Below are 55,000 nucleotides of genomic sequence, written 5' to 3' on the forward strand. Positions count from 1 at the left end.
CGTAATATAATGGGCTCCCCACTGAGAATCTTTAGGAAGGAGGAGGGGCAGTAGGATGCATTTTGAATATGCAGAGAACATAAATAATATTAGTTTGTTATTTATATATGGAAATTCTGGCATCATTTTCTCACCTTCATGTCACTTTAAACCTGTAGGGCTTTCTTTTGTCTGTGGGAGAGAAAAGGAGAAGTTTAGCAGAATGTTCATGCTGCTCTGTTTTATACAATGAAAATGAATGAGGACTAGGGTGAAAATAAATCTCCAAAAATGAGAAGAAAATATATTTGTTTATTTTAGTCAGACATGACAAAATAACCTAGTACCCATTTTGTTTGGTTCATAATTTTTTTTTTTTTTTTTTTTTTTTTTTTTACCAGAACAAAAAAGATACAGTATGGCTTTAATTCACTACAAAGAATCAGTTCATAATTTGTTGTGGAATCAGACTTCCATTGGTGGCGCTATATGTTATTGATTCACTAAAAATACGATTCATTCGTCGGCAATCGGACTACACTGATCACTGATACAATGTCGAATGTATCTGAAAAAATGGCTTAGAAGAGTAATTTGTTCGAGAATCAAACTACCACTGGTCATGCTATGCGTTTTTGATTCATTAAAAATAAGAGTCATGCGATTAATTTGTCGGAAATCAAACTACTCTGATCCTGTTGTTTCTGATTCACTAAAAAGAACTGGCTCGAATCGGACTACCATGATCGTGTTGTAAATTTTTCATTTATTAAAAGAACTGGCTTGTAAAAGTCATTCGTTCGTTCATAAATCGGAAATTCGTTCGTTTTTGATTAAATAAACCTTAAAAATCATTGGTTTGGAGAATTGGACTACACTAGTCAGGCTGTATATTAAATAGATTCCGTAAATACCAGCTAAAAACGTTCTAAGAACGTTTTGCTAACGTTCCTATTCAGCTATGAAAACGTCATTTCTAAATGGTCCCTGGAAGGTCAAAATGTCCAGTTTTTACATTGCTTTAACTCATCAAAATAAGTTAAGCAATTTTCAGCTTTTTATACAAGATTCAACTCTTATTTTCAGGTCAGTTTCAATGTAATTTAAGTTGAAATGACTTACATTTTTAAGTACAATCAACATTGATGTTTAAGGCAGCAGGTCGTTTTTATTTTATTACAGTATTAGTAACGTTTAAATACATTACGTCCAACTAAATGTTTAATTAATTAAAATATATATGTGTGTGTGTGTGTGTGTGTGTTTGTGTGTGTGTGTTTTGAAAATATTAAGACCATATAACTTTGAACAACATTCTATTACCGTTACTAGAAGAACATGTTCAAAAGTCTGAGAGAACCTTGACAAAATGCTAGCCAAAGTTCTGAGAATCTTCCCTGTGTTCCATCACAGAATTATATTAAGTTGTTCCGCATCAGAGCGCACTTTAAAGCCTTCAACAATGGAACGTCATTAAAAGAGCAGCGTGAATATTTCTTCATCTGATTCTGAAGTGCTCATATCTAGTATAGGTCAGTAAGAACAACCGTAACAGTTTTGACATGTCGAGCTGCCTTTCCGGAGCCATTTCAAAGATACTTAAAGACTATTATTATAGCGAATAGAGCAGCAGCAGCAGTCTTGAAACCTGCTATTTGCTTTAAATGATTATTGAATTTAATGTGTATTCAAAGAAATACACATTACCTACGTAATCTGAATGAAAGGGCTCGGAAATACACGAGGCCATGGTTTCAATTCAATATAGTAGGCCTACACCTATGACAGCTAGCACTCCAGTAGCCTAAGCCTAGTATCGTAAATACACTTTTTAGTAGATCATTTTGGACCCGCAAGAAGGTTTTCTAAATATAGGTGGAAGAAAGAATTCACGACACTGCATCAAATCGTGCAGAAATTAAACTGATATATTGGAATACTTACTGAGAGCATGCTGTGAAAAAAATCGCTCGACTAGCAGAGCTGTCTCCGGACGCCCACGACTCGACGCCTGCTACCAGATAGACTCGAAATGAAAGACTTTAGGTCACAAATGTGTGGTGATTTGCTGTTCACACTTTGTTGTCAGGGAGAGAGCATCGTTGGCACTTAATTTATTTTTGTGGAGCTGTTAAAAAGAAGCTCAAATAACACAATCTGTACAGTAGGCCTATTTACTTACCAACGTTAAAAGACGAATAATTTGGGATCTGCACTTGAGGAAAATCATGTTTTTCCATGCACAAAGAAAAGAACAAACTAAAGCAAAATTAATCTTTTATTTTGGTCTTTGAAATCGTGTTTACATTGTAAAAGAATAATGTACAAACCACTAAATTGTATTTTAATGTCCATTTAGTATGCTCGTGAATAGCAAACACTGCTTCTAACATTGTTAAATTTTCTTTACACACTGCTCCAAAAATATATATATATATTTTTTTTTCATAAGCAAGAGAGTAGTTTATATCATGTACTGTATATGTCAAAGAGGTAGAATACTTCAATCAAAAAAGATTCTACCAAAACGTATATACACATAATTCATAACACCATCTGGAATGTACAGAGCGCTACAGGGCTAAAAGATACATACAGATACACAACAGTCAATCAAGTTATAATTGCATAAGCTTGTACTGGAGTATTTGTTCAAACAGAAACATATGGGTTAGTTTAACCCAAAAATTGTAATTGTTATCATTTACTCACCCATCATCAACCTGTACTATTTACTTTCCTCTGTGGAACAAAAAAAAAAGATGATGTTCGGCAGAATGTTCAAGCTGCTCTTTTCTGTTAAATGAAAATAAATTGGGCATTTTGAGGTCTAAAAGTACACCATGAAAAGTGGTCCGAAGAAACACGATACCGGAGTTTGCAGAAGGCATGTTTAGCGTGATGAACTAACCAAAAATAATAATAATTTGCAGAAGCTCTTAAATTTCATTCGCCAATTGTTTTTTGTCAAGACGTGTCACATCAGATTTGACATCATGATTGTAAACGTTTTCATTTCTAATTTACATAAAATCTGGAGCAACATGTTTTCACAAGCAATTCTTGAACTGAATGAGATCTGAGAGTTTCGGAAAGAGGGGAAGACTTTCATTGAATAAATTATTCTTTTCGCACAATTTTAAAAAGCAAAAATTTATTATAATTGAATAAATTATTCTTGTCGCACAATTTTAAAAAGCAAAAATGTATTATAATTGAATAAATTATTCTTGTCGCACAATTTTAAAAAGCAAAAATTTATTATAATTACACAAAGCGAGCGTATGTCTTCATAAGCTTATTTACCACTTTTATGGTGTTTTGTCATAATTTTGTCCCAGTCCTTAAAAAGAGCTCTGTACATTGTGCAAAAAAATCATATTTTGTGTTTCACGGAGTCAAGTTTAGAACGTCATGAGAGTTACTAAATGACCGTATTATCATTTTTGTGTAAATAATCCAAAGGTTTTAGCTTAAACCCTGCTGGTAAACCAATAAGAACACTGTACGATAAATAATTTGCACTTGATTGTAAACATCCTAAAATAACTGAATTAGTAGAGACAACCCTCAACGGATACATTTTTCTGGATTAGTTTGTACATTCATTATGTGCAATAACATTAAGGGTTTTGTTATACATATCATCGCCTACACATAAGCTCCTCTACTATAATAGAAAGTTGCAACTTGCGAGTGAGTATTTGTTATCGTTAATAATATATATATATATATATTAAGCAGTTTGCGCTACCTCATGCAAAAATGGTGCATGTTAAATCCAGCAGCCAGAAACTCGTAACTCACTCGTATATTCTGAGATATTATTATACTTCAGAGGTGCTGGTGAAAGATGAAGTGTCGGTGCTTGTGTTTTCAACAGCCCTTGAAAACCGTGAGAGCTCAGATCTCAATTAGTTTGATAATAACACACATTATGATGTCACAATGGGAAAAAGAGACAAGGAGTCCATCCTATTTCTCATACTGAACAAACAAAGCCCTTTTCCAGAGAAAAATAAGTTTGCTTGCAAATTGGTTGTGGTCTCATTAGCCGTCCGCCGTTGCGTGGAGACAAGCCCACCGTAGACCGCAAATAAAGAAAACACTCTTTATCCCTTTCGCTGGCCAAAAATCCCTTTGAAGACGACACGTGGCTGACGAACCATTTTGCACCTTTCAAATATAGCCCTCGCACTTGATATGTTACTCAGTAAGTACACTCAGGAGACAAAAACGTGATATTTACGTCAGAACAAATTCCCTAATCCAAAGACACAGAAATATATCCAACGAACCTCGTCACTGAGCATAAGAATCATAGATAAAATAGGACAAAAAAAGTACAAAATTCTTCATCTAAAAATATTTTTCAGTACAATTATGTATATTCATACATGGACAGTATCTAAAAAAAATAAATAAAAAAAAAATAAGAAGAGATGGTTTGAAAGGATGGCCAAGGCAAGTTTGTGTTTTTTAACAGCATGCAGCAGATTCCAGATCAGCTCGGACGTATCATTACCACGAGGCTAACCATGAGCCGTTCGGTTTCAAAAGCATCTGCTTTCGGCCTCGTTCCCCTTTGCGTAAGGAAGCCAGCGAATTGGTGGTCACAGTGAAGGCGTCATGGGACGGAACCAGGTCAGCAGTGCGGGACGGGGGTTAGCGGAAAGTGGCGGCTTTAGTACTGAACATACTCAGACTGAAGGGACTGTAAAAGAGGGGGAAAAAAAAAACAGAAGATGAAATGATTACAAAGCTAAACATAATTACAGAAAATTACATGGCAGAGGATAGTTAAATAATTGTCTAAAAAGCTAACCTGAGACATTACTATCACAGCCCTCGCTGATGTAAATGAGGGTGAGATGAGAATAAAAGGTCAAAGCTCAGAGAAGAAATACATTTGCATTAAATGTGTTTTTTACACTGACTTTGTGCAAAAAAAGCCACTTTGGTTAGAAGACACAGGTGTACAACATGCACAACTGAATGCTAATTGTACTCAATTGCTGCAAGGGGGGTGGGGGAGGGATAAACGAAAGAAGAAAAGAAAAAGCGTTCAGCAGACAATTGTGAAGCAACAGAAAGCATTGTGTTCCATTTAGTGTCGTCCGTTTTCTAACGTTTCATCAACGTTCTAATAACACCAGATTCGCATTCATTCAAAATCGTAAAAGTTGGATAATATGGCTACTCAACGCTTTTTAACTTCTGATAAGAATATCTTAGCAAATTTGTGCCCACAGAATACCGCAGGAAGCCCCACAGGTTTCCAACGAATTAGAAATGTCTACAAGCGTAAATGTTGCACATATGCAAGGCTCGAATATGCTCCTGAAATTTAATCTGTGCGACCTAAAAATATATTTGGGAGCATTTGTGCGAGTGCAAATAATGGTTGTGGTGCGACCTGTTTTCATTTCTCTAAAAAACTTTGCAAATTACTTCACAGTGTGTACCTTATGTGCGCTGATACGCGATGGCCGGACCGTCATTCTATCCAACGTTATATAACCAATCCCGGGGGTTTTCCTGCATTGATTTTTTTTGGCGGCCGCCAAAGCCTTTGATCGGTGCGTGAGTGACTGCTCCGCTTGACGAGAGAAAGCCCCGGCCGCGCGCGCGCACTCTCACGTCTTCAAACAACACGAGCACTGTCTTGCTCTCTCTCCCTCGCGCATATTAATCAAAATCATTTGACACGATAGAAAAAGGGCGGAAGACCGAAGTTTCACGTGGAGCATTGGGAGATTTTTTTCTCCTAAATTACCGTGGAGTGTGAATTGTGCTAAAAAATAAACTACAGGGATAATCACACAACGCTTGCCGTATGCTACACATCCACTAATGACACTCCGATTCGCGAACTAATAACTCATTTGAACCGATTCACTTTAATGAATGGTTAAAACAACTGATCTGTCCAACACACTCACGAGACGTCTGAATCGGTGTATAACAAATCGGTACCACTTTACAATAATGTTCCACTTATTAAATTCTAGTTAACACAGTTGTACTATTAATAAACTGCACTTTGTTAATTTGTTAACCATTGTTAATGTTAATTTCAACATTTGGGCTACTAATAGCCTACATTATTGAATTTTTTTATTTTTATTTGTTAACATAGTTAATGCACTGTGAAGTAACATTAATGAACAATGAACAGCTGTATTTTTATTAACTAAGATTAACAAAGATTAATACAGCATATTAATAGCAATAGAGTGCCAAGTGCCAAGCAAAAAATGCAGGGACAGGTGTGTGGCAAACAAATCAGGTTCAATTATTAAGGCTTTTAATCGGCAGGATACGTCAAATATAACCATACTGTCTATGAATATAACACCGCATACACCATCGCCAAAGAAGAGCTTGCCTTCACTAAATTTATGTCAAATGACAAATCATGTGCCAATATCATCGGGGTGATATAGAGCCAGAAGACCAAATTTCAAATCTTGGCCACAGGATGAAATAAAATTTGTTAATATATAATTTGTAGTTGTGGTGCTCCTTCATTTTTGGTGGGTGCTCCTAAATTTTTGCTGGTGCTCCTAACTTTTTGAAGTTGGGAGCACCAGTGCTACCAAGTAAAAAAGTTAATTTCGAGCCCTGATATGGCTGCATAACATTGTTTGAACATCTGATTGGAACATCTTGACGAATGTGCGAATCTGACCTTGATTGTAAACATCCTGAAAATTCATTCAAAGTTAAAAACGGCTTGTCTGAACGCAACTTTCCAGGAAGAATGCATTAATTTAAAATCTTAAAGGTGCTCTAAGTGATGTTGGTTGACGTCACTTCTTGTTGACGTTCAAAGTATTGTCAAACAAAACGGAGGCTAGCTAGACCCTCCCTCCTCCTCATCCGCGCACTAATCCCCCAAACCCCACCCCCAAATCCTTCTTGTCGGTAATTGGCTGGAACAGTTTATGTTTCATGGTGCGGGTTAGCCCAGTTTGTTTTTGTTGCCGTTTGTGGAGCCTGGGCTGTCTACAGAGACTGCTTTGTTTTTGTTTTTTTACAGTGTGTTCAGGGGACAGGCAGCTAGCGGATAGTGAGGAGATGTTTGCTGTATATGACAAAAAATGTTTTGGCCTAAAAAACGCGTGACATCACTTAGAGCACCTTTAAATATTGAGTTCTACGAATATTCTACACATCCAAAGAATGTCCACTTATTAAATGTAATTTAAATTATTGAACTACTTTGATCATGTTTTCAGCTACCTATAAGAATATATAGATCAATCTGCACAATTGTACCATGTTCAAAATCATTCAATAGAATTATGAAGTGCAAAAAAAAAAAAAAAAGCTTTGTTTGGCCCTGCCGCTGAAAAACCAAGCAAAGTCATTCATTTTTAATGAGAGTTGCATCTGATAACATGATAATGATAAGAAATGAGACAACTTTATACTAATTCACTACAACCTGAAGCAGGCATTTTAAGCAGCAAGAAAACAGATGATATATTGACGGTAATTATATTCGCTATAAACACCTAGCGTCAAAAAACTTTGTCAGTTGATCGCCCTTTGAGGAAGATTGTTTAACGGAGCGCAGTGCTGCTGTCAGTGGAAGACAGAATGTGATATTCATCATCACTGCAGTGAAACTTTACAACGCCTACACGTGTAGCAGGAGTGACTCAGTGTTCTGAACAAAGACGGCGCACTACGATCCAGAACGGTGATATGAGCCAATCGTCAATCACATCAACGGGGTAGTCAGGAAGAAATTCTGCCTGGAAAGTTGCGAAAATCACATGATAAACGTACACTGGCTGAAGCATAAAAAAAAGTGATTCACAATGGGGAACAAATGCACTAAACAGGAAATTGTAGGGGAACTACCGAATTCCCTGATGCTGGACCACTTCCAAGAGTTCTGGAGAAGGTCCAAGCACAACAGACAACTAAAATCAACCTTTCCATCCAGTCTGAGTGCTTTCAGGTCACGCAATACCACAGATAAATCTGTTTTCTTTGCAGTGGTCAAGCGTTTCTTATAAACCTAGACCTTTTCGACATTCATTGCTCCAATAAAACGTATATTTATATTACAAATAAAAACAAGATGAAAGCTTTACAAGTTGGGATCAATGACCCCGATTTCACTGATTCGCCAAAAATATATGGAGAAATTTAAAGGTAGGCTAGGCAATGTTTTTCATAAACACTTTTAGTTACACTGGTTAAAACTCTAACAACCTGTGAAGTTCTTCATGTTATGTTATGCTTTCAAAGCTAGCTTTTACGAAACTGCACACACTAGCTTCGATGCTTTTGGTTCTGAATCAGATTCAATTTAACCATTCTGATTCCTTAACAGTTCCATGAATGATTCGTTTAGTAATTATGAGTAAGATGGAACTGAGAATGTAACATAAAAGGTGCATTTAGAGACCATTTAATCATGGGGAAAAATGTATGATACGTTTAAAAAGGGTGACTGATTCGCGAATCAGAACACTGATATATGCAAATCAGAACCATTGTTGTTGCCACAAAGGTCTACATACGTCTTAGGGAGCACAACTGACAACAAAAAAAAGATGCATTCAGACAGCAAAGTCTGCGAATCAATCGGCATTCTCTTGCGTATGATTCGTTTCTGCATCGGAAGAACATAAATGAACAAACGCAACCATTGAACCAAACTTCAAGAAAATCATTTGGTTTTTGGAACCAGTTCAACAAGTAAGTTGTTGATTAAGAACCAACCAAAAAATCGTCTTTGACTAATATAACAATGTTTTGTTTGCGAATTAGTCAGCATTCAAATGCATGAAGTTAATTCTGAGTCGGAGGAGCATGAACGTTGGAAGAACATAAACCAACACAAACGTTGAACCGATCGTTTAGTTTCCGAAACCAGTTCAAAATACGAATCAGTTGTTGATTAACAACCCTAAGGGCCCTATTTTAACGATCTGAAACGCAAGTGTCAAAGCGCAAAGCGCAAGTAACTTTGTGGGCGGGTCTCGGCGCTGTTGCTATTTTCCCGGCGGGATAAATGACTCTTGCGCCTGGCGCAAATCTAAAAGGGGTTGGTCTGAAGTAGCTTCATTATTCATAGGTGTGGTTTGGGCGTAACGTGAAATAACCCAATCAGAGCATCATCTCACATTCCCTTTAAGAGCAGACGCGCTTTTTCCTTGGCGTATTGCTATTATAACGGCGGATTTGCCAGGCGCGCGCCAGGAGCGGTTCACAGCCGAGGAGAGCAACGCTCTCGTCACGGCCGTAAAAGAGAGAGAAGTCAAGTCAAGTCAAGTCAAGTCAAGTATATTTGTATAGCGCTTTTCACAATACAGATTGTATCAAAGCAGCTTCACAGTATTAAATTAAAATAATACAACAAGGTTTGTTTCTAGTGGAATTTATTGATTGATAAAATCAAATTAAATATCCCCAGAATATCCCCAGTGACATTGGGGATCGAGAAACACACCCAAATTAGCTTCGGTTAAACAGGTATATAATAATGTGGGTAAATGTGTAAGCTAGATGTATGATTTTATAATAAATTATCTATCTATCTATCTATCTATCTATCTATCTATCTATCTATCTATCTATCTATCTAGTTTGTAATAATATGATTTGCAAAAATGAAAACGGCTGCTTCTGTGTAGATTAGAGAAAGTGTATGCGCGTTGTGCACGCGATACATTATGGTCAAGCATGCGCCCTTAAAATAGCCTAATGAACAACGCGCAACGCGCCACTGACTTTAGACTAGGTTTTTTCTGGCCAGTGGCGCAATTGTTTTATGGAACAGTAAAATAGCACCAGGGATTGTTTGCGCCGGAACACGCCTCCTTTTTTGCGCTGAACCGCCCAGGGAGCGCAAGTTCATTCCCTAGTTTAGCGACGTGCTTCTGTGGAGGGAAAAGCGCGCTTTGCGCGGGTGCAAAATAGGAATGAAACATGCGTCGGTGTACAAAGTCAATTGCGCTGGGTGCAAGATAGGGCCCTAAAAGTTTAAGAACTACTTGAAGCGGGGGAACATTTACTGAACTCAAATACTGAACATATTTGCAGCGTACACCACTCCCATTGCATCAAACAGCAGCATTGAGGTGTCATTAGTACTTGTTAGCAGCCATGTTAGTGCCAAACCAGATCAGAGCTGTCAGCCTTCCACCATACATGTAAAAAGTACCCATATTAGCTACGTTTTAAAGCCTTCATTATATCCCCAATGAATCCCTGCTCTGCATTTTTAATATTTGTTTATTTAGTATTAATTTCCATCAGCGTGGGATGCACTCACAGAAATTGAAGGGTGACGGATTAGCTCAAAATAAAAAAAATGGTCTCATCCCGACCACTTGATTAAAGCTCACTTGACAATAGTAATTGAGTAAATATTAGATCATCTAATAGCGCTCTGAGAACACAGTAGAGAAAGACGTACACAGAGTGAGATGTAACATGAGTGACATGCACGTGAGGGTGTATTCACATGCAACATGCTCAGGGAAGCATTTAAAAGCATCTGTTAGAGAAAACGTCAATATTTAAACCGAGATGTGTGGTGTTAGATCAGAGTAAAGTAGGAAGGATTTGGGAGAAAAAGTACCATGGTAACCATAGTTTCCACTAAAATACCTTTGTTACAGTTGTGAAACATAAAAATATATGGAATCTTTTTTGTTCTAGTTTAAGAGGTTCAAGAAGCTTCCAGACTTAGAAATGTGTCTCTCTCCAGACTTAGAAACCCTCCTCTCTCTCTATATATATATATATATATAAATAGAAAAGGAAATGTATATAATTAAAGTGCATATGAATCAAATATTAACTTAAAAAATACAGTTTTATTAACGTATTACACATGCAAAAGATTTCAGTGACCACATTAAATTCCAAATATAATTTATTCATTAAATTCCAAATATAATTTTTTCAACAGTATAAGCATAAATATATTAGGCACCCTCCACTGTAGATTTTAAGAAAGAAAAGCCATACTTGTGAACTATTTGTAACTATAGCATCTTAGCAGAAACAAATGGTTACCATGGTAAATTTGATGAAATGCTGCTGCTGGGTGTGTATCTTGGGAGGAGAGATCACTTACGGGAATGGACCGGCTGAGGTAGCGTGCAGAGAGCCCGCTCAGCCCTGTCGCGGGGCTTCTGTGGTGCCCCTGTTGCCTTTCATTGGTGGAAGGTCCGCTCAGGCTGGTGTGGTTGAGGTTGTAGGTCACACTTTTTGCCCCGCTGCTCGGGCTCACCCCGTTGGTGTTCGGGGTGCTGGTGGTGTTATACTGATTGTTGTTGTTGTTGACCTCGTAGTGGTAATTGTGTGGGGCGATCGGGCTGCTGTAGCCCGTGCGGACGGGGTGGGAAGTGAACGAGGAGGGGGAAGGTGGTTTCCCAGAGCCGTTTGCTTCGCCATTTGGTTCGTACAGGTTACCCAAAGAGCTGGCTAACCTGGTGCTGGAGGATGGGATGGAGGGGAAACAGACATGAAGGGTGGAGGACAGGGAGGACACACTCGTACCCATATCTACACTGCACGACACGGAGATCATGGACAATCTTCTGATAAAGGGATGAGGAATTGCATGTAGATTGGCTGAGATTGTATTTACTCTCAGCCTGAAATAGGGCTGGGCAACTTATTCAAAATTGACTCTTTAAACTTAAATTAATTTAACTTGCCAAATGTAATTTCGTTTCATCTACTTATGTAAATAAAAATTGATTCAATGATAAGTTTGTGTCATCACAAAAAACGAACAAAATGAGAAACAAGTAGTTAGCAACGTTGTAAAAAACGTAAGATATATTTATCCAACCAAAACGTTTTTTTCTTATAAATGAGGTTTAAATAACTTTTTTCGCTTACATTTTGAGAACATTATTAAAGACCGGATAGCTTTAAACTAACGTTTTATTAACATTACTGGAGAATAGTCAAATTTCGGAGAATGTTCCCATATTTATTATTATACATCTATAAAATATCGCCCAGCCCACGGCTGGAGAGTGTTAGAAAGTGCTTTTCAAGATGGTCTGAACAGTACTGGAAATTAGTGGGTATGCACTTGGTCCAAAAATACATCAATATGACTCGATAAGTGCAAGTTTGGAGAGAGTGAAACAGTAGTAGGTAGGTGATATGGCTCTGGCTATTTGATTACATAAACGGCAGGGAACGAGTCGCTTGAAACCAGTGCACCAACAGCACGGAGCAACCAACTTGATTCCTTGCGTTTACGGCTCTCCGTTTCAGAGCATAGGGTAGTCACAGAGAGGAAAGAAGGCCACCAGGGAGCTGGGAGGAGAGAAGACAGGAGAGAAAGAAAATAGGAGGAAGAAGTTACACAAAAGAGTTGATGGACAAGTGAGAGAATAAGCAGACAGAAGAAAGATATGGAGAGTGTAGAGAAGACTGGAGGAAAGCTGATTAGAAGGGAGGTCAGGCTCACCTCTTGAGGTTGGTTGATGAAGATGAAGAGCGGTCAATGCGCTTGGCAGAGGCAGAGACGGAGACGGAAGAGGATGGTGGGACTTTGGAGGATTTTAGGGGGGAGATGGAACCCTGGACAGTGGCTGCGGGTTTCATTCGGCTATAAAACACACACAAACACAAAGACAGGCATGAAATCAGCTGAAATCACGTACAAATCTTAACACTTAGATGTTAACACCGTATTGCAAACTCTACAGGAGTAAATAAATAATTTGTGTATATATATGAATGAATTGATACACACACACACACACACACACACTTTTCAGGGTGGATTTGAAGTAAAAAGAAGCCAAAAGCAGGTCTGCAATTATATAAAAGACCACTTCATAAACAAGATAAAATAGTCTGGGCTGCTACTGGGAATCTGACTACTATCATTTCATCTCCAAAATCCACCCTGGCTTCATGAAAAATGCCATACTGACTATTCATAACTGCCGTTTATGTTCTTGCCAAACACTTCTGCTAGGAAATTAACTGTTTAGAAGAAACTTTTAACGGAGTCATTGCTTCCGCTACAACAAGGCAACCAGAGTATTGTTTAAACGACGCTTTGTTTGAGGAAAAATAAATCAGGATAAAGAAGCAGGGAAAGTTACAGGCAAGGGTCCAAAATCAGCCTAGTAAAATTCCCTTCTACTTTTGGTTTCTATTTACACTTTTTTTTTCTTATTCTGGTATTCATTCTGAAGTCTTATTTTTCTCTACCACTAATCACAATCTCCCACACAGCTTCTCCTCCTTTTTCACCCACTCCAAAAACTTTGACTCACAGTTTAATCTCATCAGTGAAAGTCAATTGACCTTTCGCCGAGCCCCGCACCCCTTAGTTACTGTTGCTACGTCCGACAAACAAATGGTCAAACACGACCAGCGCGACAGATTGCCATGACGGGGAGAGGTATACCCGTGCGTGTCAGTGACCATTTTTGGAGCAATACCTCCGCGATATCCTCCAGATCGAGGCAAAAGGGGTTACAGTATGCAGTGGAGGGATATATTCAAAATATAAAAATACGCAATGAAGGAGACACGACTACTATCTACGTCTCTGTCGAGGCTAATGCTTACCGGTGTTCATACACATAATTTGTGATATGACAAAGAACAAGAAAACAAGTGTTTAAAAGCATTGAAAGACACTCACTGTTGTGTTTTTGTGTGAATGAAAAAACTCTCTGAAAATAAAAGTTCTGTCAGCAATAATTTCTTATGTGTGTTTTTTCGCATAACACACTATGACTAAAATTTTAAATGCTGCAAAACACATGGGAGTTATATTCTCAATGCTGTAGTTTATCTGATCAGTCACAGTATATCATTAATCAAGCTTAATTTGACTTTTCAACTACAATTAGGCAGGGTGAACTGAAAGCTTTTACAATCTTTTAGCTATAACTTATATCATTGACAAAAGTATGTGGTGCATTTTCTTCCAAAAATGATTTTCTTTCTCAAATTCATGCTTCAAGTTGACAACGCACAATAAACGAAATCACCAGAGGTGGAAGTAACGAATTACAACTACTCACGTTACTGTAATTAAGTCGTTTTTTTGGGTACTTGTACTTTTTTGAGTATATTTTTAAATCTGTAATTTTACTTGTACTCAAGTACATATTAAGCTAAGTAATCTACTTCGCTACTTGTAAAATCACATTTCGTTACTGAGTACAATTTGAATTGATATTCAAATCTTTGAATGGCATTTCGGTAGCCAATAAAAATATTCGATCGTAAACGGACCAATAAAACCCCTGATATTTGGACTGAATGAAAGCCGCCGCAGTCGCAGCAGGTTTTGAAGAGCTGATCATGAAGGAGGCGAGGAGCTCAGAGTGATTAATGGCTGGACTGAAAGTTTGGAACAACAAACTACATAGTAGTACTGTAAAAATATCTATATTTTGATACATATCAATACTGAAATATCTGTCAATACTCATTTTGGCCTATACACCAATACGATACCAGCTGCGCGTTCTCATTCTCTCATCTCAACGACAGCGAGTTTGACACACCCGCCTCCTCTCAGCGCGGGATTGCAGGTAGGCCTATTACGCATAATTTTATTAATACCTGCAAGTTTCTATGGCATATTTTAATGGCAAATGTCACGAACAATATTATAACGCGAGGGCACATTCATGTAATCGCAGAAAACTGGACGCGAGCTCTCAAATATAGGCTACGAATGAACTGGACTCGGATATTGAGTGTGCGCTCTCGGACTGTGTCATATCATGTGTAATCGCGAATCTCTCCAAGTGGTTCTCACTGCAGACTCAAATGACGTCCAGCTCCAATCTCTCCATGCTCTTGAATTAAATGCTGTCAAAAGTTATGAAAAATCTAGTCTTTTTGCAAATTAAATTCAGTTTGAATTGAAATCAAGCTTCCTTGTGCTGTGTGTGAGCTATTGCAACAGTTCACGTTACCCTATTGTAAAGACAAATACACTGAGTGAGTAAATATTAGATTATTGTAATGGTTATTGATCAATGTTTAAATATGTAAACAAAAGCCTAAATTAAAATCTCACCTTATAAAGTGGACGTGTCTCTTCAGAAGACTTGAATTAAACCTTTCCATTCAAATAGATTACTGTTACAATGAGTGTTGTGCTTTTCAATGCTTGAAAATAATGATTGCCTTGACAAAATGGATGGACAAAAGTGTAGATATTAAAATATTTAGTATGTAGTAGTTTTCCCGATGGTATTAAAAATTATAGGCTAGGCCTACTGAACATTGACATAGCCTATTTCAAGGTGTCATATTGAAGTTAGAAATTCCAGTATCCAATAATTAATGTCCTTCGACAATAAGGTAAAAATGTGTTAAAAGTAGCTATTTTCTACATAAATCTATGATTTGGTTGTATATTTTTATTGGTAATGCATTAACTATCGCCAGCTAAAAAGTAATTAGTAACTAGTACTCTGAGTAGTTTTTGAGAAGAGTAATTTGTACTTTTACTTAATTACTTTTTTGACACCAGTACTTTTACTTGTAATTGAGTATTATTTCAGCAATGTAACGGTACTTGTACTTGAGTACAAATTTTCAGTACTCTTTCCACCTCTGGAAATCACACAATAACTGTTTAACCAGACATAGCCTTAATTTGCATCTAAATAACTTTCATTGCTTGTCTTTCATAATGCACTTACCATAATATTTATTAGGGGGACAACAGATCACAAAACTCGCGGTTGAGACCATAATATTTATTAGTGGGGGAACGGATCATAAAACTCGCGGTTCAGACAATATTATGTTTTTGGAGTAACAGATAGGATAGTTTTTCAGATCAGAAAAAAAAAGAAAAAAAAAACTTTAAGTAGCCATCGACACCACAGCCAGCAGACGTATTTATGCTTCGTAATGTTCGACACATTTAACTGGGAGTGGGGCCGTCCACACTGTTTTATCCATTGTAGGCATCGCTCACGTTGTGTTTTCGGCTTTGGGAATGGAAAGAACACAACTCCTCCAGACAATCTCTCGGGGTATCTAGTGTCCGATTTACAAACGCCGTGGGCGCACGCTTCACCATCTTGCTAATGTTTGTCGGACCTGCTCACATAGTAACGGTTGCTATGATGTGTGATTGGACAATGGCCGTTTTGGGGGAGGGGCCGGCGAAAGGTCAATTGATGAAGAGTTTGTGTCAAAAAGAACATGTTTTTAGAAGAAAAATTTATTAATTTATCTTCATTAGGAATTAATTATTGTTCTTTTTTTAATGTATCAAACACTTCTATATATAGACGCCTACTATATAGATATACATATTTTCCCTCTTTCCCTCTCTCAATCTTGGTCTCTATCAGCTAAATGCAAAACAAACAAATTTGCCAAAAGCTCATCCTTCATCCTTGTGAGAAGGAGCTGCGACAGGAAGTGTAGGAGGGCCCATTATGTCCAAGAGGCCTCTTCAACTCGCCGCTCTTCATGGGAAATTAATTAAGGATTGCGCATTTGCTCACGAAGGGGTGTTTAATTTACATCTGGGTTAAACGTGCTAAAACGGGGCCTGTTCAAATTATTGACGACATCAAGCACACGAGGATGAAGAGTCCTGTTCTTATCGAGCGGTACTTCAAGATCTTGCTTTGTTAGCGTTGTGCGCAAGGAGGGGTTGGAAATTAAGATACGCCGGGGTATAATTTGTCTTTTAGAGGGTGAAGTATGTAGAACGCCAACCGTAAGTAGGCTGTGTTTATTCCTTGGGCTATTTTTGTAAACTTGTAAACCTCAGAGGTCCTAGGTAAAATAGCTAGTGTACTGAGCCAACAGCTTACTTCAAAGCATTTCAGAGCGCCATGTTTTATAGTTTCAGAAGTTTACTTTTTTATTTATTTATCCAAAGTTCATTTATAAACCGTTTTATAGACCAAAAACCATTTAAAACCTTTAAACAGGTGGTTGTGCTACTGTACCTTTAAGACTATTATATGTAAATGACCTCTCTTTATGACCTTTAAAGAAAACGAAATTGAAGTTTGGAATGAAAAGTTACCTGAGAGGCTGAGATGGAGACCTAGTGTGCATCTTCATGTCCTCGAGTCTGTTGGAAGAACATTGAGATGACACTGGGTTCAAGTACACACTGCTTGGTTATGTAACAAACTGCTTTTGAAAATAGAGCTGTATGTAATAATTGAGTTTCAAGTGAAAAAATTATTTTCAATGCCCAAATTATCTACATTACCTACATATCTACATCAACTGTGCAGTACACAAGCCGAGCACACTGTGTGAAATACTATATCCCACAATGCAATGCACTCAACTATCTTCAATTTCTAGTATTACAAATCCAATCAATCAATAAACCGCAATTGCCTAAAAAAAATTATTTATATACAGATATGTTTCTGAGGTAATATTTAGATGCAAGTTAAAAACGTTTTGCATACTATTTTCACAAAACCGGAACACGGTATATATTTTTCCTCACAATTCTGACTTTTTTTTTCTTCTCACAATTAAGAGTTCACATCTTGCAATTCTGAGAATTTCTTTTTCTTAGAATTGTGAGATATAAACTCGCAAAAAAAAAAAATATTGCAAGAAAAAAGTCAGAATTGCGATAAAAAGTCAGAATTGCAAGAGATAATTCTGAGAAAAATAACGTGCAATTGCAGCTTTATAGCACACATATTTGATTGCAATTATATATATAGGGCTGTCAAAAGATTAATCGCGATTAATCGCATCCAAAATAAAAGTTTGTGTTTACATAATATATGTGTGTGTACTGTGTATAGTTATTTTGTATATATCAATACACACACATGCATGTATATATTTAAGAAATATTTGCATACATATACTGTATAAATTTATATATAAATTACACATTTTTCTTATATATATATATATATATATATATATATATATATATATATATATATATATATATATATATATATATATCAGCCCGTTCTCATCCCAAGGCGTCATAGTACTGACGCTGTTGACATTTCGTCTGCATCAAACACTCATGGCACCCTTTATCGTCAATATGAGACGCAGATAGATATGAGCCAGAAGGCGCCTCCTAGCGGTCTAACCCTAAACCTACCCCAGAACTAAACCTACCCATATCCTGTGCGTGTCATATTGACGCTAAAGGGTGCCATGTGCGTTCGATGTAGACGAAATGTCACAAGGGTCAGTATGTGACGTCCAAGGATGAGAATGCGTTGATAGATATATATATATATATATATATATATATATATATATATATATATATATATATATATATATATATATATATATATAAAAAGGGCTGTCAGTTAAACGCGTTATTAACGGCGTTAACGCAAACCCATTTTAACGGCGTCATTTTTTTTTATCGTGCGATTAACGCCTAGCAAACTTTGTCGTTTTTTTTCACATGCTTTTGCAACAACTAGTAACGTTAGTAAAACTACAACACCACCGGATCTAGCTAGACCGGAAACAAAACAACAGGCACGCCGCACGCACATTTTTTTTGGCCTTGCGAGGCAGCCAAAGAGTGGACAAGAAGCCGCGTCTAGGACAACTTGTATCGTACATCGGACGCGCGCTTTCTCAGTTTATGGCCAGCATTAAAAACGCAGAATGGCGTCGCCGGTGTGGTGGACACTCATAGAGAATAATGTGTTCGAATTTTAAATACGAGGCGCTGCGCTTTGCTTCTCGTCCAGTGTGCGACCCCCTTTAGCGCTACGTTTTGAGTTGATGAATGATGAGCGCGAGACGCCGAAATGGATGCCAATAAGATTCTGAATGGAAAGTTTAATTTTAAAAAAGTGGCCAAATGGTTCAATTGACAAGACCAAAGTGATCTGTGTGTTTTGTCGTTGTGAACTGAGCTATCATCGCAGCACGTCCAGTCTGAAATACCACTTGATGGCCAAGCACACACACAGCTGGTGCGAATTCTCCGCCCCCTCGTCAATATCAGGACCTCGTCAGTATTTCTTTCACCCGTTTATTGATGGACAGTGTTACACTGTGTGAGAGATTATTTGCTCCAAGTGAGAATGTTAGTGTGAAATTGAACACTACAGTACATGCCAATGTTGTTTTCAATAAAAAAACATTTGCACAAAGCAAGCCGATCCACTTTTCCATGTTTATAAGAGCATTAAAATGAGAAAAAAAAAAGTAATGGGACAAAAAGAAATCAAGAGACATTTAGAATAGATAAAAATGTGCGATTAATCGCGAGTTAACTATGACATTAATGCGATTAATCGCGATTAAATATTTTAATCGTTTGACAGCACTAATATATATATATATATATATATATATATATATGAAATAAGTATGCTAGAATTCCATTTCAAACTTAGGACTAAGGGATGTAAAAGCAGAAAGCAGAATGTTTCTCAATGGTCAGCCAATCAAGAGGTACAGGGAAAACATCTCTCCAAAACAACAGGAATGCCATGTTACTATGCCAACTAGCTCTGTGCCCGATGCATCAGTGCTCTTACCAATCTGTGTTCTTTTGTATTAATTTTAGCTCAGTCTTGCATTTTAGAGTGGACTGGAACACTAACTATGGCCTGGTGTCATTTCTCTCTTCACTGAGCTAAAAGCTAATGGAAGTTGAAAGAGTCCTGATAAAAGACTTCATTCATGAAGGGGAATGAATGAGTGTCATTTATGTAATGTGGCTCATTATATGGACATCTGAATAGAAGATATGATATTAGTCTTAGACCAGCTTTGCTTTGCTTTTTTTGTCTAGGTTGAGATTCAGGCCCAAAATAGACTACTGCATCACGAAACGCAATTTGAGTCAAAATGAGTTGCATTCTCAGTGTTGCCACATGTGGCGCTATTGCAGGTTGTGCTATAGCTCAACCAACAAAAGAATAGTTTTTTTTCCCTTCAAAAACAAAAGCAATGGCATCTTACCTTACGGCTCCAATAGTTGCAGACCTCGGCTGCCGTCGACCCTTTAAGGCACGCAGTTTGTCTCCTTGCGTCATACCGAGATCGTTCTCAGTGTAATCATTCTGTCGAGAGTTAGAGAACATCTAAACAGCTGACATAACTCCAAAGAGGTGCTGCTTGAGTTGAGTTAAAGGTCTAAAATCTGATTTATACTACACATATGCAGTATTTCAGTGATTTTATTTAAATAAGTATTTATTTAAATACGTTTAAGAAATATTTAAATAACCATTTTAAGTAGTAAAATACAGACTGAATAAAATTCAGGCCAATGTCGCTAAGGTGATAAATAATTTCTTTTTTTTTACATTATATCTGTACATTTTTTCCTCGATGTATATAGTGGTTACGACCCTCTCTAACATTATACTCTACCAATAGTAATATATTATAAATAAATATTTTCATGTTACGGCTGATAATCATTAAATAGCCGATATTAATATTCTTTTTTAGCTTTGTCTAAATTAATTAAGGTCCCCCTTGCAAAACATAGCATCTTCTGCAGGAAACATATATATATTTTTAAGTAATTCGATTTAAAAAATCATTCAAATTTACTTGAACAAATGTAAGCACACATTTAAAATGACTAACAACTAAAATAATTTGAAATTCTTCAAGTGAATTTAGGCATTAGAACATTATCTTTACTGCTTTCATTCTGTACATTTATCATCTAAATGCAAAAAGAAGAAGAAATGAGCATGAAGAATTAAAAGTTCTATATCGAAAAAAATCTCTAATATACAATATATAAACTATATGCTACTGATATATTGTGCATCCCTAATTTAAATAAAACAAATTTAAAAAAAATGTCCCATTAGGCCTCACCTCCTCCATACGGTCCAAGCTGTGGGATTTAAAGATGGAGGTGCTGATGGAGAGGTTGTCAATACTGGAGATAAGGTGAGGCACGGATCTGTCCTCATACTGCCGCTGCTTGGAGCGGTGAATATCTCCATGAGCCCAGAGACTCGCTTGCTTCCTGTACAGTTACAAAGACAACAGTTCCCATTCAATGTCTTGTTTTGCACAAATAATTCAGCCATGTGAAAAGAAATCTGGTCTCAGATTGAATCGTTTAATCAATTCCAATGCCCGATAACGGATACTTTGTGTCCAGCACAGAGGAAAGGGAATCTCAAATGTCTCACAGTGCCCTAAGGTGGAAAATATGCGTGAAGATAACGTTCATCTATCCTGCGGTGGGCATTCTCTCGGCCCACAGCATTGTCTAAGCCCAACAAAATATTTGAGAGATTACGTTTAACTGACCTGCACATGGCCAGTGCTCTGTTTTAACTCGACATGACAACCGAACCATGGTCTGGTTTTACAACGCACGAAAGGCCTCATTGATAGACGAAAGCTGAATCAAACTCCACGAGCACTCCTTTACCCAAGCCAGAGTTGGATGATTCAGCCAGATCTGGAACATCTGCTGACCTTATCTGCTTAGCAAAGGAGTGCGCTCTCGAAATAAGCTCTTGCGCTGTGGAAAATACACGACTTTGAGCCAAAGTTAGAGCACTCATCAACATTATGTAAACGTAGTGCACAATAAAAAGGAGGAAAAAAAAGTTGTTAAGAGGCCAAAAGTGGTGCATTGTGGGTAGCTTCGGGACTTACTCTTCTAGGTAATGCTGCTGGGGTCCAATAATAGAGCCGGGTCTGCAGACGCGGATCCAAGCGATGGCTTCAGCAGCTGTGAAACGGTAGTGCTTCATTAGGTAGCAGCCAATCAGAGTCCCCGTCCGGCCTAAACCCGCTGTGATTGGTAGGAAAAAGGTCACAGGTGTTTAATGGTCTTGTTGATGTACTTCCAAGGCCACTTTACCATAATATTGATTATTAGGCTAATGCTTGTTAACATTTAATTTCCCTTTTAGTTCCTGTGAGACCATAAACTCCACAAAAAAAAAACGTCTTCATTGAGTCGGATCAATAACACAGCATTTAAATGTTTCATGCAACATAAAAAGATCATTAACATATTGACAACAATTGTCTTGCTAGCAGGTCAATGAGGTGATGCTGTGCGGCCATATTTCCATGTCTTTGATTTAAGTGGCGTCTCACCCTTGCAGTGCACGGCCACCGCTCCATCCGTGCTCTCACAAATGTGCAGGAAGCGGCGGGTGATGACGTCGCCGGGTGTGCTTCCGTCCACGAAGAACAGGTCGTAATGATCGAAACCAGCATCTGTGAAGCGCTTGGATTCATAGATCTTCTTGTTGAGGCGCACTATGGTGGTGACGTTGTGCTTGCGGAAATATGGGAAATAAGCCTCGGGGGCGTGTAGAGGATAACCTGCCACACAAGACAAGAGGAAGTCCATCCATTCATCATTTTTAGTATTATACATGCATGTTAAAAACAATTATATAATTAAGATACACTTATAATTATATACCATTACATATTTTAAAAATACATATATTTCACATATCTATATTATTTTATCTAAATATGGGAAATATAGTATAAGTATATATTAATAAAATTACATATTTATATATTAATATATAATAATAATAATAATAATAATAAACCATTACATTATTATATATTGTTATTTTTCATTTCTATAAAAAACACTCCAAGCTATACATATATACAACACACACACATAATATACATCATCCAGATTTAAATAAATACATTTAAAATAATGCAAAAATATTTATTTATATTTAATAGAAATAGAAAATGTATAAATTGTATAATGTATTGTATAAATGAATCCAACTAATTCATACAGAAATGTATTCCAAATAAAAAAACAAATAGCATGCTAAAGTTAAAAACTACTTTTATCATATCCAATATGTAACCATACATTTTACATATTAACCATACACACCAACATTTATATATTATTTATTAGACTTTAACACTACATTACCCTTAACATACAGATACATACATACCAACCACATTCATGCATACATGTATATATAAGGTGAAGCACAAATACATATATTCATATATAATATAAATTAACTTAGTATGTAATCAATTATAGTATATAATAAATTAATTTAGTAAAATTTAAAAAAAAGCATAAATTGCATGCCAAACTTTAATGCTTTGGATTAAGGATTTAAACAAATACCTATAAGCCCTAACTGAACAATCTGCTTTCAAAAACAATCATATCTAATATGTTGAAATCTCTACCTATGTGTGTGTGATTCTGTGATGACTTGTAAAACAAGGGCCCCCTCTACTGTCACGTAAGTAAATTACATCAAGTGCTTAAATTAATACAATTTATGGCTAAAACATGGCAAGCAGCCTTACCGTTCTCTATTTTACTTTTCGGATGTGGACCGCTGAAAGCAAGAAGTTTGCCCGGGACGATCCAGTTCAGATCTCCATTCTCGACACGCTGGAAGGACACAAAGTGAAACAAGGGATGGAAAATTAATAAAGAAAACGGGAACCAGATCAAAACAAAGAAATTAATCAGGGAAGTTTGTATAACAGCCAATCGAGTATCTTTTATAAATGGCAAGTTGTGCTGTCCTGAAAACGCAGGGTTAAACGAGACTGTTGTAACCCCTTCAAATAGGAGGGCACAGCGGGTAACGGATTAACACAAGCCAGAAAATTTACATAATACTAAAGGACAAATCAATCAAATGCTCACTTGACGGGAATTGTTCCAGTTATTGTCTAAACAACTGAGATGTACAACAACCTTGTAGCGGATTATAAACACAGGTAGGCGACATATAATCATGCGATTTAAATCAAACTGATCGAGCCGAGACTTTCATTACGTTAAAATGTCTTTTGGGCCCCAATGGAATAAACATGATTATGTAACCGGCTTGAGGAGCAATGGAAGTAATTCTGGGTAAAAAAAACATTGCCTGCTGGTCCACCTAATGAGCATGAGCATGACACATTTCATATTGAGGGGGCGAAAAGGGGCATCATTACCTCATAATGCTCATACTCATTCACGTCGAACGTCTCAAAGTTCAAGAATCCGTGCTGAAGGGCCTGAAAAACAAAGTTAATTATAAACATCAGTCATATGTTAATCAAATCGAATTGCAAAAATGTGCGTCTGTAAGGTGACTTTCCCCTGAAAGTCTCAAATATGTTTTTTCCCCACCCTAAACGAGCACACATCCATACCGTCTGACTATGTTTAACCAATTAGTCAGTGTAATGGGGCTAAAGCGGCCTGTCTCTGGTACTCAATGAAGAGCTGCGCGGGAAGACATTAAGGAAAAAGGCACACGAGCTGATAAGCCGTGGCAGTGAGCGATGAGGGCCGCGTCTAATGGAGTGTCCGGTTTCTTCTGCTGTAGGAGTCCACAGTTGGCTACCAGAAAACTGGTTAAAAGGTGCACCAAGTCTTTTTTTCCTCTCTTATTCACTTTATTAATAACTAATACAGCAGTAGTACTGGACTTTATACTGCTATATAAATGCAGCATCAGACGAAAGCAAAGACTTGCCGAGCAAAAGAGATACGCACCAACAATTTGTCCTCTTTTGAACTCTGATATGTCCCCTCCCCATTATGTTGTATGGATTATAATAGAAGAGTCGGATTTGGGTGGTCACATGACCTCAAGATGCCAGTCTCCATAAAAAAAAAGTGGCATGGGTGGTCTGTGGATAAATGTAATATTTAATCCACCTTTACGAAGCTGGATAAAAACAGACCACTGAAAGACTGTCACTGAAACCATCCGACCGTGGAACATGCTGTCCTGAGCTGCAGGGTTGAACCTGTCAATCAAAACCTAATCAGTGCTGAGAGAGGGCACAGCGGGTGAGTGATTATCACAAGCTGGCAAAGCTGCATCGCTCTAATGGACCAATCAGCTGAGCGCGTTCAGGTATGAAACGCTGCATCTCTCTAACGCAAACAAGTCACGGCGAAGTCTACACGTGCAGACGTACAACTGTGTCCGTTTACTCCATCTGGGCGCACTGACAGATGTGTGCGCACCTGATACAGCCAGCCGTCTCGCTCGAAGTCTGAGGTTATGTAACTTGTTCTTGGTCAGGTTTAATCGAATGAGCCCAGCCGCCCTCCTCCCCCTCTGCAGCTGACTGGACAAAGAGCTTACAGTAGAAATCCTCTTCTGCAGTGTCAATGGATGGTGTGGATGAGCTGCTCTTAATTACTGCCAACACTACCAAAATCTCCAGTTTCCTAATTTTACCCTTGCAATGGTAATGGTGGGCTGGTAATCTACAAGCGAACTTAATACTTGATCGAAACACTTGGCCCTGTGATTGCTCCAGGGAGGATTGTCGCTGTCAAAATGATGTAAAGGTTGATGTCTTAGAAATACCTTTGGTTAAAAGCTTGAGAATAAAACCTGGTTAGCTTGCAAACAGTAGCCTAAAACAATGCCCAACATGGCTGATGGTTAACATGTTTTGGTGACATTGGCCGAATGTTTAAGACGGAGTAGTTACATATTATACACAGAATTTAAAGCAAGAAAGTCGTAATTGTGACTTTTTTTACAATGTGACATCTCACAGTTACGAGAAAAGTTAAATGTTTCTTGCAATTTGACTTTTTGCTTACGTTTCTGACCATTAGCACCATTTTCCTCAATTGCGACTTCATCTCACAACTTGACTATATCCAAAAATTGCAATATTATATAGTCACAATTACGAGAAACAAATTTACAAAAAAATAAATAAATACACATTACATTGTGAGATAAAGTCGAAATTACAAGAAATAGAAAAAAAAAAAGTCAATTATTTTGTGTAATTGCGACCATTTCTCACAATTACTGCTTTGATTCTCACAATTGGCACATTTTTCCAATCATAACTGCGACTTATTGCGATATTGTGAGAAACAAATGTAGTAATTGTAGAAATAAAGTCGCAATTACTAGAAATAATTATGACTTTATATTTCCTGTAATCGCAACTTTCTCACAACGTGATTTCAATCACTCAAGTTTTTCTCTTGCAAATTCGTTTTTTCGTAATTGCATCTTTATATCTCACAATGTCGCAATTTGTTTATATTAATTCGCAATTACGAGCAAGTTTGTAAGAGAAAGTCAGAAATTGTGAGTAACGAAATCACATTGTGAAATATAAAGCAGCAATTACAAGAAATACAGAAATAAAGTCACAATTGCGCCGCAGTAAAAACATGGTAAATTTGGATTTCGTATTAACTTGAGGAAATTACTCTTCTGCGGAGTTTGAACCGAAACCGAACTGAACCGTCAGCCCATATGTTTACCCATTAAATAAACCCAAATTACTAACAAAAACAAATGAACTGTTCTCATGTCGACAAATAGGGCATTAACTCCCCTTTGGCAGCTTGGAGAGAGGAAGCAGTGGTGATTTGATCATTATCAGGCTTCAGTGTTTATCACACTCACAGATGCCGTGTGACTCATGCAATTAAGGAGCTGTTAAAACATGGCTGTTAATTAGAGCCGAAGGGGAGGCAATGATAAAAGTGTCACATACATCTGTCTCAAAGCAACAACTACAATCTTAACAGCAGAGCACAGGATGCAATGTCTGCGTGTCCAGTTTCGATATTTTAACTTGTCATGCAGGTCTTAACGTAACGTTTTAAAGGGGATGAATTTAAATATTCGATTATTTTTGTATAATCATTTATATTCTTTTATTTAATTCATGTTAACATTTTTATAACATTTTATCAAATCTAAATGAACCATTTACACTTAAAATCAATTATTTTTTGAGCGTGTGATTTAAATAAACAACATAAGCAATGGAGGGATGGGTTTGCGTTCGAAGGATGCTGCTATTTTTTCTGACGCAGGCTAAACAAAAAGACATTCCAGAGCGTTTAAGCGGCGTGACGAATGTTTTTGAATAGCAAGCATGAAGGAATTCACTGTCTGTGCTCAACGAGTCTTTCCGGCGCGTCGAGCTGGAGACACATCGATACCTGCAGACGTATTGGGCTGTTGCTGAGATACTCCTGAAACAGACGTGACTGACAAACTCACGTGAGCGCCATTTACCTAGAAGCCAGTTGAACAACTTTGAGTAAAGAATTGTAATAGAAACTTATTATGCAATGCTGTTTGCTCCGACAGAGCCTAGAATTACTTCCTTTCTGAACTGCAATCATGAATAATATTCATTATAAAAGGTTATGGGGTGTTTTTTTTAAATGTCTCAGTTCACTATTTTAAGGAAAAGAGAATATTCAGACAGTTCCAGGCAATTTTGTAATTTTCCAATAATTTATTCCTGTGATGGCAAAGCTGAATTATCAGCAGCCATTCCCTCCAGTCTTCAGTGTCACATGATCCTTCAGAAATCATTCTAATATGCTTATAGTTGCTAGGGCTGCACGATTATGACAAAAATTATAATTGTCGATTATTCCCTTGAAATTGTAATTATTTGCTATTGTTAATTTACATTGAATGTTTTGAATAGCTTTATACCATTTTTTGAAGCAACTGCATGCCATATTTCTATATAAAAATAAAACCAAGCTGAAAACACTCTTCCTGTAAAACTTTAATTGCTTTTCTATAGCATTAAGCCTCGAATGTCAACTATACATTGGTTTGGTTTCTTTAAAATTTTTTTTTTTTTTTTTTTTAAGTAAAAATATGCATGGTATAATATTAGGGGCTTTCACAGTAGTTCTAAGAACTTCGTTAAAGGAACTAGACATCAGGGTGGTTCCCCGAGAACTAATGTTCCCCTAGGGCCGTTTTCCTGGTTGCGTTCTCACCACCAGTAGGAACTCTGTAGTGATGTAAGCCATGCTTGTTGTTGTGACTTATTTTGACGGCGCTGAGAACGGCAGAGCCTAAGCACACAGCACACCCATTCTCCATCTTCATTAGTTTACGATCTGTTTAACAGTCTTGTCTAATATGTTATTAGATAGAACTATTATACAATAATCATGTCTGGCTTGGACCCCTCAAAGTTGCGTTGGATTTTCTGTAGTGTTTTGAATAAATATAATGCCGGTACTCGCCATTTTTAAAAAGCTGCGTACACGGCTTTTTCAAAATGGCGGGTACCGGCGTTTCGCGTATGTTCGACCAATCAGCGTGCACCTACGTCACTGGTAGTGCTGGGTTCTCTGAAGTAGACGTGATTCGCCTCTCACAACGTAACATGCTCTAAACACACCTCTTAAGCACGCAGAATAATGTAAGTGGGACTTTTTTTGTAATCGCTATCTTTGAACAATTATGTAATCGTGGATTTCGTAATCGTTATTGCGATTAGAAATTTGATTCATTGTGCAGCCCTACTATAGCCTGGCAAGCCAGACCTACATCAAGATGTTAGGTCTGGCAACTCACCATAGACACGGCTCAATCCGAGGGGCGGGATAAACGGCTGTCTTTCAAATTCCCTCTGCACGCAATAGGACAGCGCTTCAACCAACCAGAGCGTTTTCCCACCAGCGGAGCTAACGTTAGTTGATAGATTCAACTTTTGAATATGGCCGGCAAAACTACGAACACATCTTCCTTTTTTAAGAATGACTTAAGTGCCGTTCTTTGCTCTTTTCTCAAAGAAAAACTTAACTCCAAGTCCTCCAGAGTCGCGGCCAAAGCCGATTCGAAAGACTGTTCGCCAGCAGCAGCAGCCGTTCTTTGTTTTCAAGTAGCAGGGAACCGATATGATTGGCCTGACCCAATTTAAGTTTTTACAGCTCCAAAAGTCAACGGAGAGTTGCTAGACTACCCTGGCTGCCGCTAGGGTGCGTCTAGATTTCTAGGCTAGCCCTACTACTTTCTAGAGAAACATTTCATATTATTATAAATGTTTAAAACTGTTGCTGCTTCATACATTTGTGGAAACAGTGATTTCAAAAGAATTTACGGTCGCTTTTGATCAATTTAATGCATCTTTATGTAAAAAAAGTATTGATTTCTTTAAAAATCTGATTACCCCCAAACTTCTGACTGATAGTGTACAAAAGTCAGATTGTAACTGGATTTCAAAACGCATATAGATGTGATTTGAATTGGGTTTGTAAATATTTAATGTGGTTTTTTGCTGTAGTGAACACAAAACAAAATGGATTTGAGTGGGATACACCAAAAAAAAGAAGAAAAAAAAGAAAATGGCTGCCTATTTGAAAAAAGACACAAAAAGTAAAATCATTCATGTGTTTAGCCCACTCTCATACCAACAGATAGACAGTCAGAGAAAAACACTGCACAATAGGGGGCTGAGGAGAGATTCATTGCCACTGTGGCTCAAAGTGAAGAGACCTGTTGTGTTATATAAGCCATCAGCAAAATAACATCCCTGAAGCACTTTTTCAAAACACGTAGACACAAATGTACTTTGCCTAATGTACAGGTTTCTAGTCTTACACTGGCTGTCCAAGAAGGATTAAGTAGACAATCAGTATCTATGGGTATAATCCTGGATTGTGTGTATGCTTGAGTGCTGAAACTCTTAAAACCAAATGTTTCCTGCTAATGTAAGCTGCAAAATCATCATACAGACTGATACATGTGCATCAGTTATTAAAAAATAAATTATAACTTATCAATTTTTAATTAATAATAATTTCCACAAATTTGGAAATTATTATTATTAATCTATTATTTAATAATATTTGAAGAAATAATAATATATTCTTTAATTTTACATATAGTATGGTAAATATTCAGTGGTGACGTTAAAACATTTGCATAGTACTACAGTGTATATCTCACCTTCCTAATGCCCTGCAAGGAGTCAAGAACCGTCAGATTGTATGTGCAATTCCCAAATGAAGCATCCCTGGAAGAGAAAAAAAGGCAGCATGTTAAAATTTGCGTGTGTGTATTCACACAAGATACAATCTAACAATAAAAAATAAACACCCACAAGAATATAAACAGGAATATAATGTTATGTGGAAAGAAAGAAGACACTGATTTTAAACTGCAGCTCTCGGCTCTGCAGCTTTCATCCAGAGTAAACCATAACCTGCCCATGAATACAAGTAACTGGGTCAGGGCCTTTGTGTTTGGATGTGGGAGAGAAGGTAAAGCGACATGCGAGACTGTGTTGGCTTTTGTCATCTGTGTTCTCAAAGAAAGAAAACCTTGCAGTTGAAAGTGTACATGTGGGTCTCCAACAACACGATGAGTTACATCTCCAGGGTCAAGGCGAAATCAATGTCATGAACCAGCCTGTTTTGATCGCGTATATGAGGACGTCCAATTTAGGTTTGTTTGTATACCTAAAATAATGTCATTGGGTCAAGGGAAGAGAGGGTTGTAATAAAATACCCAGTGCACAACCCCTTTCCTAACGCACGTCAAGGAACAGGCTCTTTGTGCCTACTTAAATTGAGTTTTGCATTATGCATGCACTTAATTTGCTGTTTATGATGCAGGCTGGGTTGCATAAAAAGTGGGTCAGTGTTCTGCTGGGATCCTTTCATTAGTCTCCCAGTGTGCCTCAATGGAAAGTATCATGCTCCATTCACCCACACATACAACACGTACTTCACCACATATCATGCATGCTCATAACTCCCAGAAGAGGGCATGAGATCTTGTGTATTGATGCACTACTTCAAGGTAACCACAAAAACTTTTTTTTTTTAAATGGACTTGATAAGTATGCCATTAGTAGGTTGATTTCTTCAAAACACTGTGGTTAAATGTTGGTGCCATGAATGGCTTTCAAAGTAACATTTCCATTAGGGCTGCACGATTAACCGAAATTAAACAGCACATATAAAGCAGCGCATAAAAAAAATAAAATTGCAGCCTTTACGATTTCATAATCGCAATCAGCCAAAAAGGTTTAAGCACAATTTTATGTTAATTGTTATTGTCCTGATTTCCATAACTTAACCCCATTTTCTTCTAAAGGGGAATATTGAGATAAGTACCTTGCTCAAGGAAAAACAGTGATGGTTTTCAATCGGCAGCTTCCGGATACCAGCACAGATGTTTAACCACCACTAGGCTATACCACCACCAACTCAAACATGAAGAGAAAAACACTAAGAAAACAATGTCATGTTATGTTATAAAAATGTATTTAACAAAATGGAGACAAGGAGAAAACCCAGGCAAGTTTCCAACAGAGCTTTGAAGAAAAATTTATTTTGTTCACACAATTATATGTACCATATACCGACAACAGGATCCAAAAACAGCTGGAGACTTTCCCACCAGCCAGAGGCTCATTCATCTTCCTTTCCACAGTACAGAGAAATGTTGTGCCAATCGATTTGGCTGTAGAAACAGCAGCTCACTGGCACCAATTATAGACTAACATCCTGAGGATTATGTAATGTCTCACCTCCGTTACTGGAGGCCAGGAATTAGACAAACCTCATTCAAAAACAGCCCATCATCTAGTAATTAGTCATTTAGTAGCCTAGATGTTTTCAAAACATTGCAAGTGACTTGCAATACATTACAATGAAAGTCCTACCACAGAGTAGCCAAAAGGTCAAGTGCCTTGCACAAGGGCACATTGGTTTTGCCCCTTGTGGGGTCTGGAACTTTCGGTTATCAGCCCAGAACTTAAATCCATAGACTAGACAATTAGATGGACAGTTTTGTCTAAACAAGCAATTATACAGTCTCAAGAGCTGTTCCTATAAGGGGCAAGTCAGACAATTCTATCTCACGGAATGCATCAACCGTAATTAGTTTCTCCAACAAAGAAGGTATCGGACAAGGGGTTGGTCACAGCATTCACATATAAATCTGCATATACAGTCTCAGGCTGGGTTTAAAAGGCTGGGATAAGCAGAGCTGTTAAGCACAGGGTGTGTCCTGGGCAAGCACTGTAGAGGAGCAAAGCAGGACAAGCTTATAGATGCCAAAACCTGAAGTAGCACATTAGTGTTGTTACGTAATCATCACCGTGGACATGATTTGTTATAGCAAATACAGATTTACAGCCAAGGTAGTGGCCTCTGTAATCATTTCAGGTCAAAGTTCCTCTGAGTCTTAGTAGGCTGGGTATTTAAATATGATTTATTAAGTCTAAAAGCTTTCAGCATGCACCGCAACTTGGCAAGACAGGTAGAGCTTAGCGGACCAAGAGCTGAAAGAAGAAATAAAAGGGCAATGAAAGCCCAATTTCCTAGGTCGATCCTAGCACTGGTGGAAAAACGGACATGACAGGATTTTATGCAAGGTCTTGATGACGAAATGTGACAGTGATCGAATGAGGAAGGAATACATGGGTTTAGTTTAAATTTGGCAAACACATGCAGTGGTGAAACTGTAAAAAAAAAAAAAAAAAAAAAAAAACAGGAAACCCACCCTTCCTTATAGAGAACTGGGTGGAGATCCTCAATGAGAGCCAAAAGACTATATTATTTAAGCATTCTTCATCTAGATAAGTTGGGCCTACACACAGTGAGCAAGATCAGTTTAAATCGACAATTAAAACTACTAGATCTTGCCGCACAGGGCAGAGTGGAACTTGCTAACTTCCTCTGCGAGACTGCCACTGCTTTTCTCTTAGAATTACCAAATATTTGGCCAGACAGGGAAAAATTCTTCACTGTTCTTACATAATGGGTGAGCAATGTCAAGGTCTAAATTATTCATCTAAGACTGAAGCTCTCCATCCGGGACACTAGAGCACAGTCTCCAAACCTGAACAACAAACCCACACCAGTTGAACTTGAATTTCAACTTGAACTTGAATTTTCAAGTTACTTCAAATGTCGTTCTAAAAATATATTGCTTGAAGACAACTTGAGGTCATGTTGTGCAATTCCATTATTGGGTGGATACTTGTTGATTATGCAAGTTTCTTTCTATGTAGGACTTGGTGTGGGAAACTACTCTGCAACCAAGATCAATGTGCAGATATTTTGGTCGGACAGCAAGCATTTGCTTACGCAAGATGGATCAAAACCATACTTTCTAGCCACAATGATCCAGAATAGATCAGCCAAAGGTCAGGTTCACAGTTAAAAATAGTAGACAACCAAAATCCATTCAAGCCTGGAACAAGTAAAATGTAACTGAAGAGATCCTTTCAGTTGAACTTTGTAGCAGTTCATAGAAGTAGGTGCAACATGTTATTATTTTCAGAATTACACATACCCTTTCATCCAACAACTTCTTGTAGTTTCTTCCTCTGGTACTCAAACATGGGTCTCACACACAGCTTCCCTTTATTGAATGGTATGGCCCATTCATTGTTTGCCATCAGGAACCCCGTTCCCTCTCATAAACAACACAACTATTTACTTTCTGAATTAACCAATTGCTAAGCATTACATAACCATGTCGCACTGTTTGTCTCCACGAGTGGCATGGCTACAGCAGCCAAGTGGGGGGCACACTGACAAAGCGCTTTTCTTCCCTTGCGCAGCTACACCGCTGCTAACAATCACATCTTTGTGGAGAAACAAGGGTCCAATCAACCTTCAAGATGGACAGGACGGCAAACAGAGTGGAAGAAGTGCCATAAGAGGCACGACTACTAAACATACCGCAGGATTTCATACTCAATGAATGGTTTTGGGGACCAGTAGATCGATGTGTCTTGAGTCTTAGTAATTTAAAGGGATAGTTCACTTTGAAATAAAATTTTGGTATGTTTTAGCTTACCTCAAGGGCATCCAAGATGTAGGTGTCTTTGTTTCCGCAGTAGTTTCAATTTTGATATTTTTAGGTCAAACTGTTCTTGTCTGTCAGTCGTATAATGCAGGTCTATGGTCACTATCTCAAAGAGCATGCACAGAGAAGTCCAAATTAAACAATTCCCCATCGTAAGTACACATTGATGGCCTAAGACACGAAACGAGCGGTTTGTGTGAGAAAACGAACAGTATTTATATCGTTTTCACCTCTTGTACACAACCACGCCTTTCCGGCGCTTGCGCAGACTAAGCCAGAACGCGCGCACACGTCACACACCAGGAAACGCGCGCGCCCTCAGATCACTTGGACGTGGTTGTGTACAAAAGGTAAAAACGATATAAATACTGTTCATTTTCTCACACAAACCGCTCGTTTCGTGTCTTAGGCCATCAATGTGTACTTACGATGGGGAATTGCTTAAAGGGATAGTTCACTTTGAAATTAATTTTTGATATGTTTTAGCTTACCTCAAGGGCATCCAAGATGTAGGTGTCTTTGTTTCCGCAGTAGTTTCAATTTTGATATTTTTAGGTCAAACCGTTCTTGTCTGTCAGTCATATAATGCATGTCGATGGTCACTGGCTCAAAACACAAGCACAGAGTCCAAATTAAAACAATTCCCCATCGTCCAAATGAAACAATTCCCCATCATAAGTACACATTGATGGCCTAAGACACGAAACGAGCGGTTTGTGTGAGAAAACGAACAGTATTTATATCGTTGTTATCTCTTGAAAACAACACACGTCCAAATGATCTGACGGCGCGGGCGGGTATAGATATATACATAGATGTATATTTACATAAATATATATTTATATATTTATTAAATATATATATGTATATTTACCGCCTTGGCTACTGCAGTTCATTGGAACGAAACTGTAGCCAAGCGACATCTAGTGTATATATCTATACCCGGCCGCTGGCGGGTATAGATGTATACACTAGATGTCGCCTTCGCTACTGCAGTTCATTGGAACGAAACCGTAGCCAAGGCGACATCTATGTATATATCTATACCCGCCCGCGCCGTCAGATCATTTGGACGTGTGCTGTTTTCAAGAGATAACAACGATATAAATACTGTTCGTTTTCTCACACAAACCGCTCGTTTCGTGTCTTAGGCCATCAATGTGTACTTATGATGGGGAATTCTTTCATTGGGACGTGGGGAATTGTTTTAATTTGGACTCTGTGGTTGTGTTTTGAGACAGTGACCATAGACCTGCATTATATGACTGACAGACAAGAACGGTTTGACCTAAAAATATCAAAATTGAAACTACTGCGGAAACAAAGACACCTACATCTTGGATGCCCTTGAGGTAAGCTAAAACATATCAAAAATTAATTTCAAAGTGAACTATCCCTTTAATTTGGACTTCTCTGTGCATGCTCTTTGAGGTGGTGACCATAGACCTGCATTATATGACTGACAGACAAGAACGGTTTGACCTAAAAATATCAAAATTGAAACTACTGCGGAAACAAAGACATCTACATCTTGGATGCCCTTGAGGTAAGCTAAAACATACCAAAATTAAATTTCAAAGTGAACTATCCCTTTAAGCTTTTACTTTACCACATATCAAAATCCTGCCCTAACCAGGTCCATAAAACAAGTGTACCGTCCATGTTACAATTCCAGGTATACAATAAGCACAACAAAACTGACTTAAATATGGAATAATGGTTGTCCTAGATGCCACTGGACATTAAACATAATAGGGAAGATACAGTAAATAATTGCTTCCCTACAAGTGTAGACAAGCCCAAGGAGCAGTTATGGTTTTATACATCTTAAAAACTTTAAATAATTGTGATGACTAAGTGATTAATAAGTGCCTTGCCTTTTCAGTGACGAAAAGAACATATACAAGGCATAATTTCATAAGCAAACATTTTATTTAATAAAATGAAATCATTTTGCACACCTCAAGATAAACACTGAATAAATGCTATATATATTTAATAAATACTTATTTTTAAATGGGAAAAATTTTAATGAATTCAAAACAAACTTTTTATAATTCAGAACGTCAACATTTTTTGAGAATAGCTCAACTGTTACTCAAAAAAGAAGTGTTAAAGGTTAATCTCTCAAGAAGTAAACTGCGCAAGAGCATTTGAACTAATAAACAATAGATGTGTTGACTAATAAACACACCAATGAATAATGTAATTCTTTCTTTAGTTTAAATTGTTTCACAGACCAGTGATGGTCAATGAGTAAAAGGTTTTCCCTTGATGACAAGTATGAAAGTATGTGTTCTGAAGAAGAGCAAAGGGGGATTTTGGCCTTCTGGGAAAAGCACTAATAACTGCACAGTAAAAACAAATCTGCTGTTTCCTGTTAGCATCCAGTGACTGACGTTTCCAAACTGTTTGAAGGCCAGAGCTAATCTATACCGGATGCACTTACAGCACATCTCAGAAGGTACAGATATATGGCCTGTTCCATATATCTATAAAACCCTTGGCTAAAAGCACCGTGGGACTGCACTGAAGATCGCAGATTCAGAAAATGCAGGCCTCTTCACTATTCAGTGTATACAGCCCCGAATCATTAGCCAACGAGAGTCCACTACAACAATGAGCATTTCTGTTCGATGAGGCCAAGGGTCACCCTGCCTTTCTTGTTGTCCATCATTATATATGCACGCATAACAGAATCTGCTGCTATGTGCTTGGACTGGGTGAACTTTAAGACTTTTGTGTTTCTGGGTCAGTGAATAGGGAGGACAGGGCCACTCAAATCTCATCTGGTGGCCACAAACAGCCAAGAGGATTGACTAGCCCAGAATACTAACTACATGGTAATAAACAAAATTGAGAATTTGTTTTAAAAGAAGAAGGACAGTGTTTTAGGAGAAGGCAATAATATCTCCATGGGAATTCCTTGTCATTTTAGGAAACAGCTTGGAGCCACAACTGGCATCTAAAGACCAGGACAGACCAAGTTAGAGTTAGTTTTTTTTTCAGCATGTTGAATTGGCGTCGGGCAGTCGGTGAGAGAGAGAACTCTGATTGGCTTAGCGAATGAGTCAGTGCACGAGAATAAAAGCGAAAGTGATGAAAGTGAACAAAGAGGTCAAGATGGTACAGATAAAAGGCTGTTTAATCATCTTACCTGAGCCATCAAATGCACAAATATTTTCATAATAACATGAGCCGATTGTAACGAAGATCGAGGAATGAAGTGATCAGCGTGATTGGTATTCAAAATGGTAAGCAAGCACTGCTTTGTTTACAGTTAGTTTATCTGCAGTCCTAGTTTCAGTTTCCCTTTTTTAGACTATTGATATCTGCTGAAATAGACAGATATTTACTTACACGCAGGCGCAGAACGCACACTCGCCATAAGTCCTTTTGGTGTGTTTTAAGCACAGGTTTTTGTCCGAGATGCAGCCGAGGAAAGGCGACAACACAGTCGGTTTAACAGGTGGTGAAATAACAGAACCGCAGTCTCACAGGCACAAATCCACAACTTACGTCTTGCGTATAGTGTGACAGGAAAAACAGACTTGCACTAAGTGTGGAGACTTATTTATTGGAAGGTTACTGTTGTGTAATTGTTGTTTTGAAAAGCCAACACCATTACCCAACAAGAAGACCCCATTCACAACAAAATCTTCCCTTTGACTCATTCACAAGTCAGACATTGCAGATTACCAGTCTAGAACCTGCCACAGAAGGGTTTCCTCATACTTAAGGGCATACTCACACTCAGCCTTATGTATGGTGGTCAGCTCAAAGGTTTTAACGTCCTGTCCTTGTCCTGTTTTGAACCGAGTCCAGAATTCAGCTCAAGAGAAGGGATTACATGAGAGCGCTGACCCGGCTGGACTCCGTAATCCCAAACTAATAGACAGAGATGTCAACCGGTAGGAGCAATATAAAAATCTAACCCTGCTGCAATTATGAGCATCACGATATAGACGTCAGCTTCATGACTTGCAAAAAAATGGCCATGCTGTTTTTCCACTTTCCCTGTTTATTTATCTGGGCAAAGAATATATTTCATGCAAAATCAGATTAGAACGCAATGTGCGATAAGAGAGGGAGAGGAAAGTGGGAGAAATGAGGCAATATACATAAGCTTAGTTTTGGAAACAACTGGCTTTTTTTTTTTTTTTAAGGAGAACTACACATAGCCAAGTACATTCCCATGTTGCAGATGAAGTGGATATGAGGCCGTCTTACCTGAAGGGAAGATATGAGGCATTGGAGCCTGAAATCAGGGCTCTGTAGGCTTCCTCTGGTGTTTTCTTCAGGTAAATCACCTGAGACAGGAAACAGGAACAGGAAATGACATTAGTGCACTAGAAAAGCAGCTAAATGGTAATGCTTGGAATTCATTTTATAGACTTTAACACCAGCGTTAACTAAAACTAATAAAAATCTCTACTTCCCAACTGCCTACTCATTCATTTTTCCTATCCATGTCTGTACATGTTCAAATACACAAATGTACTATCAGGAAAGTGATGTTTAGGCAGAATGTGTCACACAGATGAGATGCTGTGGCTCAGCACAATGGGGCCCTTCTTAAGTTGGGACGACTTGTCACGGCACAGTGCGGCAGTCACAAACACAGACTTGCTGAAGTGACGAGTTTTAGCGGTCATCTATTCCCTTCATCCATGCCAATCCCTCTTGACATCACAGAGAGAAAGAGCTCTATAATAAGATCTCTGCTCACTCCTTAAACATTTCTGTGGCTTGGTGTCAGAATGCAGCAGGGAAGTGCCAACAAGAAAAAGAAACGCATGTGAACCTCAACGCTGTCCAACATGCATAAAATACAGAAAAGGGGATAGGTCAGTCTAAAAAAAAATTATGTAATTTACTGGCATACTCGTTATTTTGGATGTGGAAAACAAATTAAGAAATGTTGAAGGTTGTGCTAATTGCTCTTTTCTATGCAAATACAATAAATGGAAACTAATTTCCGCGCTTCAAACATGCAAACAATAATTAAAATATTAAATATTCACTGAATATTTTCTATTCCATTTCCAAAATCATTCAGACTAACTTTATAAACTGCACCAATTGATTAATTGAAAAGATTTGACTCACAAGAATGATATATTCACAAATCTGACATTTTGCTACTTGCAAATGTGATTTTCTGTAAATAACTACCATATTTTCCGGAAAATAAGTCAAAATTGGACTGTTGAGATTTAAAAACAATTAAATAAATAGATAAGTTGCAGTGTCCAAATCACATTTTACTATTACATTCAGAAATACATGTAAAATAGTTTATAGTTACCCTTTAAATGTAACAATATTCAGAATAGAACAAGAGATTTACTGAATGAAATGAGTGGGAAATGAAAAACTTATTCTGAAAAAAATCCGGTAAAAATGTATTAGAATAATTTATAATTAGAATATATTAATATATAGAATGGACCCCTTTGTGATACTTTTTTGACACTTTTGCATCTTATGAAGCTCGGCAGCCTTAGTCCTCATTTATTGTGATTGTATGGAAAAGAGCAACCTGCAGACTCTTCAAAATATCTTCTTTTTGTCCCACAGAAGAAAGTCAGTCATACAGGTTTGGAACAACGTAAATGCATATTTTTTGCATGAACTAATCTTAAGCTCTCCAGTACTTGACAACATAAAAGACAAACTAGGAGAGAGTTCAATTGACTGTTTGTGAAGGCTGTATTTGTTCAACAGGAGGCCAGAGCTGTATCATTTCTGAACAAGCTCATGAAATATGCACCAACAAACAATTAGCTGAACAGTTCAGGAGATTAAGTTCAGTCCCATGAGAAGGGTCAGCACTTGTTTGTTTGTGTTGCGCCCTACTGTCCCATGTGACCCAGAGAAACGATGGAAGATCTTGGCCCCATCTGTTCAACCAATAATCTCCTTCATATGATAAAACTGGGTCATCTACTGTAGGGCAGATCAGCAGCAAACATCTGCACTTGCCAGAAACACACATCCCACACAAGCCTGGATCAATAAAAACCTACTTACAGAAGATTCACTGCAAGCAGAAAGACAATTTACATTGACAGCACATCCATGCACGCAAAGAGTGATAGGCAAGCCCACGCTGAGAAGAAACAACGGTTTTGTGCAGTTTGGAGATGATCACAGTAGTATATGAGAGAATCATCTAAAACATCCATCTTGAGCACATTACAGGAGAGAATCCGCATGATTTGACAGCTGTCTCCAGAGGTTGGGTTTTATGAAGGTAGCTAAAATGAGTTTCCATTTAAGACAACTAAATTAAGACCAGGATCAGGGTTCAGACTAAATTTAGACTGAAAGGGTAAATGTGACCATTCCTAGTAGACAGATTTTGAGGAAGTACACCGACTTTGAGAGGCATTTGCAAGATAATTAGAATTGCAAAGACCAGGTTTGCAAGGAAAGAAGAAGAAAATAATATCCATGTGTTTTGCATTAACATTCACAATCTTAATGATTAAATAGTGTTGGGGGGGGTTGTGAATGTAGCTAAATAGTCTCTGTAGATAGGAAACCAAAAAATATAAGTGAAAATAATATATACAAATATAACATCCAACACAGGATTTATGGTGGCATGCAGCCATTGCATCACAACAGTCCAAAATCAGATTATACAAAAAGCCAGATTATAACTCGTCATGGCCCTCGTCCAATGGGAAGCAAGGGAACATCGGATCCCCCCCCTCTTTGGATAGCCCAGGATAAGAAAAAAAAGGATGCTGCTATTGTATAACACATCACCCTTTTCAGTTCCCGAATATTTAAAATTACAGATCTAGAAGGAACAGGTTCACAGTGGCTTCTTTTGAAGGAAACTAGAGAAGTATCTCTCATAACACTTCCTTTCCGTGTTGCCATTTAGGACTCATCAATATTCATGAGGAAAGAAGCGTTCTTATCTCCCAGGGCTTATGTCATTGTGAGACAGTAGCTGCTTTGTCAGTACAAATCAGCACAAATAAACTGAATATACTCGAGTAAGTGCATGCTATTAAAAAGAGGATTAAAATATCTGCAGAAAAATGGTGCCGTGACCCTTTAGAGAGCTCAGAAACTGTGGAGTCATTTACATTATCAGAATGGCACTGACCCACATTATAGATGGCAGCTGTGACTTTTACAAAGCTAACGGTGCCATCTAAGTAATAAATCTGCCCGGACCGAAGTCATTCCATGAGAGCGCCAGGAACAGGAAAAGTGGAGATGCCCAATGGCGCAATCGGCTGGCATCGCTTGTTCAATCATGGCGTTTCACAATGGCCACTTTGTACGTGGTGGGATAGATGAATGAATGCATTGGAACAGGACAAACTGGCATGTGAGTAAGTCAAGGACGTAGTTATTGTGCTGCCACAACGCGGGGGATGTACCAGTCAGTCAGCAGTCTGTCGCTCTCTCCGAGGGGGAGGCTGGAATGAGGACACTGGCAAACATCCGAGAAGACTTCATACTACATACGAATTTGCTGTCGATGCTGTGATGTGGGAGGATTGTTGATTTTGATGGAAACAGCTGAGCGGCTAATTTGCAGGGTCATGACAGATTCCGTCCTGGGCATGAATCCTCGAGACAGGCGAAAGTAATTAACGCCAGAGGAAGACAGAAGGACAGAAAGAGATGGGATACTCACAGCATAAGCACCGATGAGCACAGCAGCGTTAGCCCTTTTGCGCTGGTCAAAGCTGGTGTAGTGAACAATCCTCTTTCTGGTCAGTGTAAACGACTGGAAACAAAAAACAAATCCATTACACTGCAAGCAAAATACAAGAAACATTTCAAATATGCAATTTATTTTAGATAGCTTGCATTACATCAACTGTTCAATGTAGTTTAAATTACAAAAAAAAAAAAAAGTATGAAAATGAATTACAAATTGCATAAGATAAATAAAAAGATCAACAGTTACTTTCCAGTAAGTTTACATATAAAAACAACATTTACATTAAAGTTTTCGTTTAAAGCATTTTATCACAAAACAGCATTACTCGTTAAATGACATAAAAAAAATAAATAAAAAAAAACAATCATTCAAACATGGTTTTCATTAAAATAGTATTTAGAAAGAAACTCAATATACATGATATAAAGACTTCTTTAAAATGCTATTATAAAAAAAACAAAATTATCAATCACTGCATCAAACTTCTTTTTTGTTATGTGAACATGACGGAAAAAGAGAACTGCTTCAAGCGTTAAACTTGTTGGTTTGTCTTAATTAAAAATTTAAATCTTGGTTAATGTAAAAGTCACTTCAAACCCATTTACAGTTAAAATGACTGGTTAGATGTTAGGGAAACAGGTTGTGAGAATCTCATTAGCGGATATCTCAGTACCAACAAATTCCACACACTTAAAAACACATTTTCTCCTGCTTAAACTAGCTTGAGGTGTATTCTGGATAACTCAATTGAGTGTCTTTAACATGAGGGAATTTGGAGACAGATGTTGTCACATCTGGCCCAGCTGCTGCAGTAACGCACATGGAGTTGCTGCAGGTGAGCCAAAATGTGCACGCGAGAGGCAGCGTGTAGCTGCTAAAAGGCAACTCATGTACAGGCACACACCAAAAGCTTCAGAATAATCTGTGCTAGATTCTACTGAGCTGCACTGAAAAGCCCTCAAAGCATCTGTTCCTGTGTCACTCCACATGCTGCAGAGTAAAACTTTGTCTGGGGTGGAATAACAGTGAAATCAAACTGCCGGGACAACAAATGAGGATTCAAACTTGTCCACCTACAATCCACCCCCAAAGAAAAAGAGATATACACCGAAGGCAAAACTAAGAAAAGGAATTTTCCAAAGCTCTATAAGCTGAGAGCTCAACCTTTTTAACAGGAGAACCTCTTTAAAAATGTTACTAATTTTTTAGCATAAATATTCAGAAATTCATCCAAGTTAAATCAATAAGCAAGACAACACTGAAATTCAAGTGAAGATCTAGAGGTCATCTTTTCTCACAGAGTCATAGTAACAGGGTTGAACTATTTAATCTTTTCCAAGGTAAATCAATAAGCAAACCAATATTAAATGCAAACTAGTTTGGAAAGTGAAGATAGAGGTCTTCTTTTCTCAGAGTCATAGTAACAGGGTTGAAGCCTTTTATCTTTCCATGTTGAATCAATAAGCAAGACAACACTGAAAGTCAAGTGAAGATCTAGAGGTCACCTTTTCTCACAGAGTCATGGTAACAGGGTTGAACCCTTTCATCTTTCCGAGGCAACTCAATAAGCAAAACAATATTGAATGCAAACTAGTTTGGAAAGTGAAAATATAGAGATGATCTTTTTAGAGTCATAGCAACAGGGTTGAAACCTTTCAAGTTAATTCGATAAGCAAAACAATATCGAATGCCAACTAGTTTGAAGATCTTTTTCCTTTCTCTAGCCATTCTCAAACAGGTCATCTGTTCTCACAGAGTTGAACCCTTTTTACTTTCCAGGCAAAACAAGGTTGACAAATCACCCAGCAAGTTAATTTTCTTATAAAATAGCAACATCCACATGCAGGAGGTGGTTATGCTAGTTTGAACAACTCAAAAACTCTCAAGATTGACAGCGTTTTGTTTTTTTTAAATCAGAATGTGCTTCAAAAACACCAAGTTGAGATTGCAAAAGCTCCGCTCAGCAATGCTAGAAAGCTGATCTGATGAGAACCAGATATTACTAGAACAGATACTACCAAAGCTTCCCTTCTGCTGCTATGTGGTTCCTGCAGCCTACAACCAATCATGCAGGCCCAAAACCAGTGACATTAGAAAAAAAAACAGTTATCTCTAAGGAAACAACTTGTAAATTAGAAACAGGCAGGGACATTCACATGTGGTTGGATGGGTGTGGACGTAGTGAAAGTGGTTAGGAAGAAAACACATCATGCCTTTACCACGGGACTTTACCTTTAACATTCCACAACATGAACACATGAGAGAACTACACCTTGCCAGCTTCAGAAACACAGAACAAACACAAAGATAAAATGGTTGATTATTCAAACACCTTCCTTTACCTTAGACAGATGCTTAAAGAGGACAATGGACAGAATCAATCTCTACATGGACACTATAAACTTCTTGTGTGCTTTGGGGCTTCGTCCTCTTTGCTGACCTCTCAATATAGGTTAATTGGAAACTAAAGTTGGCGTTGTGTCGAGTTAACCGTTTTATGCTCCTGAAAGCTGATGAAACTCAACAACTACATTTCTAAACTCTGCTAAAAGAGAAGAACATTGTATCTATGTTCCAAAACCAACCGAGCTTCCTAACTAGACTGCACATCTTGGAGTGGACTACTGAAGACACATTAGACAAAATATATAAGGTATGGTAGAACCACAAATATCCTTAGTGAAGAAGGTAATAACAGAATGCATTTTGGAAAGTTAAAAAAACTAAGGCGGCGAACAAAAGAAATGTTAATAATAAGTGCACTTATTGAATTCAAATGTTGAAAAATATTCTAATTAAAAAAACAGAATATTGCTAGCAAACATTGTGCTGTTAGCTTAGCAATACGCTCATGTAAATCGTTTTAAAACGCACATTGAGGTTCCGCCTATGTAGTGTTCCAAATAAGTCACTATGTGGTTGCATTCCAGTTAAGATGCTACTACGTTTTGGAAAGCAACTAGTAAAAACCCAAAGTAAGTAACTACTGCTACCTGCCCCCAACCTAACATCACCCTTTAAAAAAAGTGTCTATATTTGCAATCGAATGGAAAATTTGGGAGTTGATGGATTAGGAAGGATCCCATGCCCCTCCCCATCACAACTGATGAATGCAGAGCAGTTCTCGAACATCTAATCCTCCTCCATAAATCCTTAGGACACGCATGAACCATATGGCAAGGCCAATGCCAGTGGCTGCTGCTAAAGTCTGGATATGGGAAAAAGGTCACGTCTAATCCCAACATTTGTTTGCATCTGATAGAAGCGAGGATCAGGCCTTAGAGATCAAGAATGGTTACATAACAAGAAACTTACTTTCTCAGCAGACCGTGAGCACAGAGATCGATGAATATCCTGATATCTTGTTAAGTTCCATGACAATTGCAAGAAAAAGTTGGACTTGAAAAGTGAAACTTTGGCCGAGTGGAAAAGTGGTGGCCGTTTCAATCCCCAAAGTGAACAAGATCCACCATTGTGCAAGGCACTTAAGTTAACCCTTGGCTACACTTGGGGAAGATTGTCCCTGAACAGCATTTAGATAAAAGCGACAACTAAATGACTACTTACTAAACCACTGGATAAAGACTGAACTTAAAGACTTGAAGAGGTTGAGAGAAAATACTAAGCAGTTTATTGGCGTAACGCAACGTGCCAACGTCCATCTGACATTAATTTAATTCGACTTGTCGACTTGCTCAATGACTGGTTTTATATAGTATAATTGTGGATTAAAGGAACAGTTTGGGTTCAGTACAAGTCAAGTGCAACCGACAATGTTAATTACGACAAAAAGTAATTTTAACTTGTCCCTCTTTTCTTTAAAAAAAGCAAAAATGGAAGTGAGAAACTTAAAGGAGAAGTTCACTTTAAAAAAAACTTTTGCTGATAATTTACTCACCCCCATGTCATCCAAGATGTCCATGTCTTTCTTTCTTCAGTCGAAAAGAAATGAAGGTTTTTGATGAAAACATTCCAGGATTTCCCCCCATATTATGGAGTCCAATGGGACCCAAACGGTTCAAGGTCCAAATGACAGTTTCAGTGCAGCTTCAAATGGCTTTAAACGATACCAGACGATGAATAAGGGTCTTATCTAGCAAAACGATCGGTCATTTCAAAAATAAATAAAAAAGTTAAAGTTTTGTAAGCACAAATGTTCGCCTTGCTCTGTTTTGTGATGCGCGTTCGTGACGTCACGTAATACGCAATTACGTTGAAAAGGTCACGCTTGACGTGTTTACAAATGTGCGGAAGGAGGACCATATACACATTTTCAAATGTATTTGTGTCAGTTTATCGTTTAAAATGCCCATTTCGTGTGCGTATCCTGGGTGTTTTAATATTAAAAAGCCAAAAAGAACATTTTCTTCAGGACAGAAATTTTTTCAAGCGTGACCTTTTCAACGTAAGGTGACGTCACGAACGCGCATCACAGAACAGAGCAAGGCGAACATTTGTGCTTATAAAACTTTAACTTTTTTATTTATTTTTGAAATGACGATCGTTTCGCTAGATAAGACCCTTATTCATCGTCTGGTATCGTTTAAAGCCATTTGAAGCTGCACTGAAACTGTCATTTGGACCTTGAACCGTTTGGGTCGCATTGGACTCCATAATATGGGGGGAAATCCTGGAATGTTTTCATCAAAAACCTTAATTTCTTTTCGACTGAATAAAGAAAGACATGGACATCTTGGATGACATGGGGGTGAGTAAATTATCAGCAAAAGTTTTTTTTAAAGTGAACTTCTCCTTTAACTTTTGGCAAATTTTTGAAGCATTTAAAAGCAGAAATGTGAAGCTTTTGATTTTATCGAAGCACTTCTATTAATTGTTCTGTTAAAACCTGTGTATTTGTTTGAGCTGTAAAACAGTTTAAATCGTTTTTACAGTCATTGTAGGGTTTACTTGCTTTGTCATGGCAACAAAGTTGTAAAATTAGATAACTCCACACAGAAAAGGTTAGTGATTATTTTATATTAACACTTTATATAGGTCTTGTTGTTGTTTAGGTCTTTACTATTGGAACAGTATTTTATCGTTTACAAATTCTCATTCATTTACATTGTAAGCTAGTTGTAATCTTTATTTTTTTATTCTTTTTTTTCTTTCTAAGAAGAGTAGGGACAAGTGGAAATACATTTTTGTGGTTATCAGCATTACGCAAATGTACCAAACCAGAAATATTGCATAAAGAATAAATCTCTTCATGGCCTGAACTGCTGATCTGTATAAAGGCCCTGAGGCAAGAACATCCGGTGGTCTCAGGAGACACTCTCGGTCCACATTAAAAATGCCAAGACAGGTGAGTCAAAGACTAAAAAAGACAGGAGGCAGATGGCTAAAGACACATGTGATATATCCTATTGAGGCTCTGGTCAAAGTCGCTTTTATTTAAAATGAGCACGCACGGTTTTGCCTTACAGACATGGCATAAAACGAGCTGATGACTTGATAAAGTGAGGGCTGAATGGAATGTTTTCTAACTGTAGCTGAAGTTCAATGCTATATCATTAAGTTTAAATTCCCATCCCATATTACAAACAAAGGAAACATCAGCACATCGGACAGCCCAAAATATCCACAGAAGGGGGTGTGAGTGCAAATTCCTCAGATTTTTTTTTATTGTTATAGCTACATACTGCACATTCTTCAGGAGGAACGTAATAAATCAAGCAGGTGTGACTCACCTTGAGCTTTTTGCTGAGTTTACAGCAGTATCTGTACAGCATTGCAAGGTTGAGGGGTCCAAAATCGGCATAAAAGCTATAAAAAAAGAACAATATCATGAAACATTGTTTAATGAAGAAAATAATTCATACATTTATTCGAGAAGCTAACTATGGCTCAGGCTAATGGGACCCTGGGGCCTCTGACTGTACTCCATCTGGGGCCCAAACACCAAGAAACAAGCCACTGAAGGTGTTAAACTGACATAGATAGACAAAAAGTTGTTGTCTCTTTTGGAATGTACTATGGATATGGTGAAATCACTCTTGTAATTTCAAATATAAATAATAAAGTTGTACTTTTTTGTATCTGGACGTTATATTTTGCGATTATAAGAAGATGGGCCCTCAAAAGAGACCATATTTCATCTTTAGAAGTCAGTCTCAAAAACTGGTTTCTGTCCAAATGATCTGTCCAAATGATGTGAAGAACATCAGTTCCATTTTTCACTAATCCCCCCACATCCGGAAATGCTAAATTAAAGATTGACAGGTCCATTATGGAACGCTGGAGATAAAAATGCAACTTTTACTAAAGGATGCATTTGATTAAAGAGTTATGTAACAGACTGTGGAACCATATCTCGCCTGCTGGGGGTTTTGGCTTTGAAAGATGTCTGAGGGAGGGTAAACTCACTTTTCGTACACAAACTCCTCATCCGTGCTAAAGTAATGCGTATTTGCAGTGCTTTTCGGCTTACTCCTTAAGGTTGCAAAATAGAGTCGATCTGAAAAAAAGAGAGAAAAAAAAATACACATGGTCAATTAAACAAGCTGGTACAGTTATAAAACAACTATTAATACTCTTCAGAGATAAGGTTTTATCATCAGATTATTGGCTAGGGCTTAATCATGTGAAACAATGGACTTATCCAATGCACTGTAGCTTTAAATACACTAAAAAACGAGATGTGAATTATCACATTACTTGAACTTTAGTCACTATGGTAAGAGGAAAATTAAGTATGTTCCATAAATGAAGGTTTTTTCTCACCAGATTTGACAAAAATAGGTATCTCCACAAATCTAATCCACTTATCTATGAATCCACATGGGTCATTGAATGAAGTGAGTGATTTTACATGTTCAGATAAATCAGATAAAGAATGTCTTTAAGCATACATTTAGGTGTAAACTGCATTGTGCCAATTGAAAAATTCAATATAAGTAACTTGTATATAGCAGAATAACAGTGTTCGAGTCGTGCTTGAGGACACTACAAAGTGTTTATTAGTAATAGACTTCAATATTACATTTACAATACATATACATTTTCAATAATCAGCCTTTACAAAATCAAGATAACAGGGTTGACTATTTAAGAATGTCCTCTATTAAAAAAAGATGAGACACTTGTCTTCAATGAGATGCTGTCATAATAAAGTTTTGAATTTCATTTTAGTAAAAAAGTTAAAATAGTTGGAAATAGCGTTCATGGTAACAGGGTTGATGCATTACCTATATGAATTTATATATAGTTAAATACTAAAAAATATATGTTTCAATAAAGCATTTTTCACGCAAATATTATATAAAATAAATAATTTGAAAACAAACAAATACATAAGTTAATAAGAAATATCTACAACAACACAGAAAAAGTTGGTGTCAGATAATGGTTTAACGTTACACACACACCCATCTATCTAACGTTATCTGATGATGGCAACACAATGAATCAAAGTTATTCATAAAATCCTCTGAAGCTTATACTTACCTTTAATAAACTCCGAAGCACCTATTAAATCATAATCGTCAGCCATTTTAAATAAGGTTGTGAGTATCGCGGAATGTTTTAAGTTGTCTAGAGTCATCGACGGAGCGCGAGTGAGGCGCTGCTACTTCTAAAGGAAAAACAAACTAACGTAACTGCTGGTTTAAACTCCGTTTCCTCTCACCGATGCAACTTCTCTCTTAACTGATGATGGCGCAAATATTCCGAGAGGCTCAAGAACAAAAAAAAAACCCAATCAAATGTGTAAATAAGGCACTTGAATCTTGTGGCATTCTACCACGCGTAAAATGTGAAGAAAAAATCTGCAACTGTTAAAACAACTCAAGGTGCGTCATTTCGGCATCGCGAATCCCGCGTAAAAGTACGTGAATGATCAGCACCGGAGTCTGAGTTTTCTCTCGCGTGAGCCGTCAAACCAGCATTCGTCGTATTATATATCCGTTTTCGCTTCAAACTGGGCAGATACGAGTCGCGAGCCTTTGCATGGTAACTCTGCCCTGGTCATTAGGTGGAAATCTTTCCCTTGCCATGGTCGCGGACAGTCAAGAAAGATCTTAAAGAGACGTCACGTGGTGCGGCGCTGTCCAATCAGCTGCACGGAAGGCTGTTGCCTGGGTTAACTCTCAGTCGACCAATCAGAGGACAAGAAGTTGTTTTAGTCTCAAGCCCCTTTTACACAGATTCCGGAAAATACACTGATAATGTGTCCCGGGATCGGTTGTGAGAGACATCAACCTGCGAATTCACGTTGTGATTCAATCTTGTGTTGTTTTTTCAATGCTCTACCTCTACCTGTCTTTCTGTCTGTCTGTCTGTCTGTCTGTCTGTCTGTCTGTCTGTCTATCTAGCTATCTATCTAACTAACTGTCTGTCTGTTTATCTATCTATCTATCTATCTATCTATCTATCTATCTATCTATCTATCTATCTATCTATCTATCTGTCTGTCTGTCTGTCTGTCTGTCTGTCTGTCTATCTATCTATCTATCTATCTATCTATCTATCTATCTATCTATCTATCTATCTATCTATCTGTCTGTCTGTCTGTCTGTCTGTCTGTCTGTCTGTCTATCTAGCTATCTATCTAACTAACTGTCTGTCTGTTTATCTGTCTATATCTATCTATCTATCTATCTGTCTGTCTGTCTGTCTGTCTGTCTATCTATCTATCTATCTATCTACCTGTCTATCTATCTATCTACCTATCTATCTATCTATATCTATCTGTCTGTCTATATATATACCTGTCTGCCTCTATCTTTCAATCAGTCTGTATATCTATCTATCTATCTATCTATCTATCTATCTATCTATCTATCTATCTATCTATCTATCTATCTATCTATCTACCTGTCTGTCTATATCTATCTATCTGTCTGTCTATATCTATCTATCTATCTGTCTGTCTGTCTGTCTGTCTGTCTGTCTGTCTGTATATCTATCTATCTAACTGTCTGTCTGTCTATATCTATCTATCTGTCTGTCTATATCTATCTATCTGTCTGTCTATATCTATCTATCTATCTATCTATCTACCTGTCTGTCTATATCTATCTATCTGTCTGTCTATATCTATCTATCTATCTGTCTGTCTGTCTGTCTGTCTGTCTGTATATCTATCTATCTAACTGTCTGTCTGTCTATATCTATCTATCTGTCTGTCTATATCTATCTATCTGTCTGTCTATATATATATACCTGTCTGCCTCTATCTTTCAATCAGTCTGTATATCTATCTATCTATCTATCTATCTATCTATCTATCTATCTATCTATCTATCTATCTATCTATCTATCTATCTATCTATCTATCTGTCTGTCTGTCTATATCTATCTATCTATCTATCTATCTGTCTGTCTATATCTATCTATCTATCTATCTATCTGTCTGTCTATATCTATCTATATGTATGTCTGTCTATATATATATATACCTGTCTGTCTATATCTTTCTTTCTATCAGTCAGTATGTCTATCTATCTATCTATCTATCTATCTATCTATCTATCTATCTATCTATCTATATGTATGTCTGTCTATATATATATATATATACCTGTCTGTCTATATCTTTCTTTCTATCAGTCAGTATGTCTATCTATCTATCTATCTATCTGTCTGTATATCTATCTATCTAACTGTCTGTCTGTCTGTTTATCTGTCTATATCTATCTATCTATCTATCTATCTATCTGTCTGTCTGTCTGTCTGTATATATATATATATACCTGTCTGTCTATATCTTTCAATCAGTCTGTATATCTATCTTTCAAAATTGCTTTATTGGCATGACTGTACATAATGCAATATTGCCAAAGCTGGAATACATAGAATATTCCAGAATATATATAAAATAAATAAATAAATAAACATTATTGCAGATAGCATCTGTGAACACACAAGTGGCCAGACAGTCTGTAACACTGAGCTCAAATATCATTCGCCCACAGCAGACTGTTTATTCGGGTCATCCACAACAACAGCTGGAGAGATCATGTAGAAACTGGTCACACCGTGGTCACCACCGCAGGTCCTAAATAGTTCAGTTTGAGCAGATGGACGTCATGAAGGAGATTAGTAATATGGGTCCATTCATGACAGCTCAGACTGATCTTTCAGTGTTGTTTTATGTGCTTAGGCCGCAAACAAAGCAAACAAGGATGTGTTGGTGCATTGTGCATAGGATTTGAATAATCTGCAAATGAGTAAACAAGAGTGAACTTGCTGCCCTTTGGCTTAGGAACTAGCTTGTGCTTCTTTTTGTTATTCTATTATAGCATTTTAGTAGAGCCTCAAAGGTTGGTGGTGTTGGTTGCAACCAACAAAAAAAAAAAGACAAGAAAATTGTATCATCATTTACTCACCCTTATGTCATTCCAAACCGCCTTTCTTTCTTTTGTGGAACACAAAAAAAGATATTTTGTCCATACAATGAAAGCCAATAGGGTCCAAACAATGTAATTTTGGTCCTCATGCACTGATTCTCATTGTATGGATAAGAAGAGTTTTAAAAATGTAATAATTATTTGATTGCAATAATTATTTTATTAATAATTATAAGTTAAATAAAATGTAATAAATTAAATTAAAATTTTAAAACGATCAATTGTTTAACAATTTTAAAAATCCAAACTTTAAAATGAATCTTAAAATCCCATTTATGATATTAATATACACTGTAAAAAAAAAGAAAAAAAAGAAAAGTTATTGCTTTAAATTTGTAAATACAATCAACTTGTGTTGTTTAAGTCATTTCAACTTAAAATTACATTAAACTAATTTGTGTGTAATCTTGTATAATTTATAAACAAATTCATAAAATTGCCAAACTTATTTTGATGAGTTAAAGCAATGTAAAAACATGTTGTCATAACTTATTTATCATATTTTTTTTGTGTAAAATATGATATATAAATAAACACATTTATACAAATATATAAAATCTCAACTTTAAAATTATTCTTGAAAATCCCATTTTAAATATTTAAATGTTAAGAAAGAAATTATAAATAAATAAACTATTATTTAAATTAATTAATTAATTGAACTTCCCATTTATTATCTATTACAGTTTTTCTCAGTCGCTTTGGTGCATTTCTCACATCACTATTTACATTTGCACAACAGTTAGTTCAACCTCCACAACATTTAGTCATTTGTGCACATCATAGTAGCAGTTTCTCATTCCTTCCAACAAACTGCAAATGCTTTTGGACATGCATCAATTGCTTTCATACAACTCTCTGCTGTTTTATAACATTATCATTTTCTTATGTCATGTCAGTCAAAATTAACTATACTTGTGAATGCTGAATAGTCATTCCATATAAAACTAATAGTCCTCATTTCATTGCTTGAGTCATTACATACAAAAATGTTGAACTAGTTGTCAAAAAAAATAAAAAAAAAATAAAAAAATAAATAAATTCCAGAAAAAGTCTCCTAAATTGAACAATTTGCAATTGAGCAAGAGATGATTATCGCTGTGATGTAGATTAAATTATGTGACCAGACAGAGAGGTACGTCTGGATGTGCATGAATGATTACAGTCCTATGTATGTTGTATGTTCAGTTCCAATACAGTATATAGGCCTACTGCAATATTGTTTACAGTTGTGCACAGCTCTACCCAAAGGGAGTTTATGCTTGTTGTAAATAAGGGTGTATTTTTTCTTTTGCACAATGCGGTGAACAAATTAGAATTGCAAAGAGCATATGCAGTAAAAATGTGAAACATACATATATTCAGTGTCTTGTACTCAGTTACCTCATAAATACAGTAATGTGTAACTTTACTGTATTTTTTCAAATGGCTGTGCAAATAGTATTTAGTGCTGTATTGAGCATTTTCAGGTAGTGTCACCAAGATCTGACTTTTATCATTGGAAAACATTTAGAGAGTAAACTGTCATAATGAAAACATGACTAAGCCATTTGACTATCTTGTTCATAAACGATGGTGTCAGGACTTTTCATTTTGATGACACTGACACTTTCATTGACATAAATACTTGCTTTTGAGGAATGGGCTATCCATTTTGAGCAAGTGACAAGCTTTTGTAGGTTATCAACTAGGTTTTGCAGTTTGTACTAATTGTTTTGAGAACTGCATTAACTGTTGTGCAAATGTAAATAGTATTATGAGAAATGCACCAAAGCGACTGAGAAAAACTGTAATTTCTAAATTAATAGATAATAAATATTAATTTTAATAATAAAAATGACAAATACATTTATATAAATGTCTAATTTGTAACTATTTATTTTAATATAATTAATATAAAATCCAAACTTTATAATGACATCCCAATTTTAAAATTAATATTTTAAAAAAAAAGTTTATATAGGCTATATATTATATTTTTAGGCTAAACATAATATATTTTTATTTATAAAAAATATCACAATAAAATAATAAAAAATTAACAAACAAAAAAACTTCTTGTCATACAGGTTTGGAAAGACATGACAGAATTTTCATTTTTAGATGAACTTTTATCTTGCAGAAATCAATGCATTCTCATATGTCCCAACTTCCAGTTTTTCACACAAGGATTTTTTGAGCTCCAAGAGACAACATTCTGCTCCGTTCATATATTTTTCAGTACATAAACAATGTTGAGCTTCAAAAGTCCATCTTACCTCCAACCAAGGAGATCCAGACCTTGTTCACGGCTGTGGCTGACTGGCTCCATTCGCTATTTTCCTGGGGTCTCCAGGACACAACGTCTGACATGCCTTCATGGAGGTTTAGCAGAACCGGGTTTGACGGGACCCTCGGGAACGGACCTGGCCCGTTCAGAGCACAAGTGTGCGGTGGTCTACTCTACTCTACTGGGACAGAGTGTGCCAGTGGAACAGAGAGGATCCGGTTCACGAGGCCCGCTCAGGTTTCCTCACATGCCGCTCGTGTTACGGTCCTGCCAAGGTGTGACTTTCAAGGTTCCTCACGTTACTTTTCCGAACGGAGTGCACTAATGTGACGTTTCCTCCTTCCAGGTTGTCACATAATGTATAATATATCTATGCTTTCTAGAGCATGCTGGCTATTGTTGTGTTTTTGTGCAGGTTCACATGCTGCTGCTGTGACGTCATGGAAAAGCTAGTGGACAAGAAGCAAATTGTATTGGGTTTCATGAAGGCGGTGAATGCGCTAGTGAAAATGAAGAGTGATTTCACTGTGTTTTCAGGTCAGCTATTGACACAGTTTTCAAGAGGTGATCAAGGTCAAGTAGGCAACTTACTGCACACCCTTAAAAGGATCCAAAAAGTGGTTTTCACCATGAGAAGAACCTTTTTTGTTGTTGTTGTTCCCCAAAGAACCTTTCAGTAAACAGTTCATAAAATATTCTTCTTCTTTTTTTTTTTTTACTAGATTGAAAAAGAGAATTAATAGCGCTAGTATTAGTGTGTCTAAAGTGTAAAAGCTGTCTGAAAAGTATTGTTTACTGGTACAACATCTATTATAATATAATAAAATATTATTATAAATAGATATGTAGCTAATATAGAAGGCCATTAATGGAGAACACAAAGGTACAGTATCTGCAGGAGAACTCTTTTCATTCACTTATGTGCCAAAATAACTAGAAATAAAACTTAATATAAATAGACATATAAAAAAACACAAACAATGACAAAAACACAAAATTACTCAATGTTTAACATAAATTAAAATGAAATATCAATGATACTAAAATAACACACCCACACACACAAACACACCCACACACATACATATACAGTGCTATGCATAAGTTTAGACACCCATGCTAAAGTTGACTAAAAAGA

General features: G+C 37.2%; 1 protein-coding gene across 4 annotated transcripts; it reads right to left on the reverse strand.

Annotated features, from left to right (window-relative positions):
- Positions 1-4,318: 4,318 nt before the first annotated feature.
- cdc14ab (cell division cycle 14Ab) lies at positions 4,319-49,294 on the reverse strand. 4 transcript variants are annotated; one of them, XM_084417936.1, is made up of 16 exons: positions 48,691-49,294; positions 47,611-47,701; positions 46,935-47,010; positions 41,215-41,307; positions 37,779-37,858; positions 29,670-29,736; positions 23,914-23,976; positions 23,269-23,356; positions 22,045-22,275; positions 21,595-21,733; positions 20,797-20,950; positions 19,921-20,021; positions 17,015-17,062; positions 12,443-12,583; positions 11,087-11,447; positions 4,319-4,693 (listed from the first exon to the last, which is right to left on the reverse strand). In XM_084417936.1, the coding sequence occupies exons 1-16, from the start codon at positions 48,785-48,787 to the stop codon at positions 4,664-4,666; spliced, it is 1,860 nt and encodes a 619-aa protein (XP_084274062.1). In that variant the 5' UTR covers positions 48,788-49,294; the 3' UTR covers positions 4,319-4,663. The 4 variants fall into 4 exon arrangements, with proteins under 4 accessions (XP_084274062.1, XP_084274063.1, XP_084274061.1 ...); XM_084417937.1 differs by lacking the exon at positions 11,087-11,447 and having other exon boundaries at positions 4,502-4,693; XM_084417935.1 differs by lacking the exon at positions 17,015-17,062 and having other exon boundaries at positions 4,523-4,693.
- Positions 49,295-55,000: the final 5,706 nt, after the last annotated feature.

This window comes from Rutilus rutilus (assembly GCF_951802725.1).
Source record: "Rutilus rutilus genome assembly, chromosome: 8".
Taxonomy (NCBI): domain Eukaryota; kingdom Metazoa; phylum Chordata; class Actinopteri; order Cypriniformes; family Leuciscidae; genus Rutilus; species Rutilus rutilus.

What these genes read in the sequence shown, in the direction of transcription:
- cdc14ab (XM_084417936.1), bottom strand. Translation starts at nt 48,787, where the DNA reads ATGACTCTAGACAACTTAAAACATTCCGCGATACTCACAACCTTATTT. An exon ending in GCCTCATATCTTCCCTTCAG is followed by an intron (nt 29,737 to 37,778) that starts GTAAGACGGCCT and finishes TTTCTCTTCCAG; the next exon opens with GGATGCTTCATTTGGGAATT. An exon ending in GAAAAGTAAAATAGAGAACG is followed by an intron (nt 22,276 to 23,268) that starts GTAAGGCTGCTT and finishes CTTGTGTGGCAG; the next exon opens with GTTATCCTCTACACGCCCCC.